This window comes from Salmo salar, chromosome ssa01 (assembly GCF_905237065.1).
Source record: "Salmo salar chromosome ssa01, Ssal_v3.1, whole genome shotgun sequence".
Lineage (NCBI taxonomy): Eukaryota > Metazoa > Chordata > Actinopteri > Salmoniformes > Salmonidae > Salmo > Salmo salar.
Window position 1 is genome coordinate 128,878,248 of NC_059442.1, and position 72,089 is coordinate 128,950,336.

The following is a 72,089-nucleotide window of genomic DNA, read 5'->3' on the forward strand; positions in this document are numbered from 1 at the left end:
GCAAGATTCATGACAATAAATGCCAACCTACCTCCAGGGCAAGATTCATGACAATAAATGCCAACCTACCTCCAGGGCAAGATTCATGACAATAAAGTCTTACCTGTGGCTCAGTTTGTAGAGCATGGTGTGTGCAACGCCAGGGTTGTGGGTTCGTTTCCCACGGGGGCCAGTACAATTTTTTTTTTTTTTTAATGTATGAAATTTATACATTCACGACTGTAAGTCGCTCTGGATAAGAGCATCTGCTAAATGACTAAAATGTAAATGTAAATGTAAATATAACTAGGCCATAACAAACAGGTCTACAGGATATAACTAGGCCATAACAAACAGGTCTACAGGATATAACTAGGCCATAACAAACAGGTCTAACAGAATATAACTAGGCCATAACAAACAGGTCTACAGGATATAACTAGGCCATGACAAACAGGTCTACAGGATGTAACTAGGCCATAACAAACAGGTCTACAGGATATAACTAGGCCATAACAAACAGGTCTACAGGATATAACTAGGCCATGACAAACAGGTCTACAGGATATAACTAGGCCATGACAAACAGGTCTACAGGATATAACTAGGCCATGACAAACAGGTCTACAGGATATAACTAGGCCATGACAAACAGGTCTACAGGATATAACTAGGCCATAACAAACAGGTCTACAGGATATAACTAGGCCATAACAAACAGGTCTACAGGATGTAACTAGGCCATAACAAACAGGTCTAACAGAATATAACTAGGCCATAACAAACAGGTCTACAGGATATAACTAGGCCATAACAAACAGGTCTACAGGATATAACTAGGCCATGACAAACAGGTCTACAGGATATAACTAGGCCATAACAAACAGGTCTACAGGATATAACTAGGCCATAACAAACAGGTCTACAGGATATAACTAGGCCATAACAAACAGGTCTACAGGATATAACTAGGCCATAACAAACAGGTCTACAGGATATAACTAGGCCATGACAAACAGGTCTACAGGATATAACTAGGCCATAACAAACAGGTCTACAGGAAATAACTAGGCCATGACAAACAGGTCTACAGGATGTAACTAGGCCATGGCAATGTGAGACAGCTAACTGTTAATGTGAGAGACAAAGACATGCTATGGCTCAATGAATGTAACCTACAGCAAGTTCAACCAATATGGCTTTGGTAAATAAAGAGGTGAATAAATTCATAACCTGGTCCTTGAGTACCATTTGGTCTGGCAGGCTAGATAAATATGTAAATGATAGATTTGTTCCTGTGTCCATGTTCCATTCTCATCTGATATGCTATAGATGACACCTGTTCCTGCAGAGGGAAACAGATTCTATCTGACCAGGGTTCTCCTGCATTAAACCTCAATTGGGGCCTTTATCTTATGACACATGTTGCATTCAGTCAGTCAGTCAGTCAGTCAGTCAGTCAGTCAGTCAGTCAGGCAGGCAGGCAGGCAGGCAGGCAGGCACATGCTCTCTTTCACACACACACAATGGTTGGATCAACTGGTGTGTGTGTGTGTGTGAGAGAGATAGAGAGACAGTGTGGTTATAATAGGCATCACTCAGATAGAAACCCACTTAGACACCCCAGCTAGGAAACAAGCACTCACTGAGGTCAGGTATGGCCAATACGTAGGCCAACATACATGAACACACTTGATAGAGAACAGAATATATCTTTCTAAAAAACATTCTTGGAACGTTCTCTTTTGTGTGTTTTTTATGGATAGTTTTCTTAATGTTCTCGGAACAATTTGAGAACCTGACTTTAAGTAGAACCATGATGAAATCTGTAGGAAATGTTATGTTGAAATACTGACATTCTCACAGAAGAATGTTGTTTCTTAACTTTCTCTGAACTATTACAGAACATGCCCAATGTCACAGCAGTTGCAGAACATTCCTAGAACATTAGCAAAATTCAAATGAAATGTAACCATGTTTGAACTTTTAGGAAACATTATGTTAAAGTAATAAAATAATGTTTTTTTTTGTCAAGTTCCTTAAGCTGAGAATGTTCCAAAGCCAGTTAACTATCCTGCACCATTCCCAGAAAGTTGTGAGAAAGGTTGTTTGCAAAACAACCATAGGACAACCACACTCTCACCAAGCTCTCAGAAACAAGGTTGTCAGAACTTTATGTGCCGCCGTAGCTGAGACATGTGGTTCTTCAACACAGTTTTTAAGAAGGTGGTTGTTTACAGACACTGTGGTGGTGGGTGTGGGCTCATTGTTCAGGTTTCCTCTGTTGCACTTCCTGTGTTTAAAGTTCAGCAAGAGAGTGTTGAATCAAAAAAGACCATGATTTGGGGGATTTTCACAAAATGTAATCCATAGAAAGGTCATTTGGAAGAAGGATTGTCGACATATACTGTATATAATATCTGACTAAAACAATCATTTCAAAGCTTGCTTTGTATACGGTGACATATATCAATCAATCAAATGTGTTCATAAAGCACTTTTTACATCAGCAGATGTCACAAAGTGATATACAGAAACCCAGCCTAGAACCCCAAACAGCAAGCAAGGCAGATGTAGAAGCACGGTGGCTAGGAAAAACTCCCTAGAAAGGCAGAAACCTAGGAAGAAACCTAGAGAGGAACAAGGCTCTGAGGGGTGAACAGTCCTCTTCTGGCTGTGCCGGGTGGAGAGTAAATGGCCATTAAATGGGGAAAAACACTAATCTTTTTTAGAACTTCTTTAAACCCTAAAAGCTCATTTGCCAACATTTCTGAAAATGGATAAACGATATAGTGTTCTGAAATTAAATTGTTTATATGTAATATATAGGCAACAATCAGAAAATACAGAAAGTAACTAACTGTCAGAGAGTATTATCTATATCATTATGCTGTAGGTAGCCTAGCAGTTACAGTGTTGGGCCAGTAACTGGTAATGGCTCCAGGGTTGCTGTTGATAATGTCTGACCCTGGGAATGACCCCACTCTCTGAGGGTGTCTCAGGGGGAGTTGGGATATGCAAAAAAAACATACCCATACACACACTTGTATATGTGTGAAACAGTACAAATATAAGCACCCACCAAATTACTATTATAATATCCACTACCTCGTCCATACATGGATGAACCTACTTGTCCATATGCTTACCTGGACAAGCTACAGTACAAACTCTGGGGTAGACACAAACAGGTCTGCAGGCTATAACTAGGCCATAACAAACAGGTCTACAGGATATAACTAGGCCATAACAAACCGGTCTACAGGCTGTAACTAGGCCATAACAAACAGGTCTACAGGATATAACTAGGCCATAACAAACCGGTCTACAGGCTGTAACAAGGCCATAACAAACAGGTCTACAGGATATAACTAGGCCATAACAAACAGGTCTACAGGTGTCACGGTTGTCGTCGGGAAAGGAGGACCAAAATGCAGCAGGTATGTGGTTGCTCATCTTGAACTTTTATTAAACTCAAAATGAACACCAAAATAACAAAACGAACTCACGATCAACGAACAGTCTTCTCAGGCTCACACACGCTAGACAAGAAACAATCTCCCACAAATTACAAACACAAACACCCCCTAATATATAGTACTCTCAATCAAAGGCAAATAGACAACACCTGCCTTCAATTGAGAGTCCCCACCCCAATTAACCAAACATAGAACCAGACTCACCAGACCAAACATAGAAATACATGAATACAAAAACAGTGCCCAAAAACCCCAGAATACACAAATCAAATGCCCCACTAAATAAAACACCACCCCGAACCACATTAAACAAATACCCTCTGCCACGTCCTGACCAAACTACAATAACAATTAACCCTTATACTGGTCAGGACGTGACAGTACCCCCCCCCTCTAAAGGTGCAGATCCCGGACGCACCTCATAAATAAACAAAAACCCAAACAACAACAAGAAAATCCCCCTAAACTAAAGGGAGGGAAGGGAGGGTGGCTGCCGTCACCGACGGCACTTGTGCTACACCCCCCCTCCCCAACCCACCTATACAGGTGGTGGTTCAGGCTCCGGCCTACAGTCCTCCAGAATGCTGACAGACTTAATCTGATTCGGGCCGTAGGCAGACTCCCCTCGTTCCGGATCGTCGGCTGACCTCCTCCTTTCCACACTGTAGGCAGACTCAATCATTATACCGTTAATCAATATTCGTTTTAAATTGTCAGGCTTACTTAGTTCAGGGTTGCTGCTAGACTCCCTTGGTTTCGGGTCATCGGCAGACTCTGGGCAGACGGGCCACTCTGGCAGATCCAGCGCGGCGGGCCACTCTGGCAGCTCCGGGCAGTCGGGCCACTCTGGCAGCTCCGGGCAGTCGGGCAACTCTGGCAGCTCCGGGCAGTCGGGCTACTCTGGCAGCTCCGGGCAGTCGGGCCACTCTGGCAGCTCCGGGCAGTCGGGCCACTCTGGCAGCTCCGGGCAGTCGGGCCACTCTGGCAGCTCCGGGCAGACTGGCCACTCTGGCATCTCCGGGCAGACGGAGCACTCTGGCAGCTCCTGACTAGTGGGCGGCTCTGGCAGCTCCTGACTGGCGGGCAGCTCTGGCGATTCCTGACTGGCGGGCAGCTCTGGTGACTCTTGACTGGCGGGCAGCTCTGGCGACTCTTGACTGGCGGCAGCTCTGGCGACTCTTGACTGGCGGGCAGCTCTGGCGACTCTTGACTGGCGGGCAGCTCTGGCGACTCTTGACTGGCGGGCATCTCTGGCGACTCTTGACTGGCGGGCAGCTCTGGCGACTCTTGACTGGCGGGCAGCTCTGGCGACTCTTGGCTGGCGGGCAGCTCTGGCGACTCTTGGCTGGCGGGCAGCTCTGGCGACTCTTGGCTGGCGGGCAGCTCTGGCGACTCTTGGCTGGCGGGCAGCTCTGGCGACTCTTGACTGGCGAGCGGCTCTGGCGACTCCTGACTGACGGGCAGCTCTGGTGACTCCTGACCGGGCTGATGCACTGGATGCCTGGTGCGTGGTGCTGGTACTGTGGTTATCAGCCTGGGAACACGCACCTCCAGGCTAGTGCGGGGAGCGGGAACAGGACGAGTCGGACTGGGCTGACGCACTGGAAGCCTGGTGCGTGGTGCTGGTACTGGGGGTATCAGCCTGGGAACACGCACCTCCAGGCTAGTGCGGGGAGCGGGAACAGGACGAGTCGGACTGGGCTGACGCACTTGAAGCCTGGTGCGTGGGGTGCTGGTACTGGACGTGCCAGACTGGGAACACGCACCTCCAGGCTAGTGCGGGGAGCGGGAACAGGACAAGTCGGACTGAGCTGACGCACTTCCGGGTCCGCACGAGAGACAGGAACTGGAAACACCGGGCTATGGAAGCGCACAGGCGGTCTTGATCTTACCTCCTGCACAACCCGTCCTGGCTGGATGGAACTAGTAGCCCTGTACGAGCGGGGTGCTAGTACAGGGCGAACTGGGCTGTGCAGGGGCCTGATGGTTGCCGTGCGTAGAGCGGGAGTAGGGTAGCCTGGTCCTAGGAGGCGTACCGGCGACCAGACGCGCTGCGCAGGCATCCTCCTACCAGGCTGGATGCCCACTCTAGCACGGCATCCATGAGGGGCTGGAATAACTCGCACCGGACTGTGCGTGCGTATGGGCGAGATAGTGCGCTCTTCAACAAAACACGGCGCCCTCCACTCAATACGCTCCTCCATATAATCACGGGTAGCTGACTTCTGGCTCTTCCTTGGCCTAGCCAAACTACCCGTGTGCCCCCTCCCAAAAAAATTCTTGGGGGTGCCTCTCGTGCTTCTCCCTCAGCGCGTACAAGGCCTCGTACCTCCGCCTCTCCGCCTTGGCTGCCTCGATTTCCTCCCGTGGGCAACGGTACTCCCCAGCCTGGTGCCAAGGTCCAGCCCCGTCCAGAACTTCCTCCCAGGTCCATTTCTCCCGCCAGTCCAACTCGAATTCCCGCTGCTCCTTACAGTCCACCTTTTGCTCCTTCCTCTGCTGCTTGGTCCTTTTGTGGTGGGAGATTCTGTCACGGTTGTCGTCGGGAAAGGAGGACCAAAATGCAGCAGGTATGTGGTTGCTCATCTTGAACTTTTATTAAACTCAAAATGAACACCAAAATAACAAAACGAACTCACGATCAACGAACAGTCTTCTCAGGCTCACACACGCTAGACAAGAAACAATCTCCCACAAATTACAAACACAAACACCCCCTAATATATAGGACTCTCAATCAAAGGCAAATAGACAACACCTGCCTTCAATTGAAAGTCCCCACCCCAATTAACCAAACATAGAACCAGACTCACCAGACCGAACATAGAAATACATGAATACAAAAACAGTGCCCAAAAACCCCAGAATACACAAATCAAATGCCCCACTAAATAAAACATCACCCCGAACCACATAAAACAAATACCCTCTGCCACGTCCTGACCAAACTACAATAACAATTAACCCTTATACTGGTCAGGACGTGACAGTACCCCCCCCTAAAGGTGCAGATCCCGGACGCACCTCATAAATAAACAAAAACCCAAACAACAACAAGAAAATCCCCCTAAACTAAAGGGAGGGAAGGGAGGGTGGCTGCCGTCACCGACGGCACTTGTGCTACACCCCCTCCCCAACCCACCTATACAGGTGGTGGTTCAGGCTCCGGCCTACAGTCCTCCAGAATGCCGACAGACTTAATCCGATTCGGGCCGTAGGCAGACTCCCTCGTTCCGGATCGTCGGCTGACCTCCTCCTTTCCACACTGTAGGCAGACTCAATCATTATACCGTTAATCAATATTCGTTTTAAATTGTCAGGCTTACTTAGTTCAGGGTTGCTGCTAGACTCCCTTGGTTTCGGGTCATCGGCAGACTCTGGGCAGACGGGCCACTCTGGCAGATCCAGCGCGGCGGGCCACTCTGGCAGCTCCGGGCAGTCGGGCCACTCTGGCAGCTCCGGGCAGTCGGGCCACTCTGGCAGCTCCGGGCAGTCGGGCTACTCTGGCAGCTCCGGGCAGTCGGGCCACTCTGGCAGCTCCGGGCAGTCGGGCTACTCTGGCAGCTCCGGGCAGTCGGGCCACTCTGGCAGCTCCGGGCAGTCGGGCCACTCTGGCAGCTCCGGGCAGTCGGGCCACTCTGGCAGCTCCGGGCAGTCGGGCCACTCTGGCAGCTCCGGGCAGACTGGCCACTCTGGCAGCTCCGGGCAGACTGGCCACTCTGGCATCTCCGTGCAGACGGACCGCTCTGGCAGCTCCTGACTAGTGGGCGGCTCTGGCAGCTCCTGACTGGCAGGCAGCTCTGGCGATTCCTGACTGGCGGGCAGCTCTGGCGATTCCTGACTGGCGGGCAGCTCTGGCGACTCTTGACTGGCGGGCAGCTCTGGCGACTCTTGACTGGCGGGCAGCTCTGGCGACTCTTGACTGGCGGGCAGCTCTGGCGACTGTTGGCTGGCGGGCAGCTCTGGCGACTCTTGGCTGGCGGGCAGCTCTGGCGACTCTTGGCTGGCGGGCAGCTCTGGCGACTCTTGGCTGGCGGGCAGCTCTGGCGACTCTTGGCTGGCGGGCAGGTCTGGCGACTCTTGGCTGGCGAGCGGCTCTGGCGACTCCTGACTGACGGCAGCTCTGGTGACTCCTGACCGGGCTGACGCACTGGAAGCCTGGTGCGTGGTGCTGGTACTGGGGGTATCAGCCTGGGAACACGCACCTCCAGGCTAGTGCGGGGAGCGGGAACAGGACGAGTCGGACTGGGCTGATTCACTGGAAGCCTGGTGCGTGGTGCTGGTACTGGGGGTATCAGCCTGGGAACACGCACCTCCAGGCTAGTGCGGGGAGCGGGAACAGGACGAGTCAGACTGGGCTGACACACTTGAAGCCTGGTGCGTGGTGCTGGTACTGGACGTGCCAGACTGGGAACACACACCTCCAGGCTAGTGCGGGAGCGGGAACAGGACGAGTCGGACTGAGCTGACGCACTTCCGGGTCCGCACGAGAGACAGGAACTGGAAACACCGGGCTATGGAGGCGCACAGGAGGTCTTGATCTTACCTCCTGCACAACCCGTCCTGGCTGGATGGAACTAGTAGCCCTGTACGAGCGGGGTGCTAGTACAGGGCGAACTGGGCTGTGCAGGGGCCTGATGGTTGCCGTGCGTAGAGCGGGAGTAGGGTAGCCTGGTCCTAGGAGGCGTACCGGCAACCAGATGCGCTGCGCATGCATCCTCATACCAGGCTGGATGCCCACTCTAGCACGGCATCCGCGAGGGGCTGGAATAACTCGCACCGGACTGTGCGTGCGTATGGGCGAGATAGTGCGCTCTTCAACAAAACACGGCGCCCTCCACTCAATACGCTCCTCCATATAATCACGGGTAGCTGGCTTCTTGCTCTTCCTTGGCCTAGCCAAACTACCCGTGTGCCCCCTCCCAACAAAATTCTTGGGGGTGCCTCTCGTGCTTCTCCCTCAGCGCGTACAAGGCCTCGTACCTCCGTCTCTCCGCCTTGGCTGCCTCGATTTCCTCCCGTGGGCGACGGTACTCCCCAGCCTGGTGCCAAGGTCCAGCCCCGTCCTGAACTTCCTCCCAGGTCCATTTCTCCCGACAGTCCAACTCGAATTCCCGCTGCTCCTTACAGTCCACATTTTGCTCCTTCCTCTGCTGCTTGGTCCTTTTGTGGTGGGAGATTCTGTCACGGTTGTCGTCGGGAAAGGAGGACCAAAATGCAGCAGGTATGTGGTTGCTCATCTTGAACTTTTATTAAACTCAAAATGAACACCAAAATAACAAAACGAACTCACGATCAACGAACAGTCTTCTCAGGCTCAAACACGCTAGACAAGAAACAGGCAAAACAAGAAACAATCTCCCAGAAATTACAAACACAAACACCCCCTAATATATACGACTCTCAATCAAAGGCAAATAGACAACACCTGCCTTCAATTGAGAGTCCCCACCCCAATTAACCAAACATAGAACCAGACTCACCAGACCAAACATAGAAATACATGAATTCCAAAACAGTGCCCAAAAACCCCGGAATACACAAATCAAATGCCCCACTAAATAAAACACCACCCCGAACCACATAAAACAAATACCCTCTGCCACGTCCTGACCAAACTACAATAACAATTAATTCTTATACTGGTCAGGACGTGACAACAGGATATAACTAGGCCAGAACAAACAGGTCTACAGGATATATCTAGGCCATAACAAACTGGTCTACAGGCTATAAATATGCCACAACAAACAGGTCTACAGGATATAACTAGGCCATAACGAACAGGTCTACAGGATATAACTTGTCCATAACAAACAGGTCAACAGGATATAACAAGGCCATAACAAACAGGTCAACAGGATATAACTAGGCCATAACAAACAGGTCTACAGGATATAACTAGGCAATAACAAACAGGTCTACGGGATGTAACTAGGCCATAACAAACAGGTCTACAGGATATAACTAGGCCATACCAAACAGGTCTACAGGATATAACTAGGCAATAACAAACAGGTCTCAGGATATAACTAGGCCATAACAAACAGGTCTAAATGATATAACTAGGCCATAACAAACAGGTCTACAGGATATAACTAGGCCATAAGAAACAGGGCTACAGGCTATAACTAGGCCACAACAAACAGGTCAACAGGATATAACTAGGCAATAACAAACAGGTCTACAGGCTATAACTAGGCCATAACAAACAGGGCTACCGGCTATAACTAGGCCACAACAAACAGGTCAACAGGATATAACTAGGCAATAACAAACAGGTCTAAAGTCTATAACTAGGCAATAACAAACAGGTCTACAGGATATAAATGGCCATAACAAACAGGTCTACAGGATATAACTAGGCCATAACAAACAGGTCTACAGGATATCACTAGGCAATAACAAACAGGTCTACAGGATATAACTAGGCCACAACAAACAGGTCTACAGGATATAACTAGGCCATAACAAACAGGTCTACAGGCTATAACTAGGCCATAACAAACAGGTCTACAGGATATAACTAGGCCATAACAAACAGGTCTACAGGATATAACTAGACCATAACAAACAGGTCAACAGGATATAACTAGGCCATAACAAACAGGTCTACAGGATATCACTAGGCCATAACAAACAGGTCTACAGGATATAACTAGGCCATAACAAACAGGTCTACAGGATATAACTAGGCCATAACAAACAGGTCTACAGGATATAACTAGGCCATAACAAACAGGTCTACAGGATGTAACTAGGCCATAACAAACAGGCCAACAGGATATAACTAGGCCATAACAAACAGGTCTACAGGATATAACTAGGCCATAACAAACAGGTCTACAGGATATAACTAGGCCATAACAAACAGGTCTACAGGATATAACTAGGCCATAACAAACAGGTCTACAGGATATAACTAGGCCATAACAAACAGGTCTACAGGATATAACTAGGCCATAACAAACAGGTCTACAGGATGTAACTAGGCCATAACAAACAGGCCAACAGGATATAACTAGGCCATAACAAACAGGTCTACAGGATATAACTAGGCCATAACAAACAGGTCTACAGGATGTAACTAGACCATAACAAACAGGTCTACAGGATGTAACTAGGCCATAACAGACAGGTCTACAGGATGTAACTAGGCCATAACAAACAGGTCTACATGATATAACTAGGCCATAACAAACAGGTCTACAGGATGTAACTAGGCCATGGCAATGTGAGACAGCTAACTGTTAATGTGAGAGACAAAGACATGCTATGGCTCAATGCATGTAACCTACAGCAAGTTCAACCAATATGGCTTTGGTAAATAAAGAGGTGAATACATTTATATCCTGGTCTTTGAGTACCATTTGGTCTTGCAGGCTAGATAAATATGTAAATTATAGATTTGTTCCTGTGTCCATGTTCCATTCTCATCTGATATGCTATAGATGACACCTGTTCCTGCAGAGGGAAACAGATTCTATCTGACCAGGGTTCTCCTGCATTAAACTTCAATTGGGGCCTTTATCTTATGACACATGTTGCATTCATATCTTTATAGACAGGAATTATACACACACACACACACACCCCCAATATACCAGGCAGCAGGCCTATCGCAGGCAGGCAGGCAGGCAAGCAGGCAGCAAGCAATGCGTCCAACACCACCACACACACACACAGATGAGTTCCATGCCAAAAAAATACAATAGCTGTCGAGCAATGGTTATTACTGGTGTGTGTGTGTGTGTGTGTGTGTGTGTGTGTGTGTGTGTGTGTGTGTGTGTGTGTGTGTGTGTGTGTGTGTGTGTGTGTGTGTGTGTGTGTGTGTGTGTGTGTGTGTGTGTGTGTGTGTGTGTGTGCGTGCGTGCGTGCGAGCATGCGAGAGAGAGAGAGAGTCAGTGTGGTTATATTATGCATAACTCAGATAGAAACCCACTTAGACACCCCAGCTAGGAAACAAGCACTCACTGAGGTCAGGTATGGCCAATAAGTAGGCCAACATACATGAACACACTTGATAGAGAACAGAATATATCTTTCTAAAAAACATTCTTGGAACGTTCTCTTTTGTGTGTTTTTTTATGGATAGTTTTCTTAATGTTCTCGGAACAATTTGAGAACCTGACTTTAAGTAGAACCATATTGAAATCTGTAGGAAATGTTATGCTGAAATACTGACATTCTCACAGAAGAATGTTGTTTCTTAACTTTCTCTGAACTATTACAGAACATGCCCAATGTCACAGCAGTTGCAGAACATTCCTAGAACATTAGCAAAATTCAAATGAAATGTAACCATGTTTGAACTTTTAGGAAACATTCTGGTAAAGTAATGAAATAATGTTTTTTTTTGTCAAGTTCCTTAAATGTGCTGAGAATGTTCCAAAGCCAGTTAACTATCCTGCACCATTCCCAGAAAGTTGTGAGAAAGGTTGTTTGCAAAACAACCATAGGACAACCACACTCTCACCAAGCTCTCAGAAACATATGGTTGTCAGAATGTTATGTGTCGCCGTAGCTGAGACATGTGGTTCTTCAACACAGTTTTTAAGAAGGTGGTTGTTTACAGACACTGTGGTGGTGGGTGTGGGCTCATTGTTCAGGTTTCCTCTGTTGCACTTCCTGTGTTTAAAGTTCAGCAAGAGAGTGTTGAATCAAAAAAGACCACGATTTGAGGGATTTTCACAAAATGTAATCCATAGAAAGGTCATTTGGAAGAAGGATTGTCGACATATACTGTATATAATATCTGACTAAAACAATCATTTCAAAGCTTGCTTTGTATACGGTGACATATATCAATCAATCAAATGTGTTCATAAAGCACTTTTTACATCAGCAGATGTCACAAAGTGATATACAGAAACCCAGCCTAGAACCCCAAACAGCAAGCAAGGCAGATGTAGAAGCACGGTGGCTAGGAAAAACTCCCTAGAAAGGCAGGAACCTAGGAAGAAACCTAGAGAGGAACCAGGCTCTGAGGGGTGAACAGTCCTCTTCTGGCTGTGCCGGGTGGAGAGTAAATGGCCATTAAATGGGGAAAAACACTAATCTTTTTTAGAACTTCTTTAAACCCTAAAAGCTCATTTGCCAACATTTCTGAAGATGGATAAACGATATAGTGTTCTGGAATTAAATTGTTTATATGTAATATATAGGCAACAATCAGAAAATACAGAAAGTAACTAACTGTCAGAGAGTATTATCTATATCATTATGCTGTAGGTAGCCTAGCAGTTACAGTGTTGGGCCAGTAACTGGTAATGGCTCCAGGGTTGCTGTTGATAATGTCTGACCCTGGGTATGACCCCACTCTCTGAGGGTGTCTCAGGGGGAGTTGGGATATGCAAAAAAAACATACCCATACACACACTTGTATATGTGTGAAACAGTACAAATATAAGCACCCACCAAATTACTATTATAATATCCACTACCTCGTCCATACATGGATGAACCTACTTGTCCATATGCTTACCTGGACAAGCTACAGTACAAACTCTGGGGTAGAAACAAACAGGTCTGCAGGCTATAACTAGGCCATAACAAACCGGTCTACAGGCTGTAACTAGGCCATAACAAACAGGTCTACAGGATATAACTAGGCCATAACAAACAGGTCAACAGGATATAACTAGGCCATAACAAACAGGTCTACAGGATATAACTAGGCCATAACAAACAGGTCTACAGGATATAACTAGGCCATAACAAACAGGTCTAACAGGATATAACTAGGCCATAACAAACAGGTCTACAGGATATAACAAGGCCATAACAAACAGGTCTACGGGATATAACTAGGCCATAACAAACAGGTCTACGGGATGTAACTAGGCCATAACAAACAGGTCTACAGGATATAACTAGGCCATAACAAACAGGTCTACCGGATATAACTAGGCCATAACAAACAGGGCTACAGGATATAACTAGGCCATAACAAACAGGTCTACAGGATATAACTAGGCCATAACAAACAGGTCTACAGGATATAACTAGGCAATAACAAACAGGTCTACAGGATATAACTAGGCCATAACAGACAGGTCTACAGGATATAACTAGGCCATAACAAACAGGTCTACAGGATATAACTAGGCCATAACAGACAGGTCTACAGGATATAACAAAGCAATAACAAACAGGTCTATGTGATATAACTAGGCCATAACAAACAGGTCTACAGGATATAACTAGGCCATAACAAACAGGTCTACGGGATATAACTAGGCCATAACAAACAGGTCTACGGGATGTAACTAGGCCATAACAAACAGGTCTACAGGATATAACTAGGCCATAACAAACAGGTCTACAGGATATAACTAGGCCATAACAAACAGGGCTACAGGATATAACTAGGCCATAACAAACAGGTCTACAGGATATAACTAGGCCATAACAAACAGGTCTACAGGATATAACTAGGCCATAACAAACAGGGCTACAGGATGTAACTAGGCCATAACAGACAGGTCTACAGGCTATAACTAGGCCATAACAGACAGCTCTACAGGATATAACTAGGCCACAACAATCAGGTCTACAGGATATAACTAGGCCATAACAGACAGGTCTACAGGATATAACTAGGCCATATCAGACAGGTCTACAGGATATAACTAGGCCATAACAAACAGGTCTACAGGATATAACTAGGCCATAACAAACAGGTCTACAGGATATAACAAGGCAATAACAAACAGGTCTATGGGATATAACTAGGCCATAACAAACAGGTCTATGGGATGTAACTAGGCCATAACAAACAGGTCTACAGGATATAACAAGGCAATAACAAACAGGTCTATGGGATATAACTAGGCCATAACAAACAGGTCTATGGGATATAACTAGGCCAGAACAGACAGGTCTACAGGATATAACAAGGCAATAACAAACAGGTCTACAGGATATAACTAGGCCATAACAAACAGGTCTACAGGATATAACTAGGCCATAACAAACAGGTCTACAGGATATAACTAGGCCAGAACAGACAGGTCTACAGGATATAACTAGGCCATAACAAACAGGTCTACAGGATATAACTAGGCAATAACAAACAGGTCTACAGGATATAACTAGGCCATAACAAACAGGTCTATAGGATATAACTAGGCCATAACAAACAGGTCTATGGGATATAACTAGGCCAGAACAGACAGGTCTACAGGCTAAACATATATCTTTTTTATAAGTTCTTTAAACCAAAAAAGCTAATTTGCCAACATTTTTGAAAATTGATATATATATATATATATAGTGTTTTGGAATTAAACTGTTCACATGTAATGTATAGGCAACAATCAGAAAGACAGAATGTAACTTACTGTCAGAGAGTATTATCTACAGTTGAAGTCAGAAGTTTACATACACCTTAGCCAAGTACATTTAACTCAGTTTTTCACAATTCCTGACATTTTATCCTAGTAAGAATTCCCTGTCTTAGGTCAGTTAGGATCACCACTTCATTTTAAGAATGTGAAATGTCAGAATAATAGTAGAGAGAATTCTTTTTTTCAGCATTTATTTCTTTCATCATATTCCCAGTGGGTCAGAGGTTTACATTCACTCAATTAGTATTTGGTAGCTTTGCCTTTAAATTGTTTAACTTGGGTCAAAAGCTTTGGGTAGCCTTCAACAAGCTTCCCACTATATGTTGGGTGAATTTTGGCCCATTTTGGCCCAGTGCTGGTGTAACTGAGTCAGGTTTGTAGGCCTCCTTGCTCGCACACGCTTTTTCAGTTCTTCCCACAAATGTTCTATAGGATTGAGGTCAGGGCTTTGTGATGGCCACTCCATTACCTTGACTTTGTGGCCCTTAAGCCATTTTGCCACAACTTTGGTAGTATGCTTGGGGTCATTGTTTATTTGGAAGACCCATTTGCGACCAAGCTTTAACTTCCTGACTGATGTCTTGAGATGTTGCTTTAATAATATATCCACATAATTTTCCCTCATGATGCCATCTATTTTGTGAAGTGCACCAGTCCCTCCTACAGCAAAGCACCCCCACAACATGATGCTGCCACCCCCGTGCTTCACGGTTGGGATGGTGTTCTTCGGCTTGCAAGCCTCCCCCTTTTTCCTCCAAACATAACGATGATCATTATGGCCAAACAGTTCTATTTTTGTTTCATCAGACCAGAAGACATTTCTCAAAAAAGTACGATCTTTGTCCCTATGTGCAGTTGCAAACCGTAGTCTGGCTTTTTTATGGCGGTTTTGGAGCACTGGCTTCTACCTTGCTGACCGGCCTTTCACGGTTATGTCGACATAGGACTCATTTTACTATGGATATAGATACTTTTGTACCGGTTTCCTCCAGCATCTTCACAAGGTCCTTTGCTGTTGTTCTGGGATTGATTTGCACCTTTCGCACCAAAGTACATTCATCTCTAGGAGACAGAACGCATCTCCTTCATGAGAGGTATCACTGCTGCATGGTGTTTATACTTGCGTACTATTGTTTGTACAGATGAACGTGGTACCTTCAGCCTTTTAGAAATTGCTCCCAAGGATGAACCAGACTTGTGGAGATCTACAAACGAGTTTTAATGACTCCAACCTAAGTGTATGTACTGTAAACTTCCGACTTCAACCGTACGTGTTAGGCCTATCTGGCTTATATGATTATGATGGTTATAATGCTTCTTGACAGTGTTATAAAGTGCATTTATTACATTTTTGTCAACAGTGGACGACACATATTAGATAAACAAATGAACAAACTCTGAAATACACAAATTAGTTATTTGACACTCTATAAACCACAGGTGGGTCATTCCACCAATTGAGTGCCTTTTGGGTAGTGGAATTTGGTTAAAAGAAACGTAGAATTTAGTTAACTTTCCATAGTCCCTGTGCCCAAGGACACCAAGGTAACCTGTCAAAATGACTATCGCCACATAGCACTCACATCTGTAGCCACTCTACCTCAACGTTAGCAAGACAAAGGAATTGATCGTAGATTACAGGAAACGGAGGGCCAAGACACGCCCCATTCACATTGATGGTGCTGTAGTGGAGCAGGTCGAGAGCTTCAAGTTCCTCTGTTTCAACATCACTAAGGATCTATCATGTTCCAAACACACCAACACAGTCGCGAAGAGGGCACAACAAGATTTGGCATGGGCCCTCAGATCCTCAAACAGTTCTATAGTAGCACCATTGAAGGCATTTTGACTGGCAGTATCACCGCTTGATATGGCAACTGCGTGTCATCCAACTGAAAGGCGCTCCGGAGGGCAGTGCTTACGGCCCATTACATCACTGGGGCCAAGCTCCCTGCCATCCAGGACCTCTATACCAGGCGGTGTCAGAGGAAGGCCCCCAAAATTGTCAACTACTCCATCCACCCAAGTCATAGACTGTTCTCTATGCTACTGCACGGCAAGCGATACCAATGCACAAATTCTGGAACAAACAGGACCCTGAACAGCTTCTACCCCCAAGTCATAAGACTGCTAAATAGTTATTATATAGTTATCCAAATAGCTACCTGGACTATCTGCATTGACCCTTTTTGCACTCACTTTTTTGACTAATCACACTGCTACTGTTTACTATTTGTCACTTTATTCCTAGTTATATGTACATATTTACCTCAATTACCTTGTACCTCTGCACATCCACTCAGTACTGGTACCCTGTGTATATAGCCAAGTTATCATTACTCATTGTGTATCTATTATTACTTTTCTATTATTTCTCTATTTTCTTTCTACCTGTATTGTTGGGAAGGGTCTGTAAGCAAGCATTTCACTGTTAGTCCACACCTGTTTTTTATTTTATTTGACAAAATATTTACATTCTGTCATAAAGGCCACATCATTTTCAGCTCCATTAAATAAAGCATGTTTTCCCATCTCAAGAGGTTAAATTACGAAAAAGGACTATATTAAGTGGCAATTAAGTGGCAATTAAAGTAACAGGGTTGAAGATTATCTTAAATCAGCCAATACTCTTAACCAATTGTGTGATTTAGTGATTTTTTTCTACATTGTTTGTAACTTATTTTGTACATGGCCTCCGCGACCGGGAGACCCATGAGACGGCGCACAATTGGCACAGCGTTGTCCAGGTTAGGGGAAGGTTTGGCTGGTTGGGATGTCCTTGTCTCATCGTGCTCTAGCGACTCCTTGTGGCAGCCGGGCGCATGCACACTGACTTCAGTCACCAGTTGTATGGTGTTTTCTCTGACTCAACGGTGCAGCTGGTTAAATGAGCAGTGTTTCAAGAAGCACTGTGGCTTGGTGGGGTTGTGTTTCGGAGGACGCATGGCTCTCCGCCTCTACCGAGTCCACACAGGAGTTGCAGCGATGGGACAAGACTGTAACTACCAATTGGATATCATGAAAAAGTGGTATTTTTTATTTATTTTGTACATAATGTTGATGCTGCTGTCTCTTATGACCGAAAATAGCTTCTGGATATCAGAACAGCGTTTACTCACCTTGAACTGGACGAAGATTTTTTCTTTAATGAGTCTGACGCGAAAGACATAATGTTGCTCCCAGACAAGGCCCAAATCCCCGTCATTCGCATGACGAAAATAAGGAAATACAGTGGGCGGAGATCAGGGTGCCTTGTGAGAATTCGTCAGCGAGTGGGAAACCCGCATCTACCATCCGTTCTATTGGCCAACGCACAATCATTGGAAAATAAACTGGATGAGCTCCGTTCAAGACTATCCTACCAATGGGACACTAAAAACTGTAACATCTTATGTTTCACTGAGTCGTGGCTGAACGACGACATGGATAATATACAGTTGGCTGGGTTTTCCGTGCATCGTCAGGACAGAACAGCTACATCCGGTAAGAAGAGGGGTGGGGGTGTGTCTATTTGTCAATAACAGCTGGTGCGCACGGTCTAATATTAAAGTAGTCTTGAGGTATTGCTAACCTGAGGTAGAGTACCTCATGATAAGCTGTAGACCACACTATCTACCAAGAGAGTTTTCATCTATTTTTATCGTAGCCGTCTATTTACCACCACAAACGGACGCTGGCACTAAGACCACACTCAATGAGCTGTATAAGGCCATAAGCAAACAAGAAAATGCTCATCCATAAGCGATGCTCCTAGTGGCCGGGGACGTTAATGCAGGCAAACTTAAATCCGTTTAACCTCATTTCTAACAGCATGTCACATGTGCAACCAAAGGGAAAAAAACTAGAGACCACCTTCACTCCAAACACAGAGATGTGTACAAAGCTCTCCCTCACCGTCCACTTGGCAAATCTGACCATAATTCTATCCTCCTGATTGCTGTTTACAAGCAAAAACTAAAGCAAGAAGTAACAGTGACTCGCTCGGTAGGGAAGTGGTCAGAAGACGCGAATGCCTGTTTTGCTAGCACAGACTAGAATATGTTCCGGGATTCATCCAATGGCATTGAGGAGTATACTTCCTCAGTCACCGGCTTCATCAATAAGTGCACCGACGACGTCGTCGTCCCTTTAAAAAAAATGTATTTCACCTTTAATTAACCAGGTAGGCTAGTTGAGAACAAGTTCTCATTTGCAACGCAGATGGACGTTCAGGTTACGTCGTGACGGAGGGGCCAGTTGGATAACTGCCTCGGGCAGATAACGTCGGTAGTCCAGTCGTGAAGGCCCGGTGGGGCTCCGCATCGGCAGTAAAACGGGTCCGGATAGGTGATTATAGCCCAGGAGTGGCTGACGGAACTCTTCAGCTGGCTAGCTCCGGAATAATTTATGTTTGCTCCGGACCAATGTTAGCCAATAGTCACTCGGATAGCAGCTAGCTAGCTGCAAGATCCAGGTGTAAATGTCCAGAGCTTGCGGTAGAAATCCGGGGATATGGAGAGAAATTAGGTCTGATATGCTCTGGTCTGAGTCGCGTTGTACAAAAACTGGCAATAGCATTTCGAGCTAAAGGATAGCTGATGACAGTGAACTGGCTAACTTCTGGCTAACGTCTGGAATATGGAATCATCTAGTAACCAAAAAAGTGTTAAACAAATCAAAATATATTTTATATTTGAGATTCTTCAAAGTAGCCACCCTTAGCCTTGTTGACAGCTTTGCACACTCCTGGCATTCTCTCAACCAGCTTCACCACGAATGCTTTTACAACAGTCCAGAAAGAGTTCCCACATATGCTGAGGACTTGTTGGCTGCTTTTCCTTCACTCTGCAGTCCAACTCATCCCAAACCATCTCAATTGGGTTGAGGTCGGATGATTGTGGAGGCCAGGTCATCTGATGCATCACTCCATCACTCTCCTTCTTGGTCAAATAGCCTTACACAGCCTGGAGGTGTGTTGGGTCATTGTCCTGTTTAAAAACAGATGATAGTCCCACTAAGCGCAGAGCAGATGGGATGGTGTATTTTTGCAGAATGCTGTGGTAGCCATGCTGGTTAAATGTGCCTTGAATTCGAAATAAATCACAGACAGTGTCACCAGCAATGCACCCCCACACCATCACACCTCCTCCTCCATGCTTCATGGTGGGAACCACAAATGCAGAGATCATCTGCTCACCTACTCTGCGTCTCACAGAGACACGGCGGTTGGAAACAAATTTGGACTCATCAGACCAAAAGACAGATTTCCACCGGTCTTATGTCCATTGCTCGTTTTTCTTGGCCCAAGCAAGTCTCTTCATATTATTGGTGTTCTTTTGAAGTGGATTCTTTGCAGCAATTTGACCATGAAGGCTTGATTCACACAGTCTCCTCTGAACAGTTGATGTTGAGATGTATTTATTTGGGCTGCAATTTCTGAGGCTGGTAACTCTGCTGAACTTATCCTTTGAAGCAGAGGTAACTCTGGGTCTTCCTTTCCTGTTGCGATCCTCATGAGAGCCAGTTTCATCATAGCGCTTGATGATTTTTGCGACTGCACTTGAAGAAACTTTGAAAGTTCATGAAATTTTCCGAATTGACTGACCTTCATGTCTCAACGTAATGATGGACTGTCATTTCTCTTTGCATATTTGAGCTGTTCTTGCCATAATGTGGACTTGGTCTTTTACCAAATAGGGCTATCTTCTGTATACCACCCTACCTTGTCAAAACACAAAGGATAGGCTCAAACGCATTAACAAGGAAAGAAATTCCACGTATTAAATTAACAGGGGACACATACACGTGCTTAGCAGATGTTATTGCCGGTGTAGCGAAATGCTTATGATGTAGAATGTACAATGTAAAAAATAGTAAAAATAAAGAAAAACCATTGAATGAGTAGGCGTGTCCAAACTTTTGACTGGTACTGTATATGAAAAAGGTAAACCTTATTTACATAAGTATTCAGCCCCTTTGTATGAGACTCGAAATTGAGATCAGGTGCATCCTGTTTCCATTGATCACTCTGTTTCTACAACTTGATTGGAGTCCACCTGTGGTAAATTCCATTGATTGGAAATGATTTGGAAAGGCACACGCCTGTCTATATAAAGTCCAACAGTTGACAGTGCATGTCAGAACAAAAACCAACAAGCCATGAGGTCAAAGGAATTGTCCTTAGAGTTCCGAGACAGGATTATGCCGAGGCACAGATCTGAGGAAGGGAACCCAAAAAGAACCTACAGCATTGAAGGTATCAAAGAACACAGTGGCCTCCATCATTCTTAAATGGAAGAAGTTTGGAACCACCAACATTCTTCCTAGAGCAGGCTGCCCAGCCAAACTGAGCAATCGGGGGAGAAGGGCCTTGGTCAGGGAGGTGACCAAGAACCCAATGGGTGTTGGTCAACTCCCTGAATTTGCTAAAAGGCACCTAAAGGACTCTCAGACCATGACAAACAAGATTCTCTGGTCTGACGAAACCAAGATTGAACTCTTTGGCCTGAATGCCAGGCGTCACATCTGGAGGAATCCTGCCACCATCCCTACGGTGAAGCATGGTGGTGGCAGCATCATGCTGTGGAGATGTTTTTCAGCTGCAGGGACTGGGAGACTAGTCAGGATCGAGGGAAAGATGAACAGAGCAAAGTTCACAGAGATCATTGATGAAAACCTGCTCCAGAGCACTCAGGACCTCAGACTGGGGCAAAGGTTCACCTTCCAACAGGACAATGACCATAAGCACACAGCGAAGACAATTCAGGACTGGCATTGGGACAATGTCCTTGAGTGGCCCAGCCAGAGCCCGGACTTGAACCCGATCGAACATCTCTGGAGAGACCTGAAAATAGCTGTGCAGTGATGCTCCCCATCCAACCTGACAGAGTTTGAGAGGATCTGCAGAGAAGAATGGAAGAATCTCCCCAAATACAGGTGTGCCAAGCTTGTAGCGTCATACCCAAGAAGACTCGAGGCTGTAATCATTGCCAAAGGGGCTTCAACAAAGTACTGAGTAAAGGGTCTGAATACTTATGTAAATGTGATATTGTTATTTTTTTATACATTTGCGGAAGAAAAAAAAACGTTTTTGCTTTGTAATTATGGGTTATTGTGTTAAGATTGATTAGAGAAAAAATTATTTAATCTATTTTAGAATAAGGCTGTAACGTAAAAAAAAATGTGGAAAAAGTCAAGGGATCTTAATACTTTCCGAAAGCACTGTGCATGTTGATATTGGACTCCCTGCGGTTTCTCCTTGCTCTTATCACTTAATTAAATTCCTTCCAGTAAATACAGTGAAGGTAGAGAGTCTCCTCTGGAATCTGCAGAGTAATTCAGATAGATTTACCCTGGCTGAGAGTTAGGAGGCCCCAGCCCGAAAAACACTACGATAATACCATCGTACACGAGACATGCCGGCCATCTTGCAACAGAACCCTGTCAGTCCACCTCTCTGTCCTGTCTTTGGCCTACACACTAGGGCGTTTGTGAGCACCTCCGTATCACATTAGCACTGTTATTATTAAGTCCTGACGCTGCTCCTCACTCCTGGAAGAGCTTTAAGTAATTAAGGAAGACCGAACACAACACTCTTGATTGTCTGGCTGGCTGGGTAATGAGACGATGTGGTGGAGTGTGGGGTTAGGGTACCAGTTCATTATTCATTTTGTGGTTGGGAGAAGGTATAGGTTGGGGTGTGTGTGGGGGGGATTGTGTGTGTGTGTGTCTTTCAGAATCACTTTTATTTGGCAAGTACAGTCGTATGTACCAGTGGCCTCATTTATAAACGTTGTGCAATTACAAAATATCTGCTAAAACATGCGTGCGCCAGTTTTCACAAAGTTGGCATTTATAAAAACTGAACTTGACATGAGAATGTGCTTAGCTTTTCACAAACTTTAGACCTTGTCTTTCTAGTGGTTGAACCACAGTTTCTAGTGGTTGAAGTTATGGATTTCAATTAGGGAAGTAGCCTAGTATTGTATATGTGCAAATGGGGGATATGATGACACACTTATTCATAAAAGAAAACTAAACATAAATATAATAACCAGATATAATCATTTTATTAGGTTTCAGGTATGAACCATATGCAGACAGTGTCGAAGAAACAAAAGTGTATTTCTAATACAGGGGCAGACAAACAACAGGTCAAAGGCAGGCAAGGGTCAGTAGTCCAGAGAGGGTGCGAAAGGCCCAGAACGGTGGGCAGTCTCAGGGTCAGGGCAAGCAGGGGTCAATAATCCAGTGATGTGGGGCAAGGTATAGAACGGCAGGCAGGCTCAGGGTTTGGGCGGGCAGAACAGTCAAAACTGGGTAGGACTAGAAAACAGGAGCAAGGGGAACAAATGCTGATAGCTTTCACGACACAAAACAAACTGGCAACAGACAAACAGAGAACACAGGTATAAATACACAGGGGATAATGGGGAAGATGGGTGACGTCTGGAGGGGGGTGGAGACAAGCACAAAGACAGTTGAAAAGATCAAGGTGTGACACATTTGCCATTGGTGAGAAGAGTGAAGTTAAAAAAGTTTGGCATCTTTGCATTCGAAATAGTTAGAACAGGGATGGGCAACTTTGATGGGGGTGAGGGCCACAAAAAACTGAAACTCATGAGGGCCTGTAGTGGCTCATGAGCAAAATATTTTAGCGGCACCCCTTGTGACAGTGAAGTTTTAAAGTTTCCTGCAATTCTACTCATTTTGCCATGGGGTGTAGAGAAAATTGTGCAGTTTTACCAGAAATTTTCTGCAATTCTACTCATTCTGCCATAGCGTGGAGGCAAATGTTTGCAGTTTTTAATATGATAACCGATGATCAATGGGCCCCACCCCGGTCAGTAATTCAACCATGCTTACTACAAGTTTAGATAGCAAGCCACTAGACTAACTTACCAATCTAAAAACATTTAGCTGTCATGGGCTAATTGAATGACTGCTGATACACATCCAAATCTTGAAATTGCACCTTGTGTACTCATTCTATTATTCTAACAGTCAACAGTAAGTTGAGACCCTGACTGAGTTATTATTTAAAACAAAATGTGAAATTAATCTGCAGGCTGCCTATCCCTTTAATAATTTCCTTAAAACTTTTAAGACTTTTACTAACACGGCTCTCTTATTTTGATTAACTTTTTTGAACTCCAAGCACAGATAGGACACATGGAAATTCATTTCCTTAGGCATTAATCATGCAAACATATTTATTTTTTATTGTTACACAGCATCAGTGACATTCAACCCTATAATCGTCTGTTCTCTACCCATGGAATTAGTCCACTGTGCCACCATGTTCTTGGATTAATTTGAGAACATGAGTTTAAATAGAACCCTGAGGAAACCTGTAAGAACTGTTACACTGAAGTACTGAAATTCCCACAGAAGAATGTTGTGTCTTAACGTTCTCTGAACTATTTGAGAACATTCCCAATGTCAAACCAGTTGGAGAATGTTCCTAGAAAATTACCAAAATTGAAATGAAATGTAACCATGTTTGAACTTTTAGGAAACATTCTGCTAAAGTAATGAAATATTTTTAATACTAATATATATATATCTTTTGTCAAGTTCCTTAAATGTGCTGAGAATGTTCCAAAGCCAAGCATCTATCCTGCACCATTCCTTGAAAGTTGTGGGAAGGTTGTATGCAAAATAACCATGGGACAATCATGCTCTCACAAAGCTCTTAGAAACACATGGTCCTTAGAATGTTATGTGCTAGCTGGGCTATTTCCTATTTCATTTCCATTATCATTTCAGAATAAATTCCTCACCTTGTCTGACTGTGATGGTTTCATGCTCACAAAGTAGCCTATAGGCCTACAACATCCCATCTCTCATTTAATTGGACCCACTTTACAATAGTAAATAGATAAACTATTTAAAGTATTTTTCTCTGTGGTCAGATCCATTTAAAAATGTTTTGTTGCTATTGTGTATATATGCACCTGAATCGCTTCCTGTAATTGTAATTGTCGCATGCAAACATTATTTCATATAAACATAATACACAATACATATTTTTATAACCATTGCTGAATACATTCCTTGCCACCTTTTCTGGTCATGATGGGTTCATATTCCCGAAGAATCTTTAGCCTTCAACAAATTACCATCTCTCATTAAATTGGGCCTATTAGAATGGCTATTATTTCAAATATTTAGCTCTATGCATCAGAAAGCAATGTAAGGTTTATAACATACAGTAGAATTTAACAGATGAACAGGCAGTTTATATTTTGCTTTGAAGTTTTTAGGCTAGCTAACCCTGTAGTTTACCCTTTTTTTTTTATAGACATACTAGATATGTTTTCAAAATTAGTGGGCGTTGCAGCATATTTAGGTTCGAAAAAAGTGAATGCAAAACGTTATTGAATTCAAACTATCTGTTTACAGTTCCACAGTTCCACAGCAGACATCACTTTAAAAGTTAAAAACAATTGCTATTTCCTTTAGAAACCGTCTTGGCCTAATTCCAATACTTCCAACGTATACAGCAAATAGGGGCTTTATTGTCAACATACTGAACAACAATGCAAACGCAACATGCAACAATTTTAAAGATTGTACTGAGTTACAGTTCATAGAAGGAAATCTGTCAATTGAAATAAATTCATTGGGCCCTAATCTATAGATTTCACATGACAGGGCAGGGGCGCAGCCATGGGTGGGCCTGGGAGGGCTAGGCCCACCCAATTGGGAGCCAGGTCCACCCACTGGCGTGGATTCTCTGGCAACAGCTGTGTTGGACATTCCTGCTGTCAGCATGCCAATTGCACATTCCATCAAAACTTGAGACATCAGTGGCATTGTGTAGTGTGACAAAATGGCACAGTCCTTTTATTTTCACCAGCACAAGGTGCACATGTGTAATGCTGTTTAATCAGCTTCTTGATATGCCACACCTGTCAGGTGGATGGATTATCTTGGAAAGGAGAAATGCTCACTAACAGGGTTGTAAACAAATTTGTGCACAAAATATGAGAGAAATAAGCTTTTCTGTGATCTTTTATTTCAGCTCATGAAAAATGGGACCAACACTTTAAATGTTGCTTTTATATTTTTGTTCAGTATAAAAGGTGAATAATGCCGTTTTTCAGGCGTTGTTTTAATGCTTGTTCATGCATGCACAGTTTCTGGACAGGTCTGATTTATAACAGAAAACATGCTTATGTGTGGTGTGCCCCAAGTAGATAAATCTCAATATTTTTGTATTTGCACATTTTTTTTCTTCATAAATGGCACACACAGATATTTAGTGTGAAATGTAGGCTATGCAATGGTTATAAATGAGCCCCCTGGTTTACACAGGCAGACAATTCTGATATTCTTTGTCACTAATTGGTCTTTCGACCAATCAGATCAGCTCTGAAAAAGAGTTTTGACTTGAAAAGATCTGATGTGATCTGTCTGGCTGTGTAAACACAGCCTACTATGCCCACTCTTGTTGCTGGGCTGAAAAGAGAAGCATTTCTCAATGATTTGACTCCATCTACTGTTCAACGGCTGCGTCTACACAGGCAGCCCAATTCTGATCTTTTTTTCTCCACTAATTGGTATTTCGACCAATCACATCAGATCTTTTCATATCATCTCTGTAATTGTAAAGCACCAGTATCACACACACATGTTGTGAATATATTAATATGTAGCCTAGTCTAGGATAACTTCAAATAAATGCTTTTATGATATCAGAGAAACAGTGCAAATCAAGTTCTAACTTGGAAAGAATTTAGAGGATATAGGCCACTATATAAAAAAAAAACAATCTTGCACTTTGCTCTTATAATGTTTTAAATAAATATTTGAGACATCAGTCGTATTGTGGTCCCTGGTTGGGTATGTTTGCATTGCACATTCTCTCTGACCCAGCAGCCAAAGAACGGAACGCGCGCATCATGGGGAGCGTACGCACTGTTGCGCAGGCTACAAGCTATTAGCAACCTAGGCGTTCGTGGGTTTAAAAAAAACATTCAAGGAATAAACCGTATAGTTGGTGCAATAGAAGTAAAAGAAACTGCCTACGTGTCATCAGCAGGATTAAGGTACATTTCCGATTATTTCACGAACAACACAATGTAGTTTAAATTGGAGATATTTGAAGATTGTTGCGGGAGTGTTTGGAGTCCCGAAACGCGCTGATGTGAGATGGTTGGTGTGGCCACTGCTTCGGCCCTGCTGATGAGGGGAAGCATCACTTTAGACAGGATTACAGAATGACTCACTGAGAACAGCTACCATTTTCGAATTTTAAATGTACGTATGCGGTGTTTTTTTAAAAAATTTTAGGACTGTGTTGGATGGATATGTTTGGATAGGGCCGGTGTTTTCACAAGTGACGGCATCCAAGAGCACTGTAAGGAATTTGGAAATTGAATCTTAAGTATCGGGTGACGTGCTGTGGGAAATCGGGGATTCACAGAAGATTAGGGCCGAAGTTATTGTTCGTTCACCTGTGTTACTAGATCTAATTGCATGTCGCATTGTGTTTGTTTGATGAACTTCGATAGGCCTACATAGTGGCACGTTTTTGCTGACTCGGCCCTAACGCTGCCACGCCTCTCCTATAACCTACGAGAGATCGTAAAGTTGATGTGCGTGTGTATTGTACTCTTCTCGTTCACCAAGGCAAAATTATAGTATAGGAGATGCGTCCCTCTTCTGACGTTTCACATTATTGCCACCAGATAGGGCTAGGCTACTTAGAAACGTTAACACAGAGTGAAGGTCTGGATAAGGAATGTTATGCAACTTCAGAGAGGTGTGTTTTTATATATACATCTCCCAGAGAGAGGGGATGTGTGAGGGTATGTAAGGAAAGCAATCCATTATGTTACAGCAAGCAAAACAATGTTTCTATAACGTGTGTTAAAACAAGCAAAACTGTTCAAGATTTTACACTTCGCTATTGGTATCATTGGTATCTGAGTGCACACACTATTTAAATGTGTGTGTGGTGGCTATAGGGCTACATCTGCTGTGTGACATCACACATTCTATATGTACCTATGAGCAAGCTCTGATGCCCCGACTGGGTGTCTGTTTCCTGCTCTGCCCCTATAGACCAGTGTTATGTAACATATGCTACACACAAGTGCACAGCCTGGCATGCACACAAACGTGCAGTCGAGAGTTAACTACATCAGGTATTTACTGTGTGTGCGTTGGATAGGTATACGTTGTGCTTTTGTTTCTATTTGGTTGTTTGATGGTCAATCTGGATTAGAATGTTTTTAGTGCAATTAGTGCGGAGCTCTTTTGGCCTTTGTCAAATAAAATAGTATTTGTAACATGCGCCGAATACAACAGGGGTAGACCTTACAGTGAAATACTTACTTACAAGCCCTTAATGAAATAATGCAGTTAAGAAAAATATGTGATAAGTAAGAAATAAAAGTAACAATTAAAGAGCAGCAGTAAAATAACAATAGTGAGGCTATATACAAGGGGTACCGGTACAGAGTCAATGTGCGGGGGCACCGGTTGGTCGAGGTAATATGTACATGTAGGTAGAGTTAAAGTGACTATGCATAAATAAACAGAATAGCAGCAGCATAAAAGAGGGAGGGGGGGGGGGGCAGGCAATGTAAATAGTCTGGGTAGTCATTTGATTAGCTGTTCAGGAGTCTATTGGCTTGGGAGAAGAAGTTGAGAAGCCTTTTGGACCTAGACTTGGCGCTCCGGTACCGTTTGCCGTGCGGTAGCCGTAGAGAACAGTCTATGACTAGGGTGGCTGGAGTCTTGGACAATTTTTTGGGGCCTTCTCTGACACCACCTGGTATAGAGGTCCAGGATGGCAGGAAGCTTGGCCCCATAGATGTACTGGGTCGTACGCACTAACCTCTGTAGTGCCTTGCGGTCGGAGGCCAAGCAGTTGCTATACCTGGCAATGACGCAACCAGTCAGGATGCTTTTGATGGTGCAGCTGTTGAACTTTTTGAGGATCTGGGGACCCATGCCAAATATTTTCAGTCTCCTGAGGGGGAAAAGATTTTGTTGTGCCCTCTTCACGACTGTCTTGTTGTGCTTGGACAATGATAGTTTGTTGGTGATGTGAACACCAATGAACATGACGCTCTCAACCTGCTCCACTACAGCCCCGTTGACGAGAATGGGGGCGTGCTCGGTCCTCCTTTTCCTGTAGTCCACAATCGTATCCTTTGTCTTGATCACATTGAGGGAGAGGTTGTTGTCCTGGCACCACACTGCCAAGTCTCTGACCTCCTCCCTATAGGCTGCCTCATCAAAGTCGGTGATCAGGCCTACCACTGTTGTCATCAGCGAACTTAATGATGGTGTTGGAGTTGTGCCTGGCCATGAGTGAACAGGGAGTACAGGAAGGGACTGAGCACACACCCCCGAGGGGCACCTGTGTTGAGGATCAGCATGGCGGATGTGTTATTTGTGTTGCACTTTTTTATATTCAAAGGTGGGAATATATGGGAATTAATATTAACACCATTTAAATGTAGATGTTTTTTGCATTGAATATATTTACCATATCATATGGAGACAGAAACAAACCTTTTACCTTATCATAAGTAGACATAATTGCAAATGATGACATCCTTCCAAAATAAGTAATAAAAAAACGATTTAGTTACGAATTGAACTTTAATTGAATGAGTTGACTCCTCACATGGGATGATTTCACTGAACAACAAAATGGAAAATTGAATGATCCCCCAATGATCCATCACATCTCCCAAAATGTTTTCAACATGCATCTGTTAAATGACAGTCTAGAAACTAAAGCTTTGGTTGTCTTCCTCAGGCTTCCATGTCATCTCCCTGGACCTCGTCAATGTTCACCTCTTGAACACTCTGAGGCCTCATCTTCACTGTCACTTTCCAACCTTGTTGAGGATGGCTTGTCAGGCTCAAAAAGCCTCAAGTTTGCCCAGATGGCCCCCAATTTTTCAACCCTTGTATTTGTCAGTCTGTTGCGTGCTTTGGTGTGTGTGTTCCAAAACAAGAACCAGTTGCACTCCGAGTTGGCTGATGTTGGTGGGATTTGGAGGATGATGGAGGCAACAGGGGAAAGAGCCTCGGAGCCACGAAGTCCCTTGCACCAGGTGGCTGATGAGCTATGTTAGCACGACTGCCATATTGCATCTCCATCCCAAAGCCCTTGCTTGGAAGTGTACTTCACCAGACTGCCAAGAACCTTGCCCTCATCCAGGCCAAGGTGGCGAGACACTGTAGTGATGACACCATAGGCCTTGTTGATCTCTGCACCAGACAGGATGCTTTTTCCAGCATACTTGGTGTCCAACATGTACAGTTGAAGTTGGAAGTTTACATACACTTAGGTTGGAATAATTAAAAATTGTTTTTCAACCACTTCACAACTTTCTTGTTAACAAACTGTAGTTTTGGCAAGTCGATTAGGACATCTACTTTGTGCAATGCACAAGTAAAATTTCCAACAATTCTTCACAGACAGATTATTTCACTTAATTCACTGTATCACAATTCCAGTGGGTCAGAAGTTGATACACTAAGTTGACTGTGCCTTTAAACAGCTTGGAAAATTCCAGAAAATGATGTCATGGCTTTAGAAGCTTCTGATAGGCTAATTGACATCATTTGAGTCAATTGGAGGTGTACCTGTGGATGTATTTCAAGGCCTACCTTCAAACTCAGTGCCTCTTTGCTTGACATCATGGGAAAATCAAAAGAAATCAACCAAGACCAGTCAGGTTCATCTTTGGGAGCAATTTCCAAACGCCTGAAGGTACCACGTTCATCTGTACAAACAATATTACGCAAGTATAAACACCATGGGACCACACAGCCGTCATAACGCTCAGGAAGGAGACGTGTTCTGTCTCCTAGAGATGAACGTACTTTGGTGCGAAACGTGCAAATCAATCCCAGAACAACAGCAAAGGACCTTGTGACGATGCTGGAGGAAACGGGTACAAAAGTATCTATATCCACAGTAAAATTAGTCCTATATCGACATAACCTGAAAGGCCGTTCAGCAAGGAAGAAGCCAGTGCTCCAAAACCGCCATTACAAAAGCCAGACTACAGTTTGCAACTGCACATGGGGACAAAGATTGTACGTTTTGGAGAAATGTCCTCTGGTCTGATGAAACAAAAATAGAACTGTTTGGCCATAATGAACATCGTTATGTTTGGATGAAAAAGGGGGAGGCTTGCAAGCCAAAAAACACCATCCCAACCGTGAAGCACGGGGGTGGCAGCATCATGTTGTGGGGGTGCTTTGCTGCAGGAGGGACTGGTGCACTTCACAAAATAGATGGCATCATGAGGGAGGAAAATTATGTGGATATATTGAAGCAACCTCTCCAGACATCAGTCAGGAAGTTAAAGCTTGGTTGCAGTTGGGTCTTCCAAATGGACAATGACCCCAAGCATACTTCCAAAGTTGCAGCAAAATGGCTTAAGGACAGCCAAGTCAAGGTATTGGAGAGGCCATCACAAAGCCCTGACCTCAAGCCTATAGAAAATTTGTGGGCAGAACTGAAAGTGTGTGCGAGCAAGGAGGGCTACAAACCTGACTCAGTTACACCAGCTCTGTCAGGAGGAATGGGTCAAAATTCACCCAACTTATTGTGGGAAGCTTGTGGAAGGCTACCTGAAACGTTTGACCCAAGTTAAACAATTGAAAGACAATGCTACCAAATACTAATTGAGTGTATGTAAACTTCTGACCCACTGGGAATGTAATGAAACAAGTAAAAGCTGAAATATCATTCTCTCTACTATTGTTCTGACATTTCACATTCTTAATAAAGTGGTCATCCTAACTGACCTAAGACAGGGAATTCTTACTAGGATTAAATGTCAGGAATTGTGAAACTGAGATTAAACGTATTTGGCTAAGGTGTATGTAAACTTTCGACTTCAACTGTACCTTCTGTGGTCCAAGGTCATTGATGACTGCCTTCAGCTGATCTGCAATGTAGAGACCGGTGTGTCTGTTGTCCCTTGTCTGTGCTCTTGTAGAATACTAGTTGAGGGGTGGAGATGTAGTTAATTATTCCTTGCCCATGAACGTTTGACCACCCATCAGAGATGATTGCAATACAGTCTGCTTTTTACATGATTTGCTTGACCTTCACATGAACTCTGTTGAACTCTGCATCCAGCAAATTAGTAGATAAAGGATGTCTGGTTGGAGGGGTGTATGTTGGGCAAAGACCATTCAGAAATCTCTTCCAATGCACATTGCCTGTGAGCATCAGAGGTTGCATACACAGCTCGAGCAAGACATTCATCAGCATTTATCTGACTACGTTCCTCTATTGAGTCAAAAAAACGTTTGATTCCAGGAGGACCATGAGCTGTTGCTATTGATAAGGTGTCTTATTCATCATTTTCACCTCAAATAGAAGTAGAGGGACTTTTGTCAGAGGTTGCTTGTTGTGAGCGCTTAGGGAACTTTATGGACTTGCCCAGATGATTCTGCATCTTTGTTGCATTCTTCACACATGATTTGGCACAGTATTTGCAAATGTACACAGCTTTTCCTTCTACATTAGCTGCAGTGAAATGTCTCCACACATCAGATAGTGCCCGTGACATTTTCCTGTAAAGATTAGTAAAAACAAATGCAGTTCCATGTACAGATAAATAGTTAAGCAGTTAGATTAAACATCTCCTTTTGTAAGAAATGTTTTTAAATGAAACGTGTATGGAAACAGGTGAATTAACACTGCTCAGTTAGCAGGCTCAAGCAAGCTAAAACCCACATGGTAGCAAAAACTAACTAGCAGAAATTGTTAGAAATGGGTTAAACAGACTTTGCTGTAGGCTACTATTTACTAGTTAACAAGCAGTCATATAAAATATATTAACCCCACCCAGTATTGTAATCAAAACTTACCAGAAAGCATGTAGTCCTTGGCTCAGACAGTGTAATAGTGTGGGCTCAATAGCATTTAATTTAGTGTGCAAGATCTTGGGAATCAGCTGTACATGTGATGGAAGAATGCACTGTGCATGCAGAGGGTTTCAATTCCATTGAATTGGGGATAGTTTAACCAAAACATCCCGCAAGACCTAGAATTGCCTTGTGTGTCTCACAAAAAAGGCTCACTGTTATAAGCTAACCTTTCTTGATGAATTTAAGCAAAATTCCCGTTCTTAACTTCCCATGGAAAATTTCTGAAAAGATTTAGTTGTTACCTACCCTTACCACATGGGGGCAGCCCGTCAGGAAGTTCAGGATCCAGTTGCAGAGAGAGGTGTTTAGTAGAGATGGAAGTTTAACTTGAATTCACATCTCCACTGCACATAGACGCACTACATAAGATCACTTAAACACAGACTTCTCAATTTCCAAGCAATAACAGCAGTAGGTTTTCCTCAAACTATTCAGAAATGAAGAACCTACTATAGTTACGCTGAGATTATATCCCCCTGCTTATTATCTCCAATTTCCCCAGTGTGACAGTAGCGTGTAACATGGGAGCAACCAGAAATGGTTCACAGGAGCAGCACAAAATGTCAGCAGGGAACAGGGCAGGTTTTGTAACACCACACCCCCGCCCTGGCCTAATGGAAAGCAGAGCAAAGCTCTGGAATGCCATGGTAAAGTTCTGCGGGTGGGGGGGCGATTCAGAGAGTGTCTGTTTCTGATGTTGGGAGAGGGTTGATGTGTGTGTCTGTGCAAAAGAGACCTACCCCAAACCTGGATTATATTTTTTATTTAACTTGGCAAGTCAGTTAAGAACAAATTCTTAGTTACAATGACGGCCTACCGGGGAACAGTGGGCCTTGTTCAGGGGCAGAATTACAGATTTTTATCTTTACAGATGTTTATCCCCAGCTCGGGGATTTGATCCAGCAAACTTTCTGGCCCAGCGCTCTAACCACTAGGCTGCCTGCTGCCCCATGTAGGCGGGGTGCTGAGCCCCCGAGGTTGTAGGCAGTAGTGACCCGTGCCAGCCCAACCCAAACATGTTCGCCTGAAACCAGTTGGAACCAAATCATTCTGGTCCAGAAAAGGGCTAACATGCTGACCAGGCCGCACGTAAGTTGATTTTGTCCACCCACATCAGGACACACAGGTTAAAATATCAAAACAAACTCTGAACTAATTATATTAATTTGGGGACAGGTCGAAAAGCATTACACATTTATGGCAATTTAGCCAGCTAGCTTTGCTGTTGCTAGCTCATTTGTCTTGGGATAGAAACATTGGGTTGTTATTTTACCTGAAATGCACAAGGGCTTCTACTCTGACAATTTGTTTCTAGTCATCTCTCCTCTTTCCTTCAGGCTTCATCTTCTTATTTTGGACTTTATATGGCGGTTGGCAACCAACTTTAAGGTGCATTACCACAACCGACTGAAGTGTGGACCTCAGTTCATCTTTCAATCACCCACGTGGGTATATGTTCCTAAAAACCAATGAGGAGATGGGAGAGGCTGGACTTGCAGCGCGTGGAGCGTCACAAATAGAACCAAGTTCTATTTTAGCTTCTGGCCACGCAGACGCTGGCTGACCCGTGCAATGATTGAATAACATGTATGTGTAAATGTATTTTGCAACGCGAGCGTTGTGGTCAGCATGTAAGGGCTAGAGGGGGAGCACAGTTGTAGTGCTAGCTGCAAGAAAGGCAGTAGGGGGCTGCCTCAAGTTGAGGGATGCCTATAGGGAAACACACTCACCCAAAGTAACTAACATGTCATAAGGGCTGCAATTACATGAGGACCCCAAGGTCCGGACCTCTCTTTTTTTTCTAATTTGAGGGGGAAAAAAGGATAAATGTGGACACACACACACACACACACACACACACAATCAATTACGGGTCAACATCTAAAAATATTACACCCCAAGTTGATCAAAACTCAGAAAGCTTATATTCTTGATCGGACTGAGTTTTAATTGCGTCTGCCGCTTTGCGTAATGAGTGGAATCATAGTAGCCTGTTGGTTGTGTGACTCCTCCTTTAGTTCTCAGTCTTCTGTCCTCTTTTTCTGTGTCGTCCTGGTAGTGTGAGGCTGACACAGATCGCGGGTGACAGATAGCCACAGAAAATCTCTGGATGGCTGGGACTACTGCCAACTTTCTGGGACGGGAGGGAACCTGTGTGTGTAGGCTAGTGTACGTGCGTCCGAGAGTGTTTACCTGTACACACCTGCGTTAAATTTGTGTGGTCGTGTCTGCACCCCTTGAAAGCCTCTGGTGTGCGCGTGTGTGTCTCTGAGTTGTGACAGTAACACAGAACTGTGTGTGAGAGAGGTCAGTCTGTGAACTGGGTGAAACTGGCAACGGGCCTGCGTCACTGACATGAACTGGTTTTCATTAGTGCTGATGTGTGTGTCTGCTTCGGCTCACGGAACAGGCCCAGAGCCCTACTGTAAAGTCTCCTCCGGTGGACTTTGTCCTTCCAGTGTCTAATAGGAAACCGGTGAAACAGCATTGGTAGAAAGCGTGCACACACACACCCTCTCTCTTGTTCGTAGACTGTTCAGTGTGTTCTATCTAACCTATCCTGAAGGAAAAATATTGCCTCATAACATTTAGCACAATGGACCCATTTGTTTTCAATTTCCATATCTGATTTGAATGTTCTTTTGTTTGTCCCTTAATTCAATAGCTGACTATTCATCTATAACATATAGTCTTGATCTCCTTCATATTAATAATTCTCATGTGAGGGACCTTTCTGCAATAAGACCGTGGTGACTGTCATTTCTAGATACTATAAATAGTACAATTAATTTGCTGACAAAATGTCAGTGTTTTTCCTCCGTCCTCTTCAGGGTGCATGTGGTTGGTTGTGTAGTGGCCAGATAGAAGTAGCCTGTTCTCTATTGTAGTCCATGTTGAGGGTTCTATACATAGGTGGGATGTTTCGTCCTTCAAGGGAGGGCAGCATTGGAAGTGTGTCACTGAAGTAAGCATTTCACTGTTAGTCTACACCTGTTTGCGAAGCATGTGACGAATAAAATAACAATTGACGTCATGGTAAGTTCAGAATAGCATGGCTCTTATTGTGCAGGCCTTGTCTGATGACTGAGCCACAGAGTTAGTGTTTCAGCACTTTATACTTTGTGTGACTCCATTTTCATTGCTTTGGGTTTATTTTGGATATGAAGAGGTGGTTTTACGTTGGGCCTAGGGGAAGACAGAATACAGGTGTAAAGTTTGGTTTGTTTAATCCATTCCCAGTGCGTTCATCAATGGGACCAGACATTGTATATTTTATTTGGCATGATGAGTGACCCTGTGACTCCTGACCTTTGCCCTGTAGGGATGGAGTTCCCTGTGGACGTGTTGGATTCAGTGAGGCAAGAGGAGGAGGAGCAGGCAGCAGAGGGCTACATGACCCAGCTACGATACGTCAGCCCCGACAAGACCGAGAGCTTTACCCTGCCCAGCCACAGAAAGGTATGTGTGTGTATGTGTATACACACACACACACACACACACACGTTAGTTTAGTCAACTCTAACACCATGTCACTCTTTCTCTCTCCCCCTCTCAGATCAGTATCAGTCTGTGTAACGTTGGTTTTGTTCCCATCTATGGAGGAGACCTGAAGCACAAGGTTATGGCCCTGTTCTCCCCAGATGATCAGCTCACAGGTACACACAATGCTATACACCCCCCCCCACACACACACACACACACACACAGCCCCAGCACAGTCTGAAAACCCATCCCGAGCCCCCCTGTCCCTATCCTTTGACAGAGTGTACGCTGATAGTTTCCACCACATAGATACTGTAGGTGTAAGCTGTTTTTGTTTGAAATGACCAGCATACACACATCCGATCCCTTCAGATCTACTAGAGTTTAGGTTATGGTCTGGGGGTTTATATTTCCTACAGCGTAAGTTTGGATTCTAATCACATGGTCATACTCATCGAATTCTATTCTCAATGTCTCCCTCTCCAGCGGTAGCTCTGTACCTGGCAGGACAGTGGTGGTCAGTAGAGGACATCCTCAGAACCTCAGACCCCTCCAGAACTGGCCTGGTCAAGGTACACGCACACTACAACCCAAGATGAATGTAAAGCTAGCACATTGAAACACACAAACACACTCTGTAGAGGTAGGATATTGGTTTTGTCTGGTGTAAGGAGAAGCTCTGAATCTGACACAATATGAGAGGACACACGGGATTAGGGCTGTCCCCGACAAAAAAAACCTCGGTCGACCAAAAGTCGTCTGCCCAATCAATTGGTCTACATTTTTAAACGTGAATTTTTCCTTTATATAGACCCACCCTATGTGTTTTTAATAAAATCAACTATAGGCCTATGTATTGAGATTGCCTGGTGCTTTAAGTGCACTGTTTGATTAAATAAGACACAAATGACTCAAAAGGGAGCCAGAGATCACGATAACCAGAAGACAAATAACAAAATTCAGTTTCCTGTGCCAGTGAGCTTGGGACAGACACAGCTGTAGGCTATTTGCGCAAGGGATACGAAATCATCAGGTAGGCCTTTTTTTTATGACGTTTTCACTGGATCAGAGCATGACATTTTTCCCTTTCACGCTGAGTGGTTATCGAAAGGGAGAGAACTGGAGAGATTTTTCAAATACATTGAGGAGCTATTGTCATTCTCAATGGATGTAAAACAGACTTAGTTTGATGGGAAGAAAACATTACTTTGAGAAGCTCCACAGCTCATTAGTGGTGGTGCGTTAAGCCAATCCAAAATACTGTCAGATCCCCAAATAAGCACATTTTATATGCAGGCCAGGTAACCTATAGGCCTACTTCTATCCATAATCATGTGCGCGTCGTTAATTAATTGACAGGAGCGCTCCAAACAAAAGACGATGACTACATTGACAAGGTCGTACAGTGCATTCGGAAGGTATTCAGGCCCCTTGACTTCTTCTACATTTTCTTACGTTAGTCTTATTCTAAAATGGATAACATTGATTTTTTTTCCCCGCATCCATGTACACACAATACCCCATAATGACAAGCCAAAAACAGGTTTTTAGAAATGTTTGCCCAAAAAATATCAAATTTAATTAATTATTCAGACCCATTACTCAGTAATTTGTAGATGCACCTTTTTGCAGCGATTACAGCCTTGAGTCTTCTTGGGTATGACACTACAAGCTAGGCACACCTGTATTTGGGGAGTTTCTCCCGTTCTTTTCTGCATTTCCTCTCAAGCTCTGTCAGGTTGGACGGGGAGTGTTGCTGCACAGCTATTTTCAGGTCTCTTCAGAGGTTTGATTGGGTTCAGGTCCGGGCTCTGGCTGGGCCACTCTAGGACATTTGGAGATTTGTCCCGAAGCCACTCCTGCATTGTCTTTGCTGTGTGCTTGTGGTCATTGTCCTGTTGGAAGGTGAACCTTTGCCCCAGTCTGAGGTCCTGAGTGCTCTGGTGCAGGTATTCATCAAGGATCTCTCTGTACTTTGCTCTGTTCATTTTTCCCTCGATCCTGACTAGTCTCCCAGTCCCTGCCGCCAAAAACATCCCCACAGCATGATGCTGCCACCACCATGCTTCACTGTAGGAATGGTGCCAGGTTTCCTCCAGACGTGAAACTTGGCATTCAGGCCAAAGAGTTCAATCTTGGTTTCATCAGACCAGATAATCTTGTTTCTCATGGTCTGAGTCCTTTAGGTGTCTTTTGGCAAACTCCAAGCGGGCTGTCATGTGTCTTTTTACTGAGGACTGGCTTTCATCTGGCCTCTACCATAAAGGCCTGATTGGTGGAGTGCTGCAGATGGGAGATCCTTCCAGAAGGACAACCATCTCCACAGAGGAACTCTGGAGCTCTGTCAGCGTGACCATCAGGATCTTGGTCATCTCCATGACCAAGACCCTTCTCCCCTGATTGCTCAGTTTGTCTGGACAGCCAGCTCTGAGAAGAGTCTTGGTGGTTTCAAACTTCTTCCATTTAAGAATGATGGGGGCCACTGTGTTTTTGTGGACCTTCAATGCTGCAGAAATGTTTTTGTACCCTTTCCCAGATTTATGCCTTGACACAATCTCATCTCAGAGCTCTACTGACAATTCCTTCAACCTCATGGCTTGATTTTTGCTCTGACGTGCACTGTCAACTGTGGGACCTAATATAGACAGGTGTCTTTCCAAATCATGTCCAATCAATTGAATTTACCACTAGGTGGAATCCAAGCAAGTTGTTGATCATCCTTGAGAAGTTTCTATGGAAACCGGATGCATCTGACCTCAATTTTGAGACTCAGCGGTTGGAACCAAAAATCTCCAATTTGGACTCATCAGACCAAAGGACAGATTTCCATTTCTCGGCTCAAGCAAGTCTCTAATTATTTTTGGTGCCTTTTTAGTCAAGGTTTCTTTGCAGCAATTCGACCATGAAGGCTTGATTCACGTCTCCTCTGAACAGTTGATGTTGAGATGTGCCTGTTACTTGAACTCTGAGCAATCTGAGGTGCAGTGAACGTTTTAACAAGGCACACCTTTTAATTGAAATGCATTCCAGGTGACTACCTCATGAAGCTGGTTGAGAGAATGCCAAGAGTGTGTAAGGCTGTCAAGGCAAAAGGTGGCTTCTTTGAAGAATCTAAAATATATATTTTTTATTTGTTTAACCCTTTTTTTGGTTACTACGTGAATCCATAAGTGTGTTCATATTTTTAATGTCTTCACTATTATTCTACAATGTAGAAAATAGTAAAAATAAAGAAAAACCCTTGAATGAGTAGGTGTCCAAACCTTTGACTGAGTGTGTGTTCAGTTGAAGTCGGACGTTTACATACACTTAGGTTGGCATCATTAAAACTCGTTTTTCAACCACTCCACAAATGTCTTGTTAACAAACGATAGTTTTGGCAAGTCAGTTAGGACATCTACTTTGTGCATGACACAAGTGTTTTTTCCAACAATTGTTTACAGACAGATTATTTCACTTATAATTCACTGTATAACAATTCCAGTGGGTCAGAAGTTTACATACACTAAGTTGACTGTGCGTTTAAACAGCTTGGAAAATTCCAGAAAATTATGTCATGGCTTTAGTAGCTTCTGATAGGCTAATTGACATAATTTGAGTCAATTGGAGGTTACCTGTGGATGTATTTCAAGGCCTACCTTCAAACTCGGTGCCTCTTTGCTTGACATCATGGGAAAATCAAAAGAAATCAGCCAAGACCTCAGGAAAAAAAGGTCTGGTTCATCCTTGGGAGCAATTTCCAAATGCCTGAAAGTACCATGTTCATCTGCACAAACAATAGTACGCAAGTATAAACACCATGGGACCACACAGCCGTCATACCGCTCAGGAAGGAGACGCATTCTGTCTCCTAGAGATGAACGTACTTTGGTGCGAAAAGTGCAAATCAATCCCAGAACAACAGCAAAGGACCTTGTGAAGATGCTGAAGGAAACGGGCACAAAAGTATCTATATCCACAGTAAAACGAGTCCTATATCGACATAACCTGAAAGGCCGCTCAGCAAGGAAGAAGACACTGCTCCAAAACCGCCATTAAAAAAGCCAGACTACGGTTTGCAACTGCACATGGGGACAAAGATCGTACTTTTTGGAGAAATGTCCTCTGGTCTGATTAAACAGAACTGTTTGGCCATAATGAACATCGTTATGTTTGGAGTAAAAAGGGGGAGGCTTGCAAGCTGAAAAACACCATCCCAACCGTGAAGCATGGGAGTGGCAGCATCATGTTGTGGGGATGCTTTGCTGCAGGAGGGACTGGTGCACTTCACAAAATAGATGGCATCATGAGGGAGGAAAATTGTGGATATATTGAAGCAACATCTCAAGACATCAGTCAGGAAGTTAAAGCTTGGTCGCAAATGGGTCTTCCAAATGGACAATGAACCCAAGTATACTTCCAAAGTTGCGGAAAAATGGCTTAAGGACAACAAAGTCAAGGTATTGGAGTAGCCATCACAAAGCCCTGACCTCAATCCTATAGAATATTTGTGGGCAGAACTGAAAAAGCATGTGTGAGCAAGGAGGCCGACAAACCTGACTCAGTTACACAAGCTCTGTCAGGAGGAATGGGCCAAAATTCACCCAATTTATTGTGGGAAGCTTGTGGAAGGCTACCTGAAACGTTTGACCCAAGTTAAACAATTTAAAGGCAATGCTACCAAATACTAATTGAGTGTATGTAAACTTCTGAACCACTAGGAATGTGATGAAAGAATTAAAAGCTGAAATAAATCATTCTCTCTACTATTATTCTGACATTTCATATTCTTAAAATAACATGGTGATCCGAACTGACCTAAGACAGGGAATTTTTACTAGGATTAAATGTCAGGAATTGTGAAACTGAGTTTAAATACATTTGGCTAAGGTGTATGTAAACTTCTGACTTCAACTGTGTGTGTGCATGCTACTGCTTAAAAAAAAATGTATCAGTTGACCAACAGCCTGTCGACCAGTCAACTACAGTCATGGCCAAAGGTTTTGAATGACACAAATATTAATTTCCACAAAGTTTGCTGCTTCTGTGTCTTTTAGATATTTTTGTCAGATGTTACTACGGAATACTGAAGTATAATTACAAGCATTTCATAAGTGTCAAAGGCTTTTATTGACAATTACATGACGTTGATGCAAAGAGTCAATATTTGCAGTGTTGACCCTTCTTTTTCAAGACCTCTGCAATCCGCCCTGGCATGCTGTCAATTAACTTCTGGGCCACATCCTGACTTATGGCAGCCCATTCTTGCATAATCAATGCTTGGAGTTTGTCAGAATTTGTGGGTTTTTATTTGTCCACCCGCCTCTTGAGGATTGACCACAAGTTCTCAATGGGATTAAGGTCTGGAGTTTCCTGGCCATGGACCCAAAATGTTGATGTTTTGTTCTCCGAGCCACTTAGTTATCACTTTTGCCTTATTGCAAGGTGCTCCATCATGCTGGAAAGGCATTGTTTGTCACCAAACAGTTCCTGGATGGTTGGGAGAAGTTGCTCTCGGAGGATGTGTTGGTACTATTCTTTATTCATGGCTGTGTTCTTAGGCAAAATTGTGAGTGAGCCCACTCCCTTGGCTGAGAAGCAACCCCACATATGAATGGTCTCAGGATGCTTTACTGTTGGCATGACACAGGACTGATGGTAGCGCTCATCTTGTCTTCTCCGGACAAGCTTTTTTCCGGATGCCCCAAACAATCGGAAAGAGGATTCATCAGAGAAAAGGACTTTACCCCTGTCCTCAGCAGTCCAATCCCTGTACCTTTTGCAGAATATCAGTCTGTCCCTGATGTTTTTCCTGGAGAGAAGTGGCTTCCAGTCTGTTATTCGAACTCAATCAGCATGACCGAGTGATCTCCAGCCTTGTCCTCGTCAACACTCACACCTGTGTTAACGAGAGAATCACTGACATGTCAGCTGGTCCTTTTGTGGCAGGGATGAAATGCAGTGGAAATGTTTTTTTGGTGGTTCAGTTCATTTGCATGGCAGAAAGGGACTTTGCAATTCATCTGATCACTCTTCATAACATTCTGGAGTATATGCAAATTGCCATCATACAAACTGAGGCAGCAGACTGTAAAAATTAACATTTGTGTTATTCTCAACTTTTGGCCACGACTGTACTTGGGTTCAGCCCTACACAGGATACTACAACAATATGATGGGTGGCCCACACACATTACCCATGGCATGTTTATCTACCCCATCAGATGCATAATGTTTTTTTTTTTTTTGGACAGAATGCCGAGCACTGCATTTCTGGTGTGTGTGTGTGTTTAGAGGACCGAGCACAAAGACACCAGTCAAAACAAACTCATGGCTCTCTGCCTGGCTTTGCCCTGCAACTTGTTCTGATTAGTATGGAACAATAGAGAAACACACACACACACACTAGGGTTGGGCAAAATCTACTTTTGTTCTAGCGTGATTCTATACTTTATAAAATCGCCCATTAGACAATGTGGCCAGCCCAATGTTTAAAGAAAAAATAATTAACTAAAAACATTTGACAAACTCTTGTAATATATGGGAAATACTCATAACTATCAGGTCTCTTTATGATATTTCAGTAGGATTAGTCTATGCTTTTGGCTGTTTTGGTTTCGTGACAGCACAGAGGATTTTCTTTTCTCATAAAAGCCTAAACTTTGCTCAACTGTAAGGTTGGTTTGAGCTACTTGTTTGATTTTTCTATCTCGCTCATTATTACCTTAGGTCTACCATGTTTTAAGGTTATTCAAAAGCAACAGAACTTTTAGCCTATTTACATTGTTAGATGAATGTAATTGTTTAATCATGAAATGGCACGGCGAGAGAAATCCAGGGTGCATAAAACCTGAAAGAGAAGCTTAATATGTCAAGTCATCCTCCTATCAAATGGAGAGAAAAGAGGAAGGTAGGCTTTAATAACAATTAGGCCGTGTGTGTCTGCTATAAAACAAAATTGTCTTTGGCTTTTAGGCCCAGATCATCCGATTTAGTCAAGGGAGGCAAAAAAAAAATAATCCTGACTTGACATTTTGCTCTGGTGAATCTCTCGGCTCTGTCTACATTGTTCGTGTTCATTCTGTAAATGGTTTATAATATATGTTATGCAGGCTATTGCAAAGGAATAGGCCCCTCGGCATTATCCTGCTGTGCACTGCCCAACTCCGCTCTTTACTTAAAGTTGCCAGTCAAGTTCAAATAGGCTAGGCTATTGTCTGTCACATCACGATGTCGTCACCGTCGACAATGGCTGTCAAATCATCCTCGATAGACAATGCTGTCTTAACCCTGAGAGAGAGAGAGAGAGATGAAACTAGGAGCAGTACACTGTTCAGGGCCATTTTAGTGGGAGGTGAAAGACGACGATGCCATGTACTGAACCAAGTCCCTTCTGAATCTTGTGTCCTACTACAGTGTATGTAGATTGAGCAGTGAGGAAAGTTTGTGCATTGTGTTGCTGTTGAAAACTCCTGGAGAGAGGTGTGTGTGTGCTACCTTTTTGTTAAGTGTCATTCTGTCTCTGTGTCCCCACCCCAGACGAGGAGTCTTGGTGAGCGGATCGTCCTGTACATTCTGAACCGTATCGTGTACCGCGTGGGTGAGATGGACAAACCTGAGGTGCCCTTCCTGTGCCACGGCCAGCATGACTTCGCCAAGCTCCTCTGGAAGGACGGAAACGCTGTCGGGTTCTACTCAGTCAAACCCAAAGGTGAGCGGTCTCTGTCTGGTCAAACTGTCAAGGTTTTGTTTAAACCAAAACCGCTCTTATTTGACCGGTGACGTTAGCTAGTTAGTGGAGACTGGACAGTACCCCAACTTACACAAGGCTATTCGTTAGCTTCAATCTCCTGAAGATAATTTCTATAATGGCCAAGATATAGACTTTATAGTATACCAAAAACATAGTAGCACCTAGTTTAAATTGTTCCGTTTTTATAAGTCAGAACCCATCACAATGTTCAGTATTATTGGTACAAAGTATCGTTCCCTGTGTTAAACTGTTTTAGTGTTGCTCAGTGAAGACTCCGGACCACTGCAGAGCAGGACATCGTAGTACAACAGATGAGCTGGAATTAATTTGTCCAACGTTTTCATTAGATCCACATTGAGACGGGCAGCTCACCAGATGTTTTTCCACTTTTGTTTGACTTTAATGTTCTCTAATCAGAGAAGTGTTCTAGCAATGTATTAAGAATTCAGACTTCACTTTACTGACTTTATCGTCCCCATGGGGACATTTTTGTTGCAGTGACATGTACACGTTTAAATACAAAACAAATTTGACAATACAACTTTCATAACAGTTACATACCAATAAAAAGAGACGAGCCTGCTGGCTTTCCTGGGTCGATAGGAACATTAGCCCGAGCTATTTAGGAGGGATATCACACCTTGCCCAAATGATTGTCTAGTTCTGTTTTTCCTGCCGAGGGGAGTAGTTAAAATGATTTAGATGCACTATTGTAAAGTGGTTGTTCCACTGGATATCATAAGGTGAATGCACCATTTTGTAAGTCGCTCTGGATAAGAGCGTCTGCTAAATGACTTAAATGTAAATGTAAATGTTAAATGTCCGGGTACAGGGGGTGGCTTGGGTCTAAAATGATTTTGTTAGCCTTGGGGAGGGCCCTGACCTTAAAGATCTTATCCAGGCCTGTCTGTTTGACTCCAAGTACCTTGCTTGCTGTGGTGATAATCCTTCTCAGCATATTTATCTGGCTGACATTGCCAAACCAACAAACAATACAACAAGTTAAAATACTCTCAAAAGATTTGTAAAACCGAGAAAGTATATTACAGTCAACATTAAAAGATCCCAGCTTTTTGAAAAAGTAGACTTCAGTTTTGATCTCTTGCAGTGTATCTTGTTTGATTATCCTGTGTTTTATATGACAATCAATAACGTATCAATCAATTATAGCATACCTTACAGACATGAACTAACAGTAAATCTCTCTTCCTCTCACTCTCCAGACAGCTTGTGTAATAACTTTGTGACCCAGCGCTATCAGCTTCCTGTCATGGACTCCATATTTGTCAGGAAGTGTCACCGTGGAAACGGCCATGGCCTGCAGATGCTGGAGGACTTTGTGGACTCTTTCAAAGACGACCAGCTTGGCCTGAAGTACCCTCTCTCTCTAACCATGTATAAAGGTTGGTGGTAGTAGTACTCTCTCTCTCTAACCATGTATAAAGGTTAGTAGTACCCTCTCTCGCTAACGATCTATAAAGGGTAGTAGTTGTAGTCTCTCTCTAACCATGTATAAAGGTTGGTAGTAGTATTACTCTCTAACCAGGTATAAAGGGTAGTAGTAGTACCCTCTCTCGCTAACCATGTATAAAGGGTGGTAGTAGTAGTACCCTCTCTCGCTAACCATGTATAAAGGGTGGTAGTAGTATTACTCTCTTTCGCTAACCATGTATAAAGGGTGGTAGTAGTATTACTCTCTTTCGCTAACCATGTATAAAGGGTGGTAGTAGTATTACTCTTTCTCTAACCATGTATAAAGGTTAGTAGTTGTACCCTCTCTCTCTAACCATGTATAAAGGGTAATAGTATTGCTCTCTTTCTTTAACCATGTATAAAGGTTAGTAATATTACCCTCTCTCTGACCATGTATAAAGGGTAGTTGTAGTCTCTCTCTGACCATTTATAAAGGGTAGTTGTAGTACCCTCTCTAACCATGTATAAAGGGTGGTAGTAGTAGTATTACTCTCTGACCAGGTATGAAGGGTGGTAGTAGTAGTATTACTCTCTTTCTCTAACCAGGTATAAAGGGTAGTGGTAGTGCTCTTTTTCTCTAACCAGGTATAAAGGGTAGTAGTAGTAGTCGTCTCTAACCAGGTATAAAGGGTAGTAGTAGTAGTCGTCTCTATCCAGGTATAAAGGGTAGTGGTAGTAGTCTCTCTCTAACCAGGTATAAAGGGTAGTAGTAGTAGTCGTCTCTAACCAGGTATAAAGGGTAGTAGTAGTAGTCGTCTCTAACCAGGTATAAAGGGTAGTAGTAGTAGTCGTCTCTATCCAGGTATAAAGGGTAGTGGTAGTAGTCTCTCTCTAACCAGGTATAAAGGGTGGTAGTATTTCTCCACAACACTCTAGAGCTGTACAACTTTCCATCCCCAAAATAAATTGGTCAATCAAAGTGTATCATCTCTCCCTGACCTGCAGTGTGTGGCCAGTACCTGTGTCGGTACCCAGCTGACCAGGATCTGCTGTGGGTGGTAGAGGGAGTGGGAGGACCCTACCAGAGAGAGAACGTGGCCAGCAAGATGAAAGCCCTAGCACTGAAAGGTACTGGCACAGTAGCAGGAGGTATACAGGGATACACTTTTCAACACCATGATCTAACACCGACGGCCTGTTCAGGAAGATGTAAAGTTACAGTACCTTCAGATAGAAATTTGTCGTATGGAGTAGCGAATCACGATGACAGCTCTATTCATCACCTTTCTAACCATCCACATTTCTATCTGCGACCTCACTGAATACAACCCAGCTAATCCATCGGGACCATAGCAGGATGATAGCAGGAGACCCAGATTAGCTCCACTGTAATGTGGGCTGGGGACTCGGTGACATCAGACAGACAGTGGTCAGACTCACATGACTGGTAGCTAATTGACTTATGATTGTTGTGCTGATTCCCATAAAGCGGTGCTCCACGCGGTGACTTCTAACGGAGAGCAACGAGCAGCCTCCCTGGACCACACAGACGTCGGCATGGAGGAGGACAACTTTCTGGACATCACCGTACGTCTCTGGCTCTCGCTCTATCCAACTTGGTCTCTTGTCTTTCTCTTTTTTTTATCTCCTTTGCTATGCTTTCTCTTCTTGGGTCTCTCGTCTCCTCGAACAGCCCTTTGGATGTATTTGTTTATACTTTAAGAATATCTTCAAACCTCAGTTCTGTAGTGTAGGGACAATATAATCAAGTAATGAGGAGTTGATTTTGGTCTTGATATCTTGTTTTATAGGAGGATGTTTTGGTGGTAAATACTCCCCTGAAGTTAATAGAAGGTAAGTAGCTCAGAGAAGTCTTCAGGATCTCCATGGAGTCCTGAAATAAATAACCAATAAGAACAATTTTGAGATTTTCTGAATAGAGAGAATTGTATTTTTTTTGTGTGTGTGACTACACATTGGAATGAAAATGGCTACTCTTTTTCTATCCCTGGATGGCACACCAGTGTCAACACGTAGCAGGAGTAGTGGACATAAGAAGCGTGGCAGAGAAGAGACAGAGAACTCCACGGAGGAGAGCCAGCCTCTGAAGATGAACAGGTTAGACAAGGAGTTTCAGTGAAATAGAAACTTATATTAATGTAAACGTGTAGAATTCAATGTATACAGCTCCTTAATTCTCATAAATTCAGTGACTATTTTACTTGTCAGGCATCTGTCAATCAATAGACTCATACCCATAGTATTTTCAACACAGAAATGTGACCTTTTCTTTCAGGTTGTAACCCAACCTATATATGGTTTTCAAGTATGAAAGCTTCCTTTTTGTCTCTAAATTATAATAATACCACTGGTCTATTGTGCGTTTTAGATTGGAGGGTGCAAAGTCCGAGCCCACCAACACGGATGTGGAGGCGGAAGGAAGAGAGGGGGATGAGTCCGGAGAGGCAGAGGCTGCTGTGGCCCCGGAGGAGGAGAAGACAACCAAAGCTCAGGTGAGAAGATATGGGGGGGTCAATATATGAATACAGCATTAGAAAACAACGGATCATTTGGCTGTTCTGTTTTGCTTGTCATCGTTGTGTTACTATGGTTACTGTTAGAGAATAACCAGTCACTCATAGATTGTCACACTTGTTGTGTCAAATGGCACCCTATTCCCTTTGGCCCCTGGCCAAAAGTAGTGCACTTATATAGTGACTAGGGTCTCATTTCAGACCACACTGATTGGCTTTAATTCTATTATCCCATAAAAACACATTGAATAACAGATTCAGACATGGGAAAAACAGATAGTCAAGATGAACGGAGAACTGACTGATGACCAGAGAGAGGAGGTAAAGGATGGGGTGGAGGGAGAGGCTGTGCTGGAGAACAGAACGACAGAGGAAGACGTTGAAATGGAGGAGGAGGAAGAGTCCATCGAGGCTGAAGTATGTGGTTCAATTCCTCAGGAGGATTAACCTTGTAAGACAGTTGGAAATGTGTGGGATGGGGCCATTATTGGAGCAAGGGGTTCACAGATGAGACGATGGGAGCCTTTCATTGTTGGAAAGCTTCTTTTTTTTTGTACCGTGGACATGTTTCTTTCTAGAAAGGGAATTGGGTAGTTTAACAAATGCACGTTTTTCTGTCTTTTTTTTGTCCTCTGCAGGACATGTTAGAAGCAGCTCCTGTGGCGCCAGAGGGGTTGGCTGAAGCTGTGGAGGAGGAACTGGAGGAGGACCCTCTCACGTTAGTAGAAGAACCAGCGTCTGTTTCAGAGGAGGCCCCCTCGCCTGCAGAACCATCCCCAGCAGAGCCCTCACTCTCTGGGGCTGCGAGTGAGGAGGCTACACCCGTGGAAGAAAGAGAGGAGGTAGAAGGAGGAAAAGGCGGAGAAAGCAGTGGATTTGTACTGTGGACATATTTCTTTCTTCAGTATGTATTAGAAAGGGAATTTGAGAATACGTTTTAAACAAATGCAAATTCTTCTCTTTTTGTCCTCTACGGTGCAGGACACTGACGCCACAGGAGCTGCTACTACAGAGGTGTTGTCTGAAGCTGTGGAGAAGGAGGAGGCTCCTCTCCCATTAGTAAAAGAGTCAGCCTCCGCTCCAGAGGAGGCCCCCTCACCCATGGAAGGAGAGGAGGTAAAGAGAGAAAAGGAGGCGGCGGGGGAGAGCGCAGTGGAGGAACCAGAGGTAAAGGAGAAATCCGTGGAGGTCATTGAGGTGGACAGCAGTAGCCAGGAAACAGTGGTCCAGGTTGGGGTAGCAGACCTGTCCTACCAGCCTCTGGAGGAAGGAGAGACCCAGCCTCCTGCAGAGGAAGAAGAGGAGGAGGAGGAGGAGGAAGAAGAGGAGGCGGCGGCGGCGAAGGAAGAGGTCCTGGTCGCGAATGACGAAAATAAAGGGGTAGAGGAGATGGAGAATGCTACGACTACAGAGGAGTTCGAGGAGGGAAGTGAGAGCTCAGACGAGGGAGGCAAGGGTCAGGCCCTTTGGAGGAGAGTTGGCGGCAGTGGCCCGGCGGCGCCTAAACGTAAATCTAAGAGACTGAACAGAGTGGTCATCGAGCCCGAGGAGCAGGACAGGGAGCAGCCAGAGGTCACAGTGGAAGAGGAGGAGAAAGCTACAACTACAGAGGAGGAGGAAGAGGCTGTAGAGAAGAGTTGGGCTGAGGAGGAAGGGGAGCAGCCACCAGTGATTGACCAGAGGGCATTGAGAAGGAAGAGCAGACCGGTCCAGACTCCAAATAAAGCCAGAGGGAAACGACACGGCAAGATCTGAACACACCAGAAGGCATGCACAACACACACACAGTGATGTTTTCTGTCTGGTTTTAGGGTTTGTAAGGGGTCCAAAGTTTACTTGTATTATCTCAGTATGATGTTTAGATGCGTTTACTTTAGGTAGTTCATTTTTTTTTTTTTACAGAAAACGACAAAAAAAGTATTTGTACAGGAAAACGCAATACTCGCTGTTGTAATAAGTCAATGTGAAGTCTTTTAATGTTGTTCACATGTCATTGTAATCTTGTTTTTACTGCCTTGTTCTTTAGGAACTGACTGATATTGAGTTTAACAGGCCTGTTGTGCTTTGAATGTGATTGTCACTCAAAGATTTTCACTATCAAGCCCAGGTCCATGTTCTCCTATAGCCTGCTCCCATACTAGTCTTGAGGTGCCGCTGTTATGTTTGTACTAGTTACAATATTTAAGTAGTTTGGGTCGAAAGGCACCTCTTTAGTTCATCGTTCTGGCAGGAGTTATTTTATTAAAAAGTAATTGAAGTTCTGTTCCAATGAAAGCCAGCAGACCCATTAGCTTTCGAAGACCAGTTTTTTTTTTTATGACAATATGGAACTCGTATTAAGGAAGGAAACTTTCCAAAAAATGCCTTCAGTTTTCTCGCTATCTTCTCTTGGAGTGATGAGATTATCTTTTCCGATGCGCCTTTAGAAAAGCTGTGAATGAACGTCAATCGTGACCTTTAGGTTGCACGGCACGTACTCAAGCACATGCATATTAATACTATATTTAGTGAATACATCCATAAACTGTATTTTGAATAGGAAGAAAACATTCGGACGTTATTCATCTTAATTTAGCAATAAAATAAAACATTTCTGATATCATAATTGTCTTTCCCATGTATAATTTAAGATGGTGATTTATAATATAATTAATAGCATGTTTAATTGCAATTGGATAAAATATGTATTACAATAACTAGATTATACCAGAATTTTGAAGTAACTATGTACCATCGATATTTTTTATATAAACATTTGTAAAATGACAACTTTCACTATTGGGAGAAAAATATTTGCAACCCAAATTCAGTTGTTTCCATGTGAATTGTATGCTGTCATTGAGTGTTGATTCACTAGTAGAGGGTACATTGAACCAAAAATGTGAAGCAGAATGCATCAAATGGGCTATTGATGTACCATGGTTATAGGTCAATGTATAGAACCTTAACTAGGGCCATATTCACTAGGCACCAAACGGACTACCTAAACTTGTTCAATAAAAAAACACTCCGCTGTGTACGAATGAGTATGACCCGGGTTAAGGGATTGGCTGGTGCTCCCCAGTGTTTATGAGATGGTTCGAGCCAGTTGCATTGACTGTAAAGGTGTTTTCCTCTGTATGGAAGGAAACCTGTTCTAGCCTTGGCAGATCGTGTCAATACAACTGTTTTGATGTAAAACGTAGACACAATTAGTCATTGACTTGAATAGGGTCTTGAATAGGAGCTACAGCGTATGACACCTGGTGGAGCGGCTTTCTCTCCTTAACCTGCACTGATCTGAAAACTAGGGGTAAGTGAAGGCAATATGGCAGAAACCTACCAGGGGATTTTGCTTTCACCTCTCCACTTCCAGATCAGTGCAGGGGAAGGAAAGGAGACGAGGAGAGGATGCCACTCTATACTATTGAGATGCTCACCATGTGCTTGTAGCGGAAATGCCCGTTCTTCCAACCGCTGCTATTCTTGTGGATGGGTTCCATTAGGTCTGTTGCTACTGTATTTTGGATCCCCCAAAGTGTTTAAAGGCGTATTATGACGCCACGGAACTGATGTACAGAATATTACACAGCCATGTTAGTTCTGGTAGTTTTCTGCTTGAATGTATTCTGGATATGATGCAACAGCAGAGGGAGCCAGAGTAGGTGTCATTGAGCTGCAGCATTAGGTATAGTGTATATAGCCTGTCTTGGCCCTGTTGTACCATTTTCAGATGTGGGTTGAAAATGGAAGTCGCCACTTGGTGGCGCTCACGTTCTGCCACATTCGGCTGCTGTGGTTCCCACTGTGTTCTGTCTGGTGGTTTTATACATGCTTCGTAGATATGTCTGACTGGGTTTGTGCTGGCTTACCCCAGGGCTGTGTTCAGTACGGTGCAACGTACTGATAGAAATAGTTTGTTAGCCGGGTACAAGACACTCCTGTTTGCAACGTTCAGAACATTGCACCTTCCTGAATGTACCTCTACTACTCTAAATCAGGCATCCTTATTTGCCTCATTCACAACCAATAGATTTTAGACTGTCCTGAATGGCAAGTGATGCCCTATATAGTGCACACGTTTGACCAACGCCCTATTGGCGCTGGTCAAAGAGTACAGGGTGCCCTTTAGGGTAGTGTTCTGTTGATATGTTTGCACGGTAACGTGTACTGTTTGTGGTTGGAGAGATTAACCGTTTCAGCGCTGACGCCTATCTTTAGTCACGGGTACTATCAGGGTCTCAATTCAGGAGCTGAATCAAAGTGAAATGAATAGGAAAGATGTCTATTTCAAAACAAAGAAAAATGTGTGCCTTTATTGAATGATCCCTGCCTGTGTAAGGACACCCCCCCCCAATGAGTTTTTACATGTGATATTTTTCAACTAATAAGTAGGATTTCAAATCAGCTGAATTCACTGAGTTATAATAGATTGCAACTCATTCCTGCATCTTCACTTCCACATAATCTGCCTCTTGTGATGTTACTGGACCTATCCTGTTGGTTTCTCAGCTGTTTTATCACAGGCTACTCTTTATCTTATATCTCGCAGAACGTATTTCAACTTATGATTTCCTTGTTCTTAATAAAAATAAAAGTTTTTCTGAAATTACGATTTGGATTTGTTTGGTGTTTATCTAGCAGCCAGAGTGGCTTGACTGTGAAATCTCAGACTGGCAAACACTTACCTTTTCCCCCATTTTAATTTTTTATCGTATGCATGCATCATTTGATTCTATCTGTATATCAAGTAAACCTTGTAGAGTGGCGTGTGTGTAAAACTCTGTGTGCCAGAGTGATGGCTCCAGATCTGTCTTGTCCCTGTAGTGTTGGCCCCACATCTCTTTGAGTGATCTCAACTCTGCTTCCTCTCCCCGCAGCCTGTCCTATTCCCCACTGGAGCACAGCCCTGTGTGTGTGTGTGTGTGTGTGTGTGTTTGCCATCAGATAAGCCCAGCAGAGCCTTATCGTCAGCTGTCTAGAGTGCAGCAGCGAGAGGGATGTCCGTGTGTACCACAGGAGGTTGGTGGCACCTTAATTGGGGAGGACTGGCTCATTGGTAATGGCTGGAGCGGAATAGGTGGAATGGTATCAAACACATGGTTTCTGTGTGTTTTTGATGCCTTTCCATTCGCTTCGTTCCAGACATTATGAGCCCGTCCTCCTCTCAGCAGCCTCCACTGGTGTGGACGTGATGTGTGTTTGTGTGCGAGCCAAGCTGCAGGTCTTCTGTGTAGCCGTTTTCTCCTGTTTATGTGTTCCTGCCTCTCTCACCTACTCCTTTTCTCCCCCTCCCAGCCTCTCTCTCTCTCTCCATTGATGGTCTGGTGTGTGTAATTGATAGCGCCATATTGCTGTGGTGTAGCTGGTTTAATGGGGCTTGACACAGCAAGGGAAAGCTGCATGCAGCCAGGGAGAGGACTTAACCCTTTAACCTACCACTCTGTATATACACACACACATGCAGTATACAAATTCACTCTTCTTTAAATTCTCCTTTCTTTTTTTCTGTATCTCTCTCACACACACCCATGATGGTAGTAACATCAATGTGTTGTTTTCTTATGCTATTTTTCTCTACTGATAACCGTATATTAGGGGGGTGTGTGTGTGTGTGTGTGATTGAGACACCGAGGCACCACTCTCGCTCTCTCTGACTCGAAGGGAACACAGATAGTTCTTCCAGGCAGCGGTAGCTATTGTCCACTGTTTTGCTCGACTGAGTCTAAGTGTGTCTGACGACGGTAAATGACTAGGAGTGTTTCCCAACCCTCTGTGGGTGTCTCAACTGTAGTTCCTGCTCTAACCAGAAGGGGCCAGTGTGGTTCCAAGGTCCCAGAACACAACACAGCCCAGTGGGTAGTTAGCTTGGCTTCCCTCAGGCATCCACCCTGGCATTCAATATGTGTTTATTTTATGTGTAGATTTCTCTGGCATACTGTATGAGACTATCAATAGATAGGGAGTGTTATCCCACCCTTCCGCGCGCGCACTCACACACACACACACACACACACACACACGTGCACGCACCATTAATCAGTTGAGGCAATAAAATGACGCTATTGTGTAAGGCAAAGCAGACTGATTATTAAAGAATGAACAAGTCAACTATAGGATCATGAATGTCTGCTGTTCCCATGTGACAGAGACCAAGGAGAGGCACTATTTTTAAGAGCCGATATCACACCATTCCTGTTTTATTTTCTCTCTCTCTCTCTGTGTGTGGGGGGGGGGGTTGTTGGAAAGATTTTCTTTGCCTTTTCATTCTCTCTCTCTTTCTCTGCTATTCTTCTCTCCTTCACTATGCTGCTCATTCTTTGTCCACATCTTCTCTGTAGATTTATTGCCCATCTCTCTCTTGCTGTCTGCTCTCCCTCCTCCCTCTCTCTATCGCCCTCCTTGCCAGGCACGCAGTAGATTGGCTGTTTGCTGCACGCGCCCAGTAGAGCTCTTATCGGCGAGTGAGTGCTGATTGTTGCGTTGTCTGTCAGTGTGACTGGCAGTTCAGGCTCGCACACTGAAATGGCTGATTTGGTCAATGTTTGTCTGCAGGACCTTATCTCCAAACCTTATATTAACTGTCTTGACAGTGTATGCAGGCAGTCTCTTTCCATCTCTATACCCCCCCCCCATCCTCCCCCTCTATCTTCATTTTCATTCTCTTTTTCACTCTCTCTCTCTCTCTCTCTCTCTCTCTCTCTCTCTCTCTCTCTCTCTTGGCCCCACTCTCATCCAAACCCACCACCCATCCCTCATCCTCCTCTCTCTGTCGTTTCTCTCGACCTTCGGAACCTGCTCGAGACTAACACACACACACACACACACACACACACACAGTGTTATTGCTACAGTTGTTTCTCTCTCTCTAAAACTGCTCGTTTTATGTAAACCGTAAGGCATACATTATCTTGAAAGAATGCTCTATAGAGAAACTGTTAGGTATTTAGACTTATTGATAACTATCAGTGATTGATTTTGACTTCACTCACAGCAATATGGTTAATATGATAGGGAAGAATAAACAAATGCTAATCTGACAATCTTGTTGCTAATGTGTTCTGTTCACTGCCAGGGAGTGACCAGTATAACCAATGTATAAGCAAGAGGGTTTCGTGAACAATGTTTTGGCGTTGAGTAACTCCACCTTAGATTTGTGTTAGCTCTACCAGAGCTAATACCTGGGATTCAGTTCAGTAGGTTAATGTAGTATTGAGTCTCGAATGACCCTTGTGTGGTTTTGGGGTGACACACCTCTACCCATACTCAAACTCTTGTCTCCTCATCAGTGACATTGGAGCTCATTTGCAGCGTTCGATCGGAGAGCATCGATAAACGTCGACTGGCGGGGTAAACACGCCGTCTTAAGCGGTATTTATTTATTCTCTTTATTAGCAGGAAGCTGTTGGTTCCGTCTGCCGTCTGCAGCTGTGGTGTACACAGAGTTCACGCTCACTGAGACCCCTGCCGTGTGGCGGGCTGTCGGGTTACACACATACACACAAGCATGTGTTTTGCCATTAATGTGGCACCTAGCTGCCTGCCTCGTTTTGGATTTAGAATTTGCTTGAATGTCATGTAAAGAAGGTGTCTGTCTGTCGCCGTCTGTCTGACTTTATCCACCTTGTATTCTGTTTTCCGTGGATTACTGTTTGTGGAAGGTAGAATTTTACTTTCCAATAAAAATACATTTCAAAAGGTGTGAGCGCATATGTACGAGTGTGCATGCTCAATTACCTGAGTGAGATTTTTATAAATTCACCTTTTATTTTGGAAAACAGGCCTTTTGTGGGATTTAATTACATTGTTACACACACACACAAACTTTCAGTTATGGTGCAGTAGAGGGTAAACTTGTGAAGCCTTTAAATTCCTTTGTTTCATAGTTCATTTCAATAATCCACTTCTTTATGGAGAACGAATTAACCAGCACTAAAGAAAAATACGGATTTTTAAAAACGTGTACTATTTAGATACAAATGCTATGCGTGCATAGATGAGGCAAGACAGCAGTCTGTCAGGATCATATCCTCTTGAGAAATGCAGTGTATGTTATGTCCCTGTCCTGAGCTCCTGTGTCTGTGTGTTGCAGTACATACAGAGGGTTATGTTTTGTCAGCGTGCTCAATGTGTGTTGGCTCTGTGCACAAACACGGGGAAGCTCTGCTCACCCATTGTCTGGACTCATGTCCCTACACACACACACACACACACTGCTTGCTGGAGATATGCCAACAGAGCTCCACATTGTGCCCACTCAATAGAACAGACACACACAGGCCTGCCTACCTGATGGTCTAACCATGCTGATCTACAAGAGAGATGCATGCAGAAACCCACTAGTTAGAATCGCTGCTTTGGAAATCAATATACAGTACATAGGTCATTTGATTATTTTATAAAAGGTAGAGGTCCTTCGGAAAGTATTCAGAAAGATATAGGCGTCCTTCATAACTCAGTTGCCGGAGAGGAAGGAAACCGCTCAGAGATTTCACCATGAGGCCAATAGTGATTTTAAACCAGTTAGAGTTTAAATGGCTGTGAAAGAAAACTGAGGATGGATCAACAACATTGTAAGTTACTCCACGATACTAACCTAAATGAAGGAAGCCTGTACAGAATGCAAATATTCCAAAACATGCATCCTGTTTGCAATAAGGCACTAAAGTAATACTGCAAAAAAATGTGGCAAAGAAAATAACTGTGTCCTGAATACAAAACTTTATGTTTGGGGCAAATCCAACACAACATCGAGTACCACTCTTAATAAAATGTTCAAGTTTGGTGATGGCTGCATTTTGGCTATGCTTGTCATCAGCAAGGTTTCCCAGACTCACAGCTGTAATTGCTGCCAAAGGTGGTTCTAACATGTACTGACTCAGGGTGTTGAATACTACAATTTGAATCCCACTTTGTAACACAGAATGTGGAAAAAGTCAAGGGGTGTGAATACTTTCAGAAGACACTATGTAAGAACAAGACAGTGTTTTCAGCTTTTCACCTAACAATGAAATACTTGAAGACAAACAGATCAGGTTTCCTCACAAACAAAGAAAAATCAACTTGTAGAGGTCCACCCCTCGGGGCTCCCTACAGTATCAGCCTCCTCCCATGGTACATCACTCTGGGGCAAAATCCTAACTTACAGTTTTGCTTAGTCATGCGTTTATCAATAGGTGGTACTGTAGTATTTGAATACCCCGGCTGCGTCTGAAATGGCACACTATTCCCTATATGGGCCATTCTACAGAAGTGGTGTAAATTGGGGTTTGGAATAAAATTCACATTTGTATACTGTTTTTCCCCAATCTTTCAGCACACGTCTTCCTACATATGTCATGATACATAAAGTGCTTTCATTTCTAAGCAGTAAAACAGAAAGGTATAAAAAATATCCGTAAATAAAAAGTGGCATTCTGTACTGTTGCCTCATATATGAAAAATGGAATCTTAAATCCAAAATGCTGGAGTATAGAGCCAAATTAACAAATGTTGTTTCACTGTCCAAATACAATGTATAGGGAGTATAGTGCACTACTTTGGATCAGATCCTATGGGGTTCTGGTCCAAGGTAGTGCACTATATACTGCAGGGGTGCCATTTCAGATGCACCCCCCAGGCCACAAGCATCTGATACAGGTTCTACATTCTGTGTGGATACTGAACAGCCAGCAGACTAAAAGACTGCACATTCCTGCTGACTTATTGTCACATCTAATTGTTATTGAAAACTGTGGACCCGTTACTCTATCAGCGATTCCATTTGGTACACTTATTCCATGGGATCTGGGGAGGAGGTTGATAGGCAGTGCCTGGCCTGACGGGGTTGGGATCTCTACCAGGAAGTGTTCTTGTTTATTTGTCCTGTGTTAGAGGAGAACACTCACCTGATCGACTGTTTTTATCTTTAAAACTGTTCTTGTATTTAGATATATTGAGCATAGTGGCGGCCTGTGCCGTTTTAAGATGAGGGAGGACGATTGTTTTTTGTTGTTGTTGTGGTCATGGCCTTATTTCTATTACAGCATATTAGATGGCTGTCATTCATATTCTGTTCATCCAGCTCAATGTAACATCGATAGGTTTAGGGTACTACATGATACTAACATTTTCCCTATACCCATCATAACGTTGCTACAACCTAGCCTATGAATGGAAGTTTACAACGTAGGTGCACAAGGCAACTAGCTGATCTAGGTTGTAATCATTAGTCCAACAATTGCAAACAAAAGTTTCTATAGGACAAATTCAGGTATGTTTTTCACTGTTCCATTTGCTTCCATTTAAGACATGTTTTTCAATAGAATCGGCAGAATGAACACACCCCTGATCACACACAAACACAGTTCACTTTCATAGCAGCCACATACAAGCATCATGATCACTTTGCTCGTTAATTCCTTCTAGCATCTATGCGCTCTCCTCTTACCTTTTCCTTTCGCTTGTGGACTTCAGTGCACAACACATCAGCTGTCTGTGACCAGGCGAGAACCTTTCCAAGCCAAACCTTCATTTCATAACCGCTAACCGCTACACACAGCCTACATCGTTGTCACCATATTAGCTGATGTCATGGTTAACATAGCTACTAGAACTAATGCGTTACTAAACCCGCTACAATCATGCAGTAAGTACAGTGTACAGCAAGCAGTTTAGCAGTTACACCGGCGGACCCAGATGGCAATAAATGAATAAAACCAAAAGCTTACCTTGACTTAGAAAAGTTCCAGTGCTGGATAGCCATAGCCAGCTAGCTAACATGGCATCCCTCTCTGTTTGAGCCGGGTATTTAAGTAGGCTAAACTAGCTAGCTGCATTCACTAGCTAAGTAAGTGAAAGTTAGCTCTCTCTCTCTAGCTTCTCCTTAATTTGTTCAAAACTGTTCAACTATTGTCTATCTTTGAGTCTACTCACCTCATTTTATGCACTGCACTGCAGTGCTAGCTAGCTGTAGCTTATGCTTTCAGTACTAGATTTATTTACTTTGATTGGGTGGTAAACATATCATTTTATGATGCAAGAGCTCTGACGGGTTCTCCGGAAGTTGTCATAACTGTGTAAGTCTATGAAAGGGGTGATAACCATGTGCCTCCGAGGTTTTGTATTGAAGTCAATGTACCAAGAGGAGGACACCCTACATAGTGCTGTTGTTTTATCTTTTTTTAATGTTTCGCAATTTTTATTTTTATGAAATTCACTGAGGAGATGGTCCTCCCCTTCCTCTGAGCAGTCTCCACTGGTTGAGCAAGTTCAACCAAAACCAGATCTTGTGATTTTTTTTCACATTATTGACATTTTGCTCTTTTCATAAGATATTTTGGCCTACATTTGAAAAAATGTCATAACATTATAATTGACATTGACAGTAATCTTTGGTTGTCATATGGTTTCATTTAGGGTTAATGTTCCAAAAAAGTCCAATGCAGCTGTTTTTATCTCAATATCAAATTATTTCTGGGTAACAATTAAGTACCTTACTGTGATTGATTTCAAACAAAATTGTCAATAATAAACAAAAATTGCTTCTTACAAAAGAGCAATTTCTCAAGCAAGAAATTTGCTAGGACTGTCTGGGAGTGGTCCGGGAGGGGAAATCAGAAAACTAGCTGTTATTGGCAGAGATGTTTTGGAACTGTTAACTAACTGGTGATGTCACCAGGCAGGCCAAAACTCCATCCCGCTGAAATTTCAGGCCGTCTTTTCAAACAGCTCTTTATATTAAAATGTCATTATCATAATTTTCACAATTTCACAGTCTTACTCCATCCTCATAGTATGGAAATATATAAAACATGGGCAAATCATATTTTTGATGGCACTGGGCCTTTTACGCCAAAAATAACAAGTCATGTTATTTAGTTTGGGTCAGGTATGTGGTCCTAAAGGGCCGGTTCAGAGCTGACATTAGCGTGCACAACTCTTGACTTTCTTATTAATCATTCATAAATGTCAATGGGAGACTTACTGTAACAAATGTATGGCAGTGTTCTGTTTTTCTCTTCAACTGTAATACAAATAAGATGCATGCAACATGATTAGCCTGAGTCTCAGAAACTTCATCCTAGTCAGCTATCAACTGAAACCTCCATCCTCAAACTCTGAGGTAAGTTTTTCCTTTAATTGAACTATAGTCTACTCTACCTGACAGGTATGTGACAGGTATGTGGCAGGTGCCTGAATCTGAAATCTGAATATTCACTGTTTTTATTGATAATGAATGAAAAATTGTGTTTTCTATGTGCTGTAGTAAAGAATGAAGACCTTGAGTGTGTTACTGCTGTTCGCCCTGCTGGGTGTCCTGTTAGCAAGCCCGTTCATTGACCGCCTGCAGCAAAGTACGTCTAGTGTGTGTGTGTTTCTGCTACTCCTATCTATCTTACATCTGTCTGTCATATCTATCGATTTATATATCTTTCATCTATCTATCTACAGTGCATTCAGAAAGTATTCAGACCACTTGTCGTTTTCCACATTTTGTTACATTACAGCCTTATTCTAAAATGGATTAAATAGTTGTTTTCCCTCATAAATCTACACACAATACCCCCTAATGACAAAGCAAAAACAGGTTTGTAGAAATGTTAGCAAATGTATTTTAACAAAAAAACTGATATGACATTTACATACTGTAAGTATTCAGACCCTTTACTCAGTACTTTGTTGAAGCACCTTTGGCAGCGATTACAGCCTCGAGTCTTCTTGGGTATGATGCTACAAGCTTGGCACACCTGTATTTGGTGAGTTTCTCCCATTCTTCTCTGCAGATCCTCTCAACCTCTGTCAGGTTGGATGGGGAGCGTCGCTGCGTAGCTATTTTCAGGTCTATCCTGAGATGTTTGTTCAGTTTCAAGTCCGGGCTCTGGCTGGGCCACTCAAGAACAATCAGAGATTTGTCCAGAAGCCACTCCTGCATTGTCTTGGCTGTGTGCTTAGGGTTGTTGTCCGGTTGGAAGGTGAACTTTCACCCCAGTCTGAGGTCCTAGACCTGTTCCAGAGCGCTTTCATCAAAGATCCTCTGTACTTTGCTCCGTTCATCTTTCCCTCGATCCTCACTAGTCTCCCAGTTCCTGCCGCTGAAAAACCTCCCCACAGCAAGATGCTGCCATCACTATGCTTCACCGTAGGGATAGTGCCAGGTTTCCTCCAGACGTGACACTTGGCATTCAGGCCAAAGAGTCGAAGGTTCTCCCAATTATTATTATTATAATATATTTTTTAAAACATTTATTTAACCAGGCAAGTCAGTTAAATTCTTATTTACAATGACGGCCTACCCCGGCCAAACCCTAACCCGGACAACGCTCCCAATCATAGCCGGTTGTGATACAGCCTGGAATTGAACCAGGGTCTGTAGTGACGCCTCTAGCACTGAGAAGCAGTTCCTTAGACCGCTGCACCACCTGGGAGCCCTCTGTGGAGCCCATCTCCACAGAGGAACTCTGGAGCTCTGTCAGAGTGACCATCAGGTTCTTGGTCACCTCCCTGACCAAGGCCCTTCTCCCCCGATTGCTCAGTTTGGTCTGACGGACAGCTCTAGGAACAGTCTTGGTGGTTCCAAACTTTTCCATTTAAGAATGATGGAGGTCACTGTGTTCTTGGGGACCTTCAATGCTGCACGCATTTTCTGGTGCCTTGACACAATCCTGTCTTGGAGCTCTACGGACAATTCCGACCTCATGGCTTGGTTTTTGCTCTGACATGCACTGTCAACTGTAGGACCTTATATAGAGAGGTGTGTGCCTTTCCAAATCATGTCATCTCAAGGATGATCAATGGAAACAGGATGCACCTGAGCTCAATTTCGAGTCTCAAAGCAAAGGGTCTGAATACTTATGTAAATAAGTATTATTATTTGTCATTTGTATTGTGTGTAGATTGATGAGAAAAAAAACAAGGCTGTAACAAAATGTGGAAAAGTCAAGGGGTCTGAATAATTTCCGAATGCACTGCGTCTATCTATCATATCTACCTGTCTGTTAAATATATCTCTTTATATGTGTTGTCAGATGCTAAACAACAGGAGGCTGAAGAGGGGACCAAGGACCAGCCTCTTCAAATGATGTATAGAATGCTTTGTAGCTGGAGTTGTTTGCCTCATTATGAAAAAGTAACAAGAAACGGCCATTGCTATTGTGAAAAGAAAACGTATCCTGTAAAGGAAGGAACTTATCATAAGGGATGAGCTATTGCAAGTCCTATTCTACTTCTGGTTTGAGCTGTGCATGAGTGCTTGCATGGTGTGTACAAACAATCATGGACTATAAACATACAGGGCCAACAACGTAAAAACATAAATATACAAGGCCAACAATAAACCCAGATAATGAAGAAAACAATTGTGGAAAAGAAAAACAAGAATCAATCTTACAACTCACATAACAAGCTACAATCTAAACATGGCCTGAAATATGTCCTTAATTTATACAACGGGTGGGTCTAATCCTGAATGCTGATTGGTGTCTATTCCACAAGTCACCACCAGCTAAATCTATGACGTTAAAGTGCCTATTTACTCTGTTCCATCTGACTGCGCAATCCACTGTCTCATCAGCCCAGCCAGGTAATTTATAAACTTGATCTCCACTTTAAAAAGCATCAAGACATTATCTCATTTCTTTTAGACTAACATTTAGTTTTCAACATCGGAGATTTGTATAAACCTTGCTGTCTGTCTTGCAGACTTTTGCAACATTGTTTCAATATTCAAATTCGTCTCCAGCTGTCCCATAGTAATGAACATATCGGGGGACGAGACAGAGAGGCAGCATTTCTCAGCCAATCGAAATCATGAATCAGCTAGCATTTTTATGGATATGTACACACATGCCAATTTGAAAAAAGCGTACCACGAAACAAAGTGCAGCTAGTTTGCACTTTCCAGCTTCAGTTTGAAGTGATTGTGTTAGCTGTGTTGTTGGCTAGCTCCTTTGGACAACAGTGTCCTGACGAGTGAGCACATGTTCTATGCCAGGCGAAAACGCGCCTCATTATCCCATTGTTATGGATGTATCCAAATAAATGTCACTAGAAAACAGCTTAAACAAAGGCAAACGCAGCTACTTTGCTGTTAATCTTGCTGCACTTTTTGACGAGGCTGTAAGTTAGCCGTAGTTGGCTAGCTAGCAAGAGGATAAGAACGTTAGCAGCCAGTATGGCAATGGAACATTTTAATGAAAATATGTCAATCGTTATTTGAATATGTTGGTAACCCGTTGTATAAAAGTTACAATGCCCTCGATGCCGGTGTTTGGAGGATATATTGGCACGGTTTGCCGCCCCTCGACTTCGTCTCAGGCCTAACGACACCCGTGCCAATATATCCTCCAAACACCGGCTTCGAGGGTATTATCACTGAAATATATCCTTCATATTATTATATCCTCAATGTGTGTGCGTGGGCAGACTGAAGACGCAGACATTGAGGATCCTCTCCCGTCACCTGATGGAATGGAACACACTTCACCTTTCATCATCACCAACACATACATGACCATAACGCTATCCACATGTATTTACAACTATGCAGTAGTAGTAGTAGTAGTATTTTTGTATTTATTATGGATCCCCATTAGCCAAGGCAGCAGCTACTCTTCCTAGGGTCCAGGAAAAATTAAAGCAGCTATACAATTTCATTAACATTACAATACATTCACAACAGATTTCACAACACATAACTACCACACCTGCTCTACCACCACATATCTACAACACAAAATCCATGTGTACATGTGTATGTTGTGTGTTTGTATGCATGTGTCTGTGCCTGTTTGTGTTTCTTCACAGTCCCCGCTAAGGTTATAAGGTGTATATTTATGTTTTTTAAAATCAGATTTTACTGCTTGCATGAGTTACTTCATGTGGAAAAGAGTTCCATGTTGTAGTATTAGTGGTAGTGGTAGAAACGGTAGTAGTAATAGCATAATTTCTTTGTCCCTGCTGTATGATTGATCATTTTTCCTTGTGTAATTTACTTTTGAACTTGCTGTAGTGATGTCATGTTTATAATTGTTATTTTCTTATATTTTGGGTGTCCTTGGGTATCTTGATTAGCAAATTCTAACTTTAGAACCATGATGATGATTACGACAATGATGATTACGATGATGTAATGCTGCATGGATTTATGTGTTGTATTGTGATCCTACAATAAACACGCAGAATACATGACAAGGCCTGATTCTTGACTAGTACAGGCATCAGCTCTGTTTTCACATCTGATTTCACCACATATCGATGTTTAGGATGCCTTCTGTCTTCTCCTCGTTTGTCTCTCTCCCTTTAACTTTTACTTTACATCCATGCCCCTCTTTCTCTCTCCTCTCTCACCCTTTTCTTTTACTCCCTACTACCCTCCCTCTCCCCCCTCTTTGCCTCTGTCTTTCACCCCTGCTCTCTTCCCTCCCCCTCACTTTCTCTCCCCTTTCCCCTTTCTGTCCCACTCGCTTTCTCTGGCTCCCGCTTGCCCTCCCTCTCTTTTCCCGCGGTAGTCTGGTGATTGACACTTACAGATTGCCCTGCGGTGGAAGCGGTGTGTGTGTGTGTGTGTGTGTGTGTGTGTGTGACCCCCTCTCTCTCATCTCCAGCCGACACCGTTTTGTCATCTAATTACTGTGAATCCCTGGCCTGCTCCCCAGCGCTGCATTTATAATGGGTCTGCCAGCCTGCCTGGCTCCCCCAGCACGCATGCACGCACACACACATACACACACGCAGACTCACACACAGTCCATGCCTATGTGCTGCCCTTGTGAACCCCATGCTGTACTGGGTGTCCAGAGCTTCCAGTGGAGGGAGGAGGACGACTAGGATGGGACAGGCTGCACACATACTGTAGGAATTGAACATGATCAGAGGGAAACGGGAACACCACAAACCCCTCAAATGTTTACTCTCTATCCCCTTACTCTTAATCTGTCTGTCTGTGTGCAGACTCCACAGCTCAGCTGCCCCCAGTCAGACTGAGCTCCCCCGCAGCTCAACATCTCACAGCTAGAACTCAGCAGAGCATAGCAGACCATGACGGAGGGTGGGAGAAAAAAAAAAAAATACATAGGAGGGTGGAAGGGAGAGAGAGGGTAGGAGGGAGAGAGAGAGAGGAAGGAGAGAGAGAGGAGGGGGATAGAGAGGAGGGAGAGAGGGGTTGGGAACTGGGAAGGAGAGAACAGAGCATGACAGACTAGAGCGTTGGCCCAAGGTACGATTGTGAACATATTGCCTGTTAAAGCAGGCTTTTCAGTGATCAATGACAGCACACCGTGATTACTGTTAGTTGAGAGTGGGTGACATATGTCACAGCAGCACTTTTACACACACACACACACACACACACACACACACACACACACACACACACACACACACACAGACAGAAGAAAGGAGTGCCCTGCCCCTCAGCCCTTTTCTAGCCCCAGGGCATGGCTGGACTTACTATGGGCTCATTATCATGTCAGCAGTTAGGATAAATATTAGTCCCCAGGGAGAGAGAGAGAGAGTGAAATAGAGAGTGGGAGAGTAAAGAGGGAGAGAGGCTCAGGTACAGGGAGACTGAGGGAGAGGTACAGGGAGACTGAGGGAAAAACAGAGCATGAGGAGAGGTAACAAAATCATGGATGGAGAGAGAGAAAGAGGGGAGGGGACTGCGGAGGGATGGAGAGAGAAAAGAGGGGAGGGAGGGGGAGTGGCGAAACTAATGGTCCTGGTCAGGAGAGATAGCAGTCAATCAATCATGCTTAAACAAAAGCATTGGGCCCAGGAGGACTCTTAAGAAGTGCTTATTTAATTAAATGTCCCTTTGCTCATATTTATGAACTATCCCTCCTTCAAATATTCACCTTCCAGCCAGTCCACCGAGGGTTGGGGGGGGAGAGAAGGGAGGTTCAGGACTGGGCTTTTCCTGTCCTTGAAAAGCGCTACATAATTACCATGTATTATTAATATTATTGTTACATGAAGGAGGGTTGGCTTTTGATAGCCCCAACTTGTGAATCCGAATTCATTGTATTTGCTTTTAAAATGTGGACGTTGTCTTCCGTCACTGAAGGCATACATATAATCTGGAACGCCTAGACGGTCTAGCCGGATTGTAAAATTTGTGAACCGCTCTAAAATATATGTTGAAATCCGATTTTTCTACTTAGTCACTCACTTATTTGCTCATTTCAGTGTCTCGTTTAGGGCACATAACGAATGAACAAAATATGCTAAACATGTCTGAGATATGGAAAGCAACAACACGGCTCCATAGGTGGTAAATCTAACACATTCCCACAGGCTGGGCTGCAGCCACATCTGGTGTTCCCTCACAGAACGCAGCTCCGGCACACCACCGTTCTGTGGTTAATTGGCAAACATCTATGGTGTGTTCTCACCTCACGCACACTCAGAAGTATGGCTAGCACAAACTCTACTGCAGGGGTATTCAACTCGTACCTTAAGAGTGCATGGAATGTTTCCAAGAGACCATTACCTTCATGTCAATTAGAATTGACCCAGAATGCGGTTGCCATGTTCTCACAATATAAGACGTTAATGTGAATATGAATTCATTGTGTTTGCTTTTAAAATGTGTAGTGTTGCATTCCGTCACTGAAGGCGTACATATAATCTGGACCGCCTAGACGTTCTAGCCGGATTGTAAACGTCTCTAAAATATATGTTGAAATCATTTTTTTCCTACTTAGTCACTCACTTATTTGCAAGGGGTACTCACACACAATGTTTTAAACTTCCATATTTGATATAGGTGATTACTTTGTGCATGTTCATTTGTACAGACATTATTATGCAACATGTCTTTCCCTGGGATTTGAACTCACAGCCTCTTGGTTCACAGTACTCTGCTCTTCCTGCTACACCACCACGTCATGTACCAGTTAATCTGACTCTTCTCATCATTGACTTGATTAACTTATTTCAGCAATTTAAGATATTTCTGTACCGTTGTCTAATGTTGGTGGATCGCGTTAACCTGTTTTAATGATACTCCTGAATTTTCAGGAGTGTACTTTTAACAGAGCTGCGATTTACTTCAAAGTGCATTCACCCTATTTCTTACAGCCTTACGCCTACCAAGTTGTTTCACATCTACATGCATCTATGCTGACCCAATAAGCACATGCCACAGAGGTATCCCTTATTGGGACAGTGGTTAGGGCGTTTGTGATTCCCCTAGCAGGTCTTGAACCCAGGCCACTAGCAGGAAGATGTAGCAGGAAGATGACAAACCCCCTAGACTTGCTTATTGGGTCAGTATAGTAAGGCCCTGTCCTGTCCAGAAGAAACCCTCCTTCCTAGACACTAGTGTAGATCTGACACACCTGGATAGGTGGAAGACACTTTGAAGTAAATCTCAGCTCTGTTAAAAGTACATTCAAGAAACAAAATGGATTAGTGATTCAGGAGTATCATTAAAACAGGTTTAACATGCCTCAACAAGAGAGACCTATACTGAAAGCCCTTAAACTGCTGAAATAAGTCGATCAAATCAATGATGACAATAGTCAGATGAACCAGTACATGGCATGGACTTGGTGGTGTAGCAGGAAGATGAATGTACAGTGAACCAAGAGGTTGTAAGTTCAAATCTCAGGTGAGGACTGTTAAATAATAATTACTGTGTAAGTGGACATGCACAATGTAATCACGTGTGTCAGACATGTCAGTAGGAAATGATGTGCGTTAAAGTATCTCTAACCTTGTCAAAGAGCTAGGACCTTCATTGGCTGGGCAACATTAACAAGGCGTGATGTATAATGGAACTGTCTATTGGAAGGGCGAACGTTCAATTGGTTCCAACTGATACACATAAATGTTGGTGAAACGTGTCTAGAACATTCATGTCTTATATTCTGAGAACATGGCGACCATTTTCTGTTGTGGTCGGTGGGACGTTGATGGAATATTCTCCTAACCCACAGAAAACTGGACATATGAATGTTCTTGCCACGTCCCATGAAATGTTCTTCTACCTTCAATGCCAAAACACGCTGCAAAAGGTTCTCTGAAGGTTTTTGCTAACATAGATAGAATGTTTCTCTAACTAACGGACAACTGGACGCGCAAACATTAGAGGAACATATTTGGGAACATTACGAAAATGTTCTCTCTCCCTAGAATTGTTAGCTGGGTAGTCACAGATGCTGACACGTACTCGCACGTTCACACACACACACACACACACACACACACACACACACACACACACACACACACACACACACACACACACACACACACACAAACAACAGGCTGTGGGAAGCGTCGCCACTTAAGAATCCTCTTAGTATCTAATGAGAATGTGATCCCTAATGCTCACCTAATACCTTCACAGAGATTCACTTTAAACAATTACTGCAGACATGTCTGTAGAACCACCATAGACATGTTTATAGAACTACTGTAGACAGCTCTGTGGCGCTACTGTAGACAGGTCTGTAGAACTACTGTTGAGAGGTCTGTAGAACTACTGCAGAACTACTGAAGACAGCTCTGTAAAACTTTTGTAGACAGCTCTGTGGAACTACTGTAGACAGCTCTGTGGAACTGCTGCAGAACGGTCTGTAGTTCTACAGTAGACAGGTCTGTGGAACTACTGTAGAACGGTCTGTAGAGCTACTGTATACAGCTCTGTGGAACTAATGAAGAACGGTCTGTAGATCTACTGTAGACAGCTCTGTGGAACTACTGTAGAACAGTCTGTAGATCTACTGTAGACAGCACTGTGGAAATACTGTAGAACGGTCTGTGGATCTACTGTAGAACAGTCTGTAGATCTACTGTAGACAGCACTGTGGAACTACTGTAGAATGGTCTGTGGAACTACTGTAGAACAGTCTGTAGATCTACTGTAGACAGCACTGTGGAACTACTGTAGACAGCTCTGTGGAACTACTGTAGACAGCTCTGTGGAACTACTGTAGAACAGTCTGTAGATCTACTGTAGACAGCACTGTGGAACTACTGTAGACAGCTCTGTGGAACTATTGTAGAACAGTCTGTAGATCTACTGTAGACAGCACTGTGGAACTACTGTAGACAGCTCTGTGGAACTACTGTAGACAGCTCTGTGGAACTACTGTAGAACAGTCTGTAGATCTACTGTAGACAGCACTGTGGAACTACTGTAGACAGCTCTGTGGAACTACTGTAGAACAGTCTGTAGATCTACTGTAGACAGCACTGTGGAACTACTGTAGACAGCTCTGTGGAACTACTGTAGAACAGTCTGTAGATCTACTGTAGACAGCTCTGTGGAACTACTGTAGAACAGTCTGTAGATCTACTGTAGACAGCACTGTGGAAATACTGTAGAACAGTCTGTAGATCTACAGTAGACAGCTCTGTGGAACTACTGTAGAATGATCTGGGGATCTACTGTAGACAGCTCTGTGGAACTACTGTAGAACGGTCTGTAGATCTACTGTAGAACAGTCTGTAGATCTACTGTAGACAGCACTGTGGAACTACTGTAGACAGCTCTGTGGAACTACTGTAGAACAGTCTGTAGATCTACTGTAGACAGCACTGTGGAAATACTGTAGAACAGTCTGTAGATCTACAGTAGACAGCTCTGTGGAACTACTGTAGAATGATCTGGGGATCTACTGTAGACAGCTCTGTGGAACTACTGTAGAATGATCTGGGGATCTACTGTAGACAGCTCTGTGGAACTACTGTAGAACGGTCTGTAGATCTACTGTAGAACAGTCTGTAGTTCTACTGTAGACAGCTCTGTAGATCTACTGTAAACTGCTCTGTGGAACTACTGCAGAATGGTCTGTAGATCTACAGTAGACAGCTCTGTGGAACTACAGCAGAACGGTCTGTAGATCTACTGTAGACAGCTCTGTGGAACTACTGTAGAATGATCTGGGGATCTACTGTAGACAGCTCTGTGGAACTACTGTAGAACGGTCTGTAGATCTACTGTAGACAGCTCTGTAGATCTACTGTAGACAGCTCTGTAGATCTACTGTAAACAGCTCTGTGGAACTACTGTAGAACGGTCTGTAGATCTACTGTAGACAGCTCTGTAGATCTACTGCAGAACGGTCTGTAGATCTACTGTAAACAGCTCTGTGGAACTACTGTAGAATGGTCTGTAGATCTACTGTAGACATCTCTGTGGAACTACTTTAGAACGGTCTGTAGATCTACTGTAAACGGCTCTGTGGAACTACTGCAGAACGGTCTGTAGATCTACTGTAGACAGCTCTTTAGATCTACTGCAGAAAGGTCTGTAGAGCTACTGTAGACAGCTCTGTGGAACTACTGTAGAATGGTCTGTAGATCTACAGTAGACAGCTCTGTGGAACTACTGTAGACATCTCTGCTCACTTCCTGTGTATAGTCAAAACTATCCAACTGTATATTCAGTCATTTTGTATCATTGATACTGCACAGAGAATGTGTTTCTCTTGTATTTCTTGGGTAAGAGTAAGTCATGCTCTCTGTGCACTTCAGTACAATTTTGTTTTATACACTGAACAAAAATATAAATGCAGCAATTTTAAAGATTTTACAGAGTTACAGTTCATGTAAGGAAATCAGTTAATTGAAATAAAGTCATTAGGAGCCAATGTATGGATTGCATATGAATGGGAATACAGATATGCATCTGTTGGTCAAAGCTATCTTTTTTTTTTATGTAGGTGCGGGGATCAGAAAACGTGTCAGTATCTGGTGTGACGACCATCTGCCTCATGCAGCGCGAAACATCTACTTTGCATAGAGTTTATCAGGTTGTTGATTGTGGCAAAGGAGAAATGCTCACTAACAGGGATGTAACAAATGTGTACAGAGAGTTTGAGAGAATGAAGCTTTTTTTTGCATATGAAACATTTCTGGGATCTTTTATTTCAGCTCATGAAATATGGGACTTTATATGTTGCATTTATATTTTTGTTCAGTATACAGTACCAGTCAAAATATTGGACACACCTACTCATTCCAATGTTTTTCTTTATTTGTACAATTTTCTACATTTTAGAAGTAGCCAATCAACAGTCACCTGGAATGCATTTCAATTAACAGGTGTGCCTTGTTAAAAGTTAATTTGTGGAATTTCTTTCCTTCTGAATGTGTTTGAGCAAATCAGTTGTGTTGTGACAAGGTAGGGGTGGTATACAGTAGATAGCCCTATTTGGTAAAAGACCTAGGTTCATATTATGGCAAGAACAGCACACATAAGCAAAGAGAAACAACAGTCCATTATTATTTTAAGAGATGAAGGCCAATAAGAAATATTTCAAGAACTTTGAACGTGTCTTCAAGTGCAGTTGCAAAAACCATCAAGTGCTATGATGAAACTGGCTCTCATGAGGACAGCCACAGGACAGGAAGACCCAGAGTTATCTCTGCTGCAGAGGATAAGTTCATTCGAGTTACCAGCCTAAGAAATTGCAGCCCAAATAAATGCTTCACAGAGTTCAAGTAACAGACACATTTCAACATCAACTGTTCAGAGGAGACTGCGTGAATCAGGCCGTCATGGTTAAATTTCTGCAAAGAAACCACTACTAAAGGACACCAATAAGAAGAAGACACTTGCTTGGGCCAAGAAACACTAGAAATGGACATTAGACCGGTGGAAATTTGTCTTTTGGTCTGAGATTTTTGGTTCCAACCGCCGTGTCTTTGTGAGACGCAGAGTACTGTAGGTGAAGGATGATCTCTGCACCTTAGAGTCTGCTAACCTACAGTTGAAGTCGGAAGTTTACATACACTTAGGTTGGAGTCATTAAAACTTGTTTTTCAACCACTCCACAAATGTCTTGTTAATTAACAAACTATAGTTTTGGCAAGTCGGTTAGGACATCTACGTTGTGCATGACAAGTAATTGTTACAACAATTGTTTATAGATAGATTATTTCACTGTATGAGCCAGGATGAACCAGACTTGTGGAGGTCTACAATTTTTTTCTTGAGGTCTTGGCTGATTTCTTTTGATTTCCCCATGATGTCAAGCAAAGATGCACTGGGTTTGAAGGTAGGCCTTGAAATACATCCACAGGTACACCTCCAATTGACTCAAATTATGTCAATTAGCCTATCATAAGCTTTAGAAGCCATGACATAATTTTCTGGAATTTTCCAATCTTTTTAAAGGCACAGTCAACTTAGTGTATGTAAACTTCTGACCCACTGGAATTGTGATACAGTGAATTATAAGTGAAATAATCTGCCTGTAAACAATTGTTGGAAAAAAGACTTGTGTCATGCACAAAGTAGATGTCCTAA

The 72,089-nt window shown here is 43.4% G+C and overlaps 1 protein-coding gene across 2 annotated transcripts; it reads left to right on the forward strand.

Annotated features, from left to right (window-relative positions):
- Positions 1–26,642: 26,642 nt before the first annotated feature.
- LOC106562158 (soluble lamin-associated protein of 75 kDa) lies at positions 26,643–52,463 on the forward strand. 2 transcript variants are annotated; one of them, XM_014126844.2, is made up of 14 exons: positions 26,643–26,838; positions 36,033–36,169; positions 36,267–36,366; positions 36,680–36,765; positions 43,712–43,883; positions 45,149–45,328; positions 46,344–46,466; positions 46,828–46,925; positions 47,150–47,192; positions 47,363–47,456; positions 47,728–47,851; positions 48,128–48,289; positions 48,511–48,714; positions 48,854–52,463. In XM_014126844.2, the coding sequence occupies exons 2-14, from the start codon at positions 36,035–36,037 to the stop codon at positions 49,625–49,627; spliced, it is 2,295 nt and encodes a 764-aa protein (XP_013982319.1). In that variant the 5' UTR covers positions 26,643–26,838; positions 36,033–36,034; the 3' UTR covers positions 49,628–52,463. The 2 variants fall into 2 exon arrangements, with proteins under 2 accessions (XP_013982319.1, XP_013982354.1); XM_014126879.2 differs by lacking the exon at positions 48,128–48,289.
- The last annotated feature ends 19,626 nt before the right edge of the window (positions 52,464–72,089 follow it).

Coding starts and splice junctions, on each gene's coding strand:
- LOC106562158 (XM_014126844.2), top strand. CDS start 36,035: ATGGAGTTCCCTGTGGACGTGTTGGATTCAGTGAGGCAAGAGGAGGAG. Junction 36,766..43,711: donor CCAGAACTGGCCTGGTCAAG/GTACACGCACAC, acceptor TCCCCACCCCAG/ACGAGGAGTCTTGGTGAGCG. Junction 43,884..45,148: donor CTACTCAGTCAAACCCAAAG/GTGAGCGGTCTC, acceptor CTCACTCTCCAG/ACAGCTTGTGTAATAACTTT.